The following is a 72,089-nucleotide window of genomic DNA, read 5'->3' on the forward strand; positions in this document are numbered from 1 at the left end:
TATATATATATAATGTGTGTGTGAGTGTGTGTGTATGTATATGTATATATGTATATATATATATATATATATATATATAGTAAGTTATAAAATATATATGGCAATTAAGCTACACAGAATATTCCGCTTTCCATCCACGCTAGGATTCATCAGGCTTATATATATATATATATATATATATATATATATATATATATATATATATATATACATATATATATATATATATATAATTATATATATATATATATTATTGGTAAGGTCACAGGGGAGACAACCGAAAAAACAAAACTGAAGCTGGCTTAGCAGGACACTATATATACAAATGTAGGTTAATTCGGGCATATTTTATTGATTTGAAAATATAGTTTTTTATTATTATTACTAATTGTCATAAAATTTTAACTATAGAATTATAATCTTCAAATAGCCTGCAAATTTTTAAGTTGTTCCGTCCCATATAACCAAAGATATGTGCATTTCAATATTAAATGTGGCATTATATATATATATATGTATATATATATATATATATACATATATATATATATATATATGTATCAAATAATTTTGGGTTTGAGATTAATAGTGATTACAGAGTAATTGAGTTTAGAGTTATGAATAAATAGTAAATAACTATAAATAATTTTTTTTTATTTTTTTTATTACATTTTCACCCCAAACAAGGCACATTGCTACTTTGATGTAGCAAGATACTATCATGGACATAAGCTACAGGGGCATTATGTGGGGAGTTGGGCAGCAAGATGTCGGTTCACGTTACACTTGAACTTCTGCATGTCAGTACAGTTGGGAAAGCAGGAACCCGGAAGCGAATTCCAAAGTCTAGCGGTTCTGGGGAAGAAGCTATTAAAGTAGAAGGCTTTCTTACATCTAGGAATCTCTACTGTTTGGGGGTGGGATTTAGCTGCTTGTCGGGTGTGTCGGGGGTATTTTCGTCGAGGGGGTACAATTGCTTGTAGTTCATCGGATCATTCACCGTTAAAGTACTTGTAGAACAGGCAGAGGGATGTAACATGTCGTCGGTGGGACAGAGGCTGAAGCTTAGATGACAGTTCAGGACCTATCAGGTTGGCGACTCTCTTTTGAACTTTGTCTAGGAGCGAGAGACTACTAGCAGATGCACCAGCCCAAATATGACAACAATACTCGTTACATGGACAAATGGTGGCCTTATAGAGGTACAGGATACTTTCGGACGTTAGCAGCTTTCTAGCACAGTAGAGAAAACCTACTTTCTTCGCAGCAGTCCTGGCAAGATCAAGTTAGATTAATAGTGAATTATAAGTAAATAAGTTTGGAGTTAAGAAGAAAAAAATAATAGCAAATAATTTTGGGTTTGAGGTTAACAGTAAATTAATAATAAATACGTTTGGAGTTGGGAAAATAGAAAATAAATAGCAAATAATATTGGGTTTGAGATTAATATTGAATTAATAGTAAATAAGTTTGGATTTGAGAACAATATTAAATTAATATCAAATAATTCTTGGTTTGAGATTAATAGTGAAGTTTGGCGATGAAAAATTACTTAATTTATAGCAAATAATTTTGAAGTTTTCAGTTGAAAAATACTAAATTAATAGCAAATAATTTTGGTTTGAGATTAATAGTGACTTAATAGTTAATAAGTTGGAGTTGAGAAAATAGTAAATAAATAGCAAATAATATTGGGTTTGAGATTAATAATGAATTATTAGTAAACATGTTTCGATTTGAGCATAATAGTAAATTAATCGCAAATTATTTTGGGTTTGAGATTAATAGTGAATTAACATTAAATAAGTTTGGATTGAGAAGAATAGTAAACATTTATCAAATAATTTTGGGTTTGAGATTAATAGTGAAGTAATAGTAAATATGTTTGGTGTTGAGAAAAATAGAAAATTAATAGCAAATAATTAGGGGTTTGAATTTAATCGTGAATTACTTCATTTATATATCTATCTATCTAGCTAGCTATAAAAGTAAAAAGATCTGTCTGTGTCTATGTGTGTTTCCCTGTACATTTCACTATAAAATAACTCTGCCAATTTTCGGTCTAGAGACTCGAAATTTGACATAATGGATATTGAGATTTTGGGAAATCTTTTTAATCGGTTTTCGGCTAGAAATTTGGTTGTCGAAGGGTTAAAGTTCAACGATTTGATCTTTGAAACTTCTACCAAACTCCCTCGCCAATTTTGGTAATAAAAACTTGAAATTTAAAATGTAGGTTACTTGGACATGGATAAAACTTTTTCATTTGATTTGAGCCTCCAAAAATAAATGTTAAGGGGTCAAAATTGGGGTCTAATTTAAAAATAATTTTATCTCTTCAAATTTCTGGTCTAAACATATTAAATTTCACATAAAGGGTATTCAGAAATATGGCAAGCTTTTTAATCAGGTTCGGTCGAAAATTTGAGCTGCTAAGAGGTCAAAGTTCAATAGATTTGGCCTTTGCGGTCTCTAGCAAACTGCTCAGCCAATTTTGTGTCTAAACATTTGAAATTTATACATAACAAGTATTCAAACATTTAGCAAGAATTTCATCCGTTTTGGGGCAAAAAATTTGCTGCCAAAGGTCAACGTTGAAAGAGTTGAACTTTGCAGATTCTACCAGATTTCACCTCCAATTTTGGGTTTCAAGACTTGAAATTTTAGGTCTAGGTAACTTTGATATGGGTAAAACTTCGTGTTTTTTTTATTTTAGGCACTAATAATAAATGTTAAGTGGGTCAAAATATGGGTCAAATTTAAAATAAATTGACATCTGCGGTCTCTCCGAAATTACTCAGACAAATTTGAACAAGTATATTCACACGTAGTGCAAGTTAGGAACAGTATAAAGGGCTTGAGCAAAGCCGAACAGAAATACTAGTAGCAGATTAGGTTGGTGTTGAGAGTAATAGTAAATTAATAGCAAATAATTTTGGGTTGAGATTAATTGAGAATTATTAGTAAATAAGTATGGACTTGAAAACAATAGTAAATTAATAGCAAATAATTTTCGGTTTGAGATCAATAGTGAATTAATAGTAAATATGTATGGACTTGAAAACAATAGTAAATTTGTATCAAATAATTTTCGGTTTGAGATCAATAGTAAATTAATAGCAAATAAATTTTGATTTAAGAGTAATGGTAAATTTGTATCAAATAATTTTGGGTTTCAGATTAATAGTGAATTATTCGTAAATAAGTTTGGAGTTGAGAACAATAGTAAATTAAGAGAAAATATTTTATGGGTTTGAAATTAATATTGAATTAATATTTAATAAGTGTGGAGTTGATTACAATAGTACATTAATAGCAAATGTATTTAGGTTTGAGATTAATAATGAATTATTAGTAAAATTTTTGGAGTTGAGAAAATAGTAAATTAGTAGCAAATAATTTTGGGTTTGAGAGTAATGGTGAATTAATAGTAAATAGGTTTCGATTTGAGAGTAATGGTAAATTAAAAGCAAATAATTTGGGGGGTTGACATTATTAGTGAATTAATAGTAAATCAGTTTGTATTTAAGAATACTAGTAAATTAGTAGCAAATAATTTTGGGGTTGAGATTAATTGTGAATTAATCTATCTATTACATCTATTAAAGTAATATTGCCTGTATGTGTGCAAATTTGCCTAGTATACTGCTCTGTCAATTTTTAGTCTACCGACTCGAGATTTAAGAAAAGGGTTATTGAATTTGTGAAAATCTTTTTTTATCGGATTTTGGCCGGAGATTTTGTTGTTAAGGAGTCAAAGTTCAACAATTTTACATTTGAAAACTTTACCAAACTCCTCCGCCGATTTTTGGTCCAAACATTAGAAATTTTAAATGCAGGTAACCTGTTCGTGAGTACAAATTTCTTTATATATATATATATATATATATATATATATATATATATGCATGCAAAGTCATTAAGAGTACATAGGGCCCGGGAAAAGCCGGAAATGAACTGCTGGTCTATCCGTTTTTCTTTTTTTATGTATTGATATTCATATTAAAAACTCTCTTTTCTATTTATTTAAATAAAAAATACAATTTTCTTATATATGGGTTGTGGAATTGCATTCATTAGCAAAAGATCTAGCTAATTTGCATATTCTTTTAAACATTCATTTTAATTAATTCTCTATTAGTTTTTTCGGGGTTTTTTATGGGATGATCATCTTTAGTTAACTATTACGTGTGATTATATTCATGCAGATATTCTACATAATTTATACTTGCATAATATTTACGTAAAAAGTTTACAGTAAACACAAAATTGTTTCCATATACATTTATGTATATATTTTTGTTTAATCTATATATATATATATATCTATATATATATATTTTTATAAAGTAATAGGGTTCGTGTGTTTCTGTCTGTGTGTACAGCTCATCAACGAAATATAAAGGAGGTAAGAGGGTAGATCTCTCCTGGTAGAGAAACATTAGAACCCATTTTAGGATGTTTCTGTTATAGGAGACATAAGAATCTTTGCCTAATTTCTTTATATACTAGTCTACAAACAACCCCCATATCGAATGACTTATGCTCATTTGCATATCACATTATATTAAATCTCTTTAACTAATTACCTCGACCTTATTACATATTGGAAATATTCTAATCATTTCAACTGTACTATTTACAAAATCTATTTAACATTTAATTATTTAATATATTTTCATTTAATTTTATATTCGATTTATTTCACTTTACGTATATTATCAAAACAATTCATTGGCGAGCAAAGCTTTATGTTTTGGGATTGTATTGAAAATGTAATGGAAATTTCAATTTCGTTCCGTTTTAATCTTTTATATTTTACTTGCCAATATAATTGAAAGAATACAATTCAACTATCGTAATTTTATATAAATAAACAAAAACAAATATTTTAAAATAAAACTTTATTAAAAAATAAATAATTTTATTTTTAAATGAAAAAAATCAATTTAGTAAAATAATTGTATTAAACACCCCCAGCCTTGTCAGCAAACCTGTAAACCTATAAAAGTTAACATTTCGAATGTAAACAGTGATTTTTCGATTTTGTTAGCGCTTGCCGCAATTAAACACAATTAAAACGGAACTAACTTTATTTCCATTCTATTTTTTAAACAACCCCCAAAACATAACGCTCTCTTCCAGTTATAGCCAATTTTTTTTTTAATTAAATAAAACAGGTCAAAATAAACAGATAAGCGCATTTTCTTTTACATTTTTCTTACAACCATTGTCATTTAACCAACTGCAGGATATCGTTACTTTTGTGGGGTTGTTTTGAAAATGGCACGGAGATTATAATTTCGTTCCAATTTAATCTTTCTGGTCGAGCCTATTTCGAAAGCCTGTTTATCATAGATTTGAACTACAAATAATTTATTACATTTTGATTATTACTATCTTAAGACTTAAAGCTTATATTTATTTCATTTTTCTATTTATATATTGAATTAGTTATTTCCAGTCTTATTTAAACTTAGTGCTTTCTTTAAACCGGATGAACCTTTTATAAAAATATGAGTTTAACGTAAAGAACACGAACACGGTTTTATTCAACTGAATTTCTTCCAGTTTACTAACAAAATATATAAATTTAAAAGAGATGTAAATAATAAAATAAAAAGGTTATGTAATTTAAAAGAAATACACGTACTCACAAAAGCAGAACTTTTTTTTACACATTTTTTTCTTTAAAACCATAACAATGAGACTAACAATTACCTAGATCTTAGTAATTATTTGTTTTAATAGAACTGTTTTAATTGTACTGTTTACTTAGTTAACCTAAGTTGGTATTACATTTATTTTACATTTACTTTTTTTTTTAATTATTACTTTTAGACTGTGACGTTTACACCCGGAAGTAATGAGTCACACGTAGGTCGCTTTTATTCATTCCTTTTGGTCAAGATCAAAGTGTAGTATCTGTTCCGGCAGATACTGCACTTAAGATAATTTGTACCAGTCAATGGAGGGGAAACCCTCTATACTGGGACAATTATTATTTTTGGTAACCAGAGTGACCCCTTTTAGGGGAGCTGGTTTTTACCTCACATTAAAAACGGCCTTGTGCCTAATTTGCTCAGTGGGGGGAGCAAATAAACACCATCTGTTCTTCAGATGCTGCACTTAAGATAATTTGTACCAGTCAATGGAGGGGAAACCCTCTATACTGGGACAATTATTATTTTTGGTAACCAGAGTGCCCCCTTTTTGCCTACTTTTAGGGGAGCTGGTTTTTACCTCACATTAAAAACGGCCTTGTGCCTAATTTGCTCAGTGGGGGAGCAAATAAATACCATCTGTTCTTCAGATGCTGCACTTCATTTTCTTGTTCTCTTTCGGTGGAGGAGAAATCCTTCACGACTGAGACAATTTTTATTTTTGTACCTTTTCTCCACGTTAAAAAACGACCCTGGTGTCTAACTCTGTCCCGTGGGGAGGCATAGTAAATAGGTACAATATAATTGTTTATAATTGTACTATTCAGAAATATTATTTATAGTTCGTCCATTTCAGTTAGTATACATTTCCTTTATGCTTAATTTACAATCATTAATATCGTTAAACAATTCCGTTTAAAACCGAAATTATGCCACCCAAACGAAGTAGAAACGAAAGTGAGGAAGAAAGAATGGAAAGATTGGAAGCTAATAGACTAAGAGTTGCTGCAATTCGCTCCAATGAAAACAATTCAGATAGAGAAAGACGTCTAGAACTTAACAGGATACGTCAAAGAGAAAGGAGAGCAAGACTGTCAGATTTGGAAAGAGAAACCCAACGTGAAGCTGACAGAACTAGACATGCTGTAAGGCGGTTAAATTCATCACAAGATGAAATTCAAGAAAGGCAAAGATATGCACTGGAAAGAGAAGCAATATTACGATCGAATGAATTATATGAGGTAAGTAGACGTACACAAGGTCAGTTGAGAGTGCCTCAACGACATCAGAATGAATCGGAAACCCAACGAAGCTTTCGCCTATACCAAGGGCAACAACGAGAGGCTGCATGGAGAGAGAGTATGACTTTGCCCCAGCAATTGACAGAAAACGAGGCAGCTAGACAACGAATGACTGCTTTGAGACACCATGAAATAGAACACTGCAATAGAAAAGGATTGCTCTACAACAAAAATGACTCTCTCACTACAGCTGATATAGGAAAAATGGACAAAGTATGTCAACATTGCTCAGCTGTAAAATTTAAAGGAGAAACCCCTGGTTGTTGTTGTTCTTCTGGCAAAGTTGTGCTTGATAGCTTTCCACCACTGCCTCAGTTGCTTCAAGATTTGCTCTCCGGCAATGGTCCCATCTCTAAAGATTTTCTGCAAAATCTACGCAGTTATAACAATTGTTTTGCAATGACATCATTTGGTCACAAAATTGCGGCAGTACATGGGTGGAATCCTTCTTTTAGAATTCGAGGCCAGGTTTGCCACCAGATTGGGAGTCTTTTACCACCTGAAGATGAAACAGCAAAGTTTATTCAAGTCTACTTCTTGGATAGTCTGGAAGAGGAACTACATAATCGGGGACGTGACAGTAGACTCAATAGAGACATTCTCCAAAGTCTGACTGAATTTTTACATGAGAACAACAGCTTTATTTGTCAGCTGAAAACAACAAAGGAGAGGATTGAAGAAGAACACTTGGTAGAACATAAAGTTGTCATAAGGGAAGACCGAAGGCCGCAAGAAGAGCATCCACGGCGATTCAATGCTCCAACAACAACGTATGAGATTGGAATATTAATGGAGAATGAACCAACAGCTAACCGGGATATTGTATTGCGTTTTAGAAATGATACATTAAAATGGATCTCCGAACTACATCCCCTCTACGATACTTTAATGTACCCGTTAATGTACCCCTATGGTTCTCCATCTTACAACATCTACATGAAGGCATCCAATGGGCGAAAAGTTACCCAACAGCAATTTTATTCGTACCATTTAATGACTCGGCCTGGAAACTATTTTCTCTGGTACCGAAGACTATTTCAACAATGGCTGGTGGATGTGTACTGCAAGATTGAAACAGAACGTTTACAGTTCCTGAGGCGTGAGCAACAGACCCTGAGAGCTGACAATTATAGCAACTTGAGGGATTCAATTCTTAGGGGGGATGGGAATCCAGAACAGTTTGGTCAACGAGTTGTACTTCCGGCAACTTATACCGGAGGCCCTCGATACATGTTTGAGCGTCAAAGTGATGCCATGGCATATGTTCGGCGAATGGGCCGAGCCGACCTCTTCATCATGTTCACAACAAATCCAAAGTGGACAGAAATTACAGAAAATTGTCTTCAAGGGCAAGACCCTCAGGATCGTCCAGATATTGTTGCCAGGGTTTTCAGGCAGAAGCTAAAAATGTTACTTGAATTTATTAAAAAGGGAGGATTTGGCAGGTTGAGGGCTTTCCTGTACAGTATTGAATATCAAAAAAGAGGACTGCTGCATGCACACATCCTCACCTGGCAGGCCCCAGAGGACAAACTTCTACCAGAAAAAATGGATCTCTGCATATCTGCAGAGATCCCTGACAAAGAGGAAGATCCTGATCTTCATGCTAAAGTGATGGCACATATGGTGCATGGACCTTGTGGACCATTTAATCCAAATTGTCCATGTATGATTGACAACAAATGTTCTAAAAAATACCCAAAAGAATTTCTTCAGTGTACCAAGCAAGGCCAAGACTCTTACCCCAAGTACAGGCGAAGAAAACCAGAAGATGGAGGCCAGACTGGTACAATAAGGATGAAGAGAAATGGTCGGTATGTTAATCAAGAAATAACAAACCAGTGGATTGTTCCGTACAACAAGGTCCTCCTTCAGCAGTTCAACGCTCACATTAACGTAGAAATTTGCAGCTCGATCCAAAGCATCAAATATGTCCTCAAATACGTGAATAAAGGATGTGATAAAGCAGTGTTTGAACTACAAAGAACTGATGGAGCAGCTAACCAACAAGGCCAAGTACAAAGTCACATTGTGGATGAGATCCAGCAGTTCCAGAATGCAAGGTATGTCGGGAGTTCAGAGGCAGCCTGGAGGATATTGGAACATCCCATCCATGAACATTTCCCCCCAATTGTACAACTTTCTGTTCATCTTGAAAATGGGCAGCGTGTCATGTTCTCAGCTGATACTGCTCTGGAACGAGCCCAAGGTCCACCGCCTGCCACAACTTTGACAGCATTTTTTCAACTCTGCACTGAGGATGACTTTGCAAGGGGTCTCAAATACGTAGAAGTCCCTGAGTTTTACACTTGGAACAAATCGACAAAGAAATGGATGAGAAGAACGCGTGGGGTACAAGTTGAAGGTACTGAAAATGATGATGTATGGAAGGCACCATGCATTGGGAGAATCTACACGATTAGTCCAAAAGCAGGGGAGTGTTATTTCTTACGCCTGTTGCTCAATGAGGTTGCTGGTCCAACTTCATTTCAAAATTTGCGAGCATACAATGGTCAGGTGTTTGAAACATACAGAGCAGCGTGCCTTGCTCGAGGCCTTCTAGAAAATGACCATCACTTGCATCAAGCAGTAGGAGAGGCAAGTGCCACTCAATCACCTTCAAATTTGCGAAGCCTATTTGTGATAATTTTAACAGCCTGTGAGCCAAGAAATCCTCTTGAGATCTGGATGGCTTTTCGTGATGTAATATCTGAAGACATTCTTCACAGATACAGGCAAGAAGTTAACAATCCAGAAGCAGATTTTAATGAGGACATCTACAATAAAACTCTTTGTCTAATTGAAGAAAAAGTTCTCCTTATGTGCGGTCAACCATTGGCAAGCTATGGATTACCTGCACCAATGCAAGGGAGAGATGAAAGACTCGCGAGAGAGTATCAACGTGAAGTTACTTATAATCTTGAAGAACTTCCCTACAAGCAGAAAATATGCAAGAAAAACTGACCGATTCTCAAAGAGAAGTTTACAATTCATTCATGGCAATGTTGGAAGCACAAGGTGAAATGAACAAAACATGATGTTTCTTGATGCTCCAGGTGGTACGGGCAAGACTTTTGTAATCAATTTGATCCTTGCAAAGATTAGATCCATGAGAAAGATTGTGCTTGCAACAGCATTCAGTGGCATTGCTGCTACTCTACTACAAGGTGGCCGCACTCTTCACAGCACTTTTAAAGTACCCTTGGATACTCATCGAATGGATCAGCCAGTTTGCAAAATTACTGGTAACTCAGCCTTGGCAAATGTAATTAGAGACACCTCTACAATCATTGTAGACGTAGCCCCAATAACGCACTAGAGTGCTTATGAAGCAATTGACCGAACACTGCAAGACATCACAGGAAACAAGAATCCCATGGGTGGCATTCCAACCTTATTTTGCGGTGATTTCCGTCAAATCCTCCCAGTGGTTAAAAATGGCACAAGGGCTAACATTGTCAATGCAAGTTTGAAACAATCCTATCTCTGGAGGCACGTTATAGTGAAGAGACTGACTACTAATATGAGAGCCTATATCTCTGATAACACAGCTGCAGCAGACTTCTCAAAATTGCTTCTCCAAATCGGTAATGGTCAGTTTCCTATCACTTCTTCACCTGACACAATTAAGATTCCAACTGCGCTTGGTAAATGTGTCGGTAATCAGAAGCAACTGAAAGACAAAGTGTACCCAGACCTGCAAAACAATGGAAAATCACCGGATTGGCTTGCTGAGAGGGCTATTATTTCGCCATTAAACAGCAATGTGAATCATTTGAACAATTCAATAATGGATGAATTTCCAGGAGACACAAAGCAATATAAGTCAGTTGATTCAGCTACTAATGAATATGAAGCTGTTCACTACCCTGTGGAGTTTTTAAACTCTTTGGAGATATCTGGAATGCCTCCACACATTTTAAATCTCAAAATTGGATCGCCAATCATGATTCTTCGATCCTTGGAACCACCAAAAATAACAAACGGAACCAGATGTGTTATCATCAGATTGCACACCAATGTACTTGAGGCCACCATTTCCTGTGGTCCCTACAAAGGCGAAACCGTTCTACTGCCAAGGATCCCCTAAGTTCCATCGGATTCAGTACTTCCATTTAAATTCCGGAGACTCCAATTTCCTGTGAAGGTGTGTTTTGCAATGAGCATAAACAAAAGTCAAGGTCAGACATTTAACACCATTTGCGTAGACTTGACATCAGACTGCTTCAGTCACGGTATGTTCTACGTCTCCATCAGCCGGACAGGAAGTTCAGAAAAACTCTACATTCTGGCTCCAAATCAAAGCAGCAGAAATGTAGTTTACCCTGAGGCTCTTTAGTGAAAAGTTCGAGAAATGGATATGAGGAAAAACTGACATGATCTGATTGTGGTAAGTTTTTAGTATTGAATGTGCAAGATAAAATTTAAGCAAGAGTTGAAAATGACTTCAATGAAAAATTTACTATGTAACATCAAGTAACCTTCCTTTTTGATGAAAATGTTTTGTGAAGTTCCTGATCGAATTTCAGTCACTACAAGAGGTAGTTAAAATGTTAATCACCTTATGCAATCGTTGCTCTTACAACATCAACTTACTGGAAAGGTGCCCACAGATTTTGGTACCCGAGTGCGCAACAAAGCTCCGTGCGAAGCACGGGTATCTTTGCTAGTATATATATATAGATAGATAGATATATAAAAGTGAACGTGTCTGTGCATCCGACTGTGTGTCTGTGTATCTGTGTGTCTGTGTGTCTGTGTGTGTACATTTCTCTACGCAATAACTCTACCAATTTTTAGTTTACAGACTCAAAATTTGATATACAGGGTACTGAGATTTGGGAACATCTTTGGGATGGGTTTTCGGCCAGGAAGTTTGCTGTTAAGGGGTCAAAGTTCAACGATTTTACTTTTGAGAACTCTACCAAACTTCTCCAACAATTTTGCATCTAAACACTTGAAAATTTAGATATAGGTTCCTTGGAGATGGATCTAACTTAATAACTTGATTTGAGCCCAAAACAATAAATGTTCAGGGGTCATAATAGGGGTGAAATTAAAAAAAATTACGTTTTTAGGTTTTTTGTTCTCAACATACACCTCCAAACGCCGGGCTAAAATGTTAGTATATCTATAAAAGTTAAAATGTCTCTATGTGTCTGTTCGTCTGTGTACATTTCCCTACAAAATAACTCTGTAATTTTCGGTCAACAGACTCGAAATTTATACATATGAAATATAGAGCGTTTGGAAAATCTTTTTGATCAGTTTTCGGCCCAAAATTATGCTGTTAAGAGGTCAAAGTTAAACGATTTTTCCTTTGAAAATTCTACCAAACTTCTTTGCCAATTTAGGTCTAAGCACTTCAAATTTTAGATATAGGTTACTTGGACATGGATCTAACTTTATAATTTTATTTGAGCCCAAAATAATAAATTATAAGAGTCATAATTGGGTCAAAGTTTTTAAAAAATTGACCTCTTCGGTCTCTACGAAATTACTCAGTCAAATTCTGGTCTAACATTTGACATTTTACATGAAGTATAGTCAGATATAGGGCAAAATTTTTAATCTAATTTTGGCTAAAAAGTTGATTTCCGAAGAGTCAAAGCTCAAAAAAATCTTACTATTGCGGTCTCTAGCAAACTATTAAGCCAATTTTGGATCTAAGCATTTTAAATTTTACATAAAGGGTATTCAGACATGCAGCAAACATTTTAATCAAATTTTTGCATTACCGTACATATTCACACTTTTTAATATATACATATGCACATAAAGTTATGAACAGGTCACAGCCGGACGGAATTGCTAGTATATATATATATATATATATATATATATATATATATATATATACATATATACATATATATATATATATATATATATATATATATATATATATATATATATGAAAATTTCTGTGTGTGTGGCGTGTGTTCATTTCCCTACCAAATAACTCTGTTAATTCTCGGTCTAGAGACTCGTGATTTGACATAAGGAGTGTTGAGATTTAAGAAAATCTTTTAATAGGTTTTCGGCTAGAAAGTCTGCATTTAAAGTGGTCAAAGTTCAACGATTTTACCTTTGAACACTCTACAAAACCCCTCCGCCAATTTTGGGTCTAAAAACTTGATATATTAAATGTAGATTTCTTATAAATTTAACAAATTTTTTAATTATATTCGAGCCACAAAAAAATAAATATCCAGGGGTCAAAATTGGAGTGATTTAAAAAAATGACCTTTGCAGGTTCTACGAAAGTACTCCGCCAATTTCTGGTCTAAACATTTTAAATTTAACATAAAGGGTATTCAGATATAGCGCAAGCTTTTTATTAGGTTTGATTTAAAAAAATTAATCTGCCAAGAGGTCAAAGTTTAAAAGATTTTATTTTTACGGTATCTTACAAACTACTCAGCTAATTGTGAGTCTAAACATTTGAAATTTATACATAATGGGTATTCATACATGCGGCAAGCATTTTAATCAGTTTCGGGGCGAGAATTGGGCTCCAAAACGTCAAAGTTGAAAGAGTTTCCATTTGCAATTTCTACTAAATTCCTCTGCCAATTTTGGGTCTAAAGACTTGAAATTTTAGATGTAGGTAATTTGGACATGAGTAAACTGTGTATTTTGATTTGGAACCAAAATAATAAATGTTAAGGAGTCAAAATTGGCCTCTGTAGTCTCTACGAAATTACTTAGAAGTATTTTGGTCTAAGCATTTGAAATCTTACATAAAGTCTATTTACACATAGGGCCCGAGCAAAGCCGGGCTGAGCTGCTAGTATATATATATATATATATACATATATATATATATATATATATATATATATATATATATATATATATATATATATACGTGAGTGGTAAGAACTGCCGACTCTCAACGGGATGATTACAGGTTCAATCCACGTTTAGGGAAAGGTGCTAGTCTAGCCATACTGATTAGTTAACGAAACAATACTGTATGTGAATTACTATACACACACTCACACACACAACACGCACGCACACACACACACACACACACATATATATATATATATATATATATATATATATATATATATGTACTAGCAAAAGTACCCGTCGTTGCAAGAACAGCCTACAGAGAATGGACTCTGATTTATGAAAGTATGATAGGTTATGAAAAGGAATGGTTGTAAATTTGGGTTGAATTTGGAGGTATCAAAACCAAAGCAAAATATGATGAGAGTAAAAATAAAATAGATACATCCCATAATTTATTTTACCATTCCTGTTAACACTGAAACATTTATCACAATATTCTGTTGATCTATATTAAAAAACCGTGTTAAACTTTGTGACATATTTCCATTCTATAGAGGTCAGGTGCGAACGAACATCCCATAATTTTATTATACCATATTTCTTCAAACTGAAACATAATTATCAAAGTATACTTACACAGACAGATATGAAAAGTCTTTATCAAAGTGTGTGCCTATTTCTATTCTATGGAGGCCAGGCGCTAACGCAGACCCCACAATTTTATTATACCATCCCTATTTAAGTTAAAACATACTTATCACAATATTCTTATTTGCATCTATATCAAAAACACTTGTAAACGTTTTTATTTTATTTTTTATACTACTTTGTGGGCCAGGCGCGAACGCAGACTCCACAATTTTAATGAACCACCGTTTTGCCAGATCAAACATACCCATTCCTGTGTCTCGATAATATTCTATCATTATATGTAATGAGTTTTTTTAAAATAGGAAACCATATAGGAGCGTATTCGCGACCAGTCACACACATACACACACACAGACATTCAGCTTTATATTATAAATATATATACTTCTGTAGAAATATATATTCTTATAATATATACCAGTCTTTATTTAAGCTGCTCAGTTTAGTTACAGAGCGATATAGTGAATAAATGAGTATATTCCAAAATTTATGATGTTGACAATCTTACAATTTTTCTTTTAATTCAGTTGTCATTTACAACACTTCACAGTATCTTTTTCGTGGCGCAAAATCAATCACTAAGTATTATATCATATAAAGGGCATAATAGATTCACGAACTGATAAAATAATTAGCGAATGATCTTGCGCTACGAAACAGATACTGTCAAAAATTGTAAATGGCAACTGAATTTAAGGAATAAATTATAAGATGATCGACATCATAAGTTTTTGAATATAGATTTTTGTCAATTATTCACTATATATATATATATATATATATATATATATATATATATATATATATATAAGTCTATCTCACTCTAAATATAGTATCGGTTTTATGAATACAGCATATTTATTTATTTAGGTACTCTCCTTGCAAGAATAAAATGTATGTTGCTTATATAATGATAAATTATAAGCATTTGTCCATTTATATTTGAAATAGGAAGCTGCATTTATGTTCTACGATTTTCCGAAGTGAATACATATGCAACATGCAATTTTGACAGGCTGATTACTAATAATCTACACACAGACAACAGGTGGTTCGTCTCAAGCTGTTGACCTTGAAAACAAAACTAACAAGAGAAAAACAATAAACGAAAATGCTTGATGAGTGCAGCAGTTCTTTCTTGAGGTTTCTCGGTACACAAACCGAAAAAATCAACTCGGGAATAAAGGGCGGACTTCGCTGCCTAAAGCAGCTTCTGAAACTAAAAAAAATATTATTCTTGAGCAATTTGGGATCGGGTAATTCATCATCTGCGATAACGTCGATGCCTGAGAAGTTAGATGCGTAAAACCATGTGTGAAGGAAGAGAGTGGAGGGCCATAAATGTAGATTTCTTGTAGTATAAGTTGTACTAGCAGATCAGTAGATAACTATTCATCATTTATAACTAACGTTAGGTGGAAGGAACACATAAAAATTATCTCATTTTGCATTCCCGTATTAACACAACTATTATGGCTATTTTGTGTCTTATCTAACGGAATCTATCAACTGGGTTTATATAATTGCATTCTTTACGAGGACAAACTAAGACATAAGATCGAGTTTTAATGTCGAAGAATTCAGCTCCTCCACAAAAAAAAAAAACATTCTGGACAATAAATAAATTTGCCTCAGTATAGAAAGAACTTTTCTTCGTGGGTTGAGGCATAAACGATAAAGTTAGTGGTTACACTTTTTTACCCAAATCAAAAGGGTGCAGGCTTTTGAACGTAAAAGGCTGTACATAACGGTTCACTGTGGATATTTTATTAGAGAAAAGTCTGTTCATATAACATTGGAACTTCTGGAAGTTAGTACAACGAGAGAAGCAGGAGAATTCCAATGTCTTGCAGTTCGAAAGAAGACACTTTCAGAGTAGAGGTTTTTCTGTCATATAAGAGCCTCAGGAGTGAAATGGTGAGACTTCGGTGCTTGTCAGGTTAGTCGAAATCATATACTCAAAGAAAGCATTACTGGTGTCAGTTCATTAGATCATATTCCATTAAAGTACTTGTAAAACAAATACAGAAAAGCAACATTGCGGCGCTTTTGCGCAATTTTCAACTGATAAAAAGGAGCGGGCAGACAGACAGAGAGATAAACTGACTAACTTAAATATCACACAAACATACTCACACACACATATACACACACACACATATATATATATATATCCTATGTGTGTGTGTGTGTGTTTGTGCGTGTGTGGGTGCGTGTCTGCGTGTGTGTGTGTGTCTAATTTCATGTCAAATTTTCCCGAAATTTTAGTTAAAGAACATTTTCCGAGAGTTCAGCAATATTCTTAGGAGCAGCAGCTAGTTTGGGTATGGAGAAGGAAATTAGTAGATGGTCTAAATTTATATGAATTTGACATTGAAATAGGATTTGCAAAAAGTTTAATAGTAAAAGGTAAAAAGAGTCTCCCAACGAGTAGGAATTTGCTTTCTTATTTTGTGCATTTTACATTAGTTCTTTTTGTGTAACCATCATAAAAAAACTGAACCCCCTCTTCACAAGTTCCGGTTAATTAGAATAGTTGTTTATGAGATTACGGGAATTTCAAACGGTTAAAAACACACATTGTGAACTAAACAATATGGAGCGTCGTCCAGTAAAACAACAAAAAATCGGATAATTTAACCGAACCAGGTCGACTTGAAACAACAACGTAAACTTCACTTATGATTTGTTTAGAGTTACAATCAAAAGAAACATTCCGGGTGAAATTCTGTAGAGGGCGTCCTTTTCAGAACAGAATAAAAAGTTGGGAGGTCCTTCTACAGATCTAGCACCTAACCAGATCTACTTTTTTAAAGCTGACGAAAAAGACATTTGAATTGTTGCTACTGAATACATTTAACCAAACACAAATTAATTTTATGACTTCTACTTATAACTCGATTTTTTTTCAAATAGAAAACCATTATTTAAATACATCATTTCCTGCAGTCATTGTAAAACGCAGATACAATATAGACTATATATCTACTGAACTATATATGTTAAATAAATGGGACATGGTTTTAAATCGAAATTTATCAAGTGCATCCTTAATATTAATGATTATACATATATCATTTATTATACTTATATATTATAAAGTATATAAAAACCTACTTGCTTAGTTCTATTAAAAGATATATTCCTTTATGTTTCTATGTTTACTCTGAACCCCCGCTTTCCTTTGTTCAGTTAATACCTAGATACCCACGCTTATAGCTCTCTTTATATAAAAGATTCCTCGAGGGATGAGTCAGCATTTTTTTCCAACTTACTACATTATAACAACTTCCCCTAACGAAAGCGGACTAAGTTGACCTCATGAAAATAAATAGTTTAATTTTCTAAAATTAAGATATTATTCATTCGACGCAATTCATTCATTCTCAAGAATATAAAGAAACTCTTTTGTGCTTGTTTTGTAGTTTTTCATTTTTACTTTGACATACAAACATACAGGAAGCTTTTCTATAGTGAAGTGAAAAAAGTCTTTTGACAAAATGAAAATGTTTATTATTCAGCAAATTAGTATAAATTATATCAAATAAGATGATAAAATAAAACTTTCACATTACTAAATTGCATAGAAATGAGAGAAACTTTTTTTTAATAAATAAACAGTTATTAAACATTTCCTAAAATAGATATTGAAACAAGTGTTTGGACAGCCTTCTATGTTCATTATTGAATATTAATTCTCAATGGGATCCAAGTATGGTGATTGGCTGAGTCATTGCAAAACATGCATTACCTTATCCTCAAGTCATTTCTGAGTTGCCTTCGCTGTATGCTTCGTATCATTGTCTTGTTGGAATAACCAGACAATCCCATTTTTTAGACAGGCCTTAGCTAGTTATGTTCCAAAGTATCCCTGTATTTTGCTCCATTCATCCTTCCTTCGATCATTTTTAGTGTTCCAATCCCGCGTGAAGACAAGTAGCTCCAAATCATATTGTTTCCTCCTCCATGCTTCAGTGTTGAGATAATGTTCTTTATAACATTTGCAGAACCGTCTACACGCCATCTCAATTCTGGTCTCATCCGACCATATCTCATTATAAAGAAAAATGGTATCCTCATTGATATACATTTTGGCATACTATAGTCCTAATTGAAGTGAATGAAATTCCTTCAGTAAAGGAGTCTTGCGAGGTCTGCGAGATTAAAGACTTTCTTTGTGCAGTTTTTACGAATGGTCATCTTGCAGGCGCTGGTACCAGTGCTATTGTTTTTTTTTCTTCTTTGTTTTTTTTAATTTTTTTTGGGGGGGTGCAGCTCTTCACGGGTCACTAGAGGATCATTTCGAACAGTTCGCAAGATTTCTCGCCGGCACATTTTCAAAAATTTTCCGAGAAGCTCCCGTCCTTGGCATGTTTTTGTAGTACCTAACTCTTTCCAGTTCTTTACAATGTATCCTACAGTACCAACAGGAACATTCAAAGTCTGTGCTACACATCGGTAGCTTTTATTATCTTTCTATGCTGAAATAATACGGTCCTTTACTGAGTGTTTGAATTCCTTTCGCTTGGCCATGTTGCAATGTTTTATACGCCGATAATGACTAGAAGTTCACTGACAATCAAACTAGTACCGTCTACAATAATCTGGAATGTACCAAAATGAAAACTGATAAATGAATATGAATATAACAAAATGTTTAATAATGAAAAGGAAAGGCTGTCCCAATATTTGTTTTACTCTGTATTTTATGAAATTTTAAATAGCTGTTAATTATGTTAAAAAAATTTAGATTCTCTTATTACTCGGTATTTTAGTAATGTGAAAGTTGTATTTTATTTTTTTGTTTGATATCATTTCTACCAAATTACTGAATAAAATTGTTTTGTTTCGTCCAAAGACCTGTTTCGCCTCTCTGTATATACAACGTGTCCAAAAAGTTACTGAAGAGTTTTGAACTTAAATAGATTCTCTATATTTCATGATATCTTTCTGTAACTTTAACACAATTTGATTAAGACATTGGGAAATATTTTGAAAAATACAAAATTCAAACAAAAATTGCAACATTTTAAGAATTTTATGAAAATAATGTCTTTTAAATGTAAGCTATCTTAAGCTTCGGACATTGGTGCTTTTTCCAAAACATTATTCATGACAGATTGCAGAATCTTTGAATTTCAATTTAACTCCCTTATTTCGTCCCTGATGTTTTCCTTCAATGTTTCGAATTGTGTTGTTACTTGAGCTATCTCTTACATGAAAATGCGGCCGATAAGCTCTTTGAGTTAAAACAATTGACCCTTGATTTTGGTAAAACAATTTCATAACTTGCGTACGTTGTTCAATGCTATATTTATCCATAATTAATTTCAAAAATATTATCTGTAAAATATCTGAAATAGAGAAATAAATAATCATTAATAGTAAAATGATAAAGGTATTGTTTAATTTATTTGACTCGTATTCACTTACCCATATCAATTTGATAAAAAGTGACCGTAAATACACTTTAACATTTTTTTAAATTATCGTAGCAAGTTTTCTGTTTTTGTATTTATACTTGAAATTTCAGAAAATTCTGTTTTACTTAATTTGAAATTATTCACTTCCAAGTAACACTTTAAAAAGTACCAATTTACACAATACTTTAATAAAATAATACAGTAGAACGTTTATTTTTTTTTATTTAGATGCAAATAACTATTTACTGTTTTATTTAATTTAAATTAGTTACTTCCACGTAAAAATTTGATAAAACAGCTGCAGTAAACATAAAGTATTACAAGTGTAACACGATAATATTGTATCACTTCTGTGTGTTTATTTTTACTCCAAAAACAATTGAAGTCAAATTTAAATTACAATTATTTACTTTCACCTAACAATTTGATAAACATGAACAGTAAATATTTAATTAAACAATTTTAATACTATGACATCGCACCAAGTTCCGTGTTTTCACCCAGTTCAATTTGTACTCATCCAATGAATGTCTGATTAGTGTGTTCTCTATTCCGTCTTTCCATCCTCCTGGACCAAATATTTACTGTAGTGCACGGCGATGCTTAAACTTTAACTTTTATTATTATTATTATTATTGGCTCACATGGAACTTTCACACAAGTCAACAAACGATCTGATTGGAAACCTGTGGTGTTCTCAGGAAGCTGAGTGGCACAAAGTCTCTCCAGACGTCCAGCTCTCTCCACCTCCTTCGATAGTATTTACAAATGAATTTGCATCATCTCAACACCCGTTTACCAATGATTTCTCGCTGGTAGTGGCCATTGGTTTATACTGGAATTTGAGTGGCACTCAGCCTTCCCAACGTCCCAGTTCTCTTTGCGCTTGTCCAGCCGAGGTCTGGCTAGCGCTCTCTCCTCGGTCTCTCAGTCCTTATTGACCCGTTCTCGGCCCTTTGGTATCACTTTTTTATTGGGGTGGGGACGGTGATGAAACAATGGGGGGGTGCATGATCGGGATGCAGAACTTGTAGATATGCAGCTTCGGTATTCTTCATTCCCTGTAACGCTTATTCGTTATTATTATTATTATTATTATTATTATTATTATTATTATTATCATTATTATTATTATTATTATTATTATTATTATTCACTTATTGGGCGTTTTTACACAGGCTTTCATCAATGAATTCCATTTGAGAATATCATGTGGTGTTCCCCGGGGTCTGAGTAACAACAAGTTACCCAGATTTCCAGTATTCCCCACCTTTTTTTTATACCATTTGCAAATATATTTGCGTAATCGCAACAACCGTTTACCATTTTCTCATTGGTAGCGATCATTAGTTTTCAATGAAATTTAAGCGTTAATAATCTACCCAAAGACGAGATCTCTTCGCACTAATCCAGTGGAGGCCTGATTAGTGCTTTCTCTCCTGGTTCTTTTTATACTTTTTCATCGTTTGACTATTTGATGCGGTGACACACAATGCTGACGCCGTTTTTCTTTGATTGTGGTTAAGGGAAAAGGAATGGGAAACGGAAGGGATCGGCGAAATGAAGGGGAGGAAGAAAAAGATAGGTGGAAATAGAAAGGGAGGAGGGAAACGAAAATGAAGATGAGATCGGAGGAGGGAATGGGAGGAGAAGAGGGAAACGTAGGAAGAAAGGAAGGGAGGAGGGGAAGAAGGAATAGACACTTTTCACTTGTAGTGTGTCACTTCTCTTGGAAGCGTCTTTTGGTTTCATTTCTGTTGCAGTTTATATATGCCTGGTTTGAATTTGTCGCGCGTGTGGATTAGTTTCTTCACTCAACGATTTTCCTTAAAATTTCACCTGTTATCAGCATTACCTTTTGTTGCATACTCTAAGTTTTCACGTCGATTTCGATTTTTCTTAATCTTTTTTCCAAATATTTTGTGTCGGCTCCTACTGATCCTACAATTACTGACATTATAAAGATTTTCTTTAGGTTCCATATTCCTTTCAGTTCTCTTAGAAGGTTCGAGTCTTCGTTTGGTTTCGTTTCTTTTTTTTTCATTGTCTTTTTTATCTTTACCCTGTGGTTTGTTGGCAATTTAACAGTTTTACTTTTTCTTGTTAATTATTATGACATCCATTTAGTTTGCTTCGACAGCTTTTCTGTTTTAACTTTCATGTCCGAAAGGATTTTCTGTTTGCTGTACTATCTATGGTTTGTATTTAAACCATATATCAGCATGTTTGACTCGTAGTGGTCTGCAGAGTTCCCAGTGTACTGCCTTCACCTTATATTCCTTTTAGACTAGTTTTTTACATTCACTTTAAACTAATTTGTACATTCACTTATTATGTGGTTTACTATTTTGTCTCTCTGCCCATGGTTGGTTCTAATTACAATGTTCTCTGCAGCTGTCAGTACGGAGTTGTTTCTCTTATCATGTGTCAGTTTCTTAGCCACATCCAGGTGCTTTCAGGGTTCTCTTTTCTTGCTATCCTGATAGTAATATTTTCTATCCGCAACAATAAAGCTGCAGATAAGGACGGAATATCCGCTGAGCTCCTCAAAGCAGGCTCAGAGGTTCTTAACGAACATATCCATCGGCATACGGCTGGACTAACAAAACTGTTCCACAAGATTTCAAAAATGCAGAAATCATAAAAATTAAAAAAAAAGAAATGTCCAAGAGGGAATTACAACAATTGCTGTGACATCTAACTGCTAAGTGTAAATGGGAAACTGATGTCCTGTCTGCTCCGAACAGGTTCACAGAAAATTGCCGAAACTGTGTATCCTGAATCGCAATGTGGTTTTACGGACAGTATCTTCTGTGTGAGACAGCTTCGGGAGAAGGCAGAAGAACAGCTACAGCCACTACATATGGCTTTCATAGACCTGTCATGTGGACGCCCACTCCACAATGCATTACATGGTATTTTGAAAGAGGGTACTCGTCCTGTTGGTCATCCGCGTCTCAGATTCAAGGATGTGCTAAAGCGAGATCTCAGGGATTTCGGTATTGGGTGTAAGCAATCGATAGCACTATCCCGGAATAGGGATAGTGGCGAGCCAAAATCTATGCCGCGAAAGAGAGAGAGAGAGAGAGAGAGACAGGGGGAGGGAGGGAGGAGAGAAGGAGAGATCAGATGGGAAACCTAAAGAAAATGTGTTAAGGAGTATTGGGATTCTCTTTGCTCTGCAATTGAAACAACTCGTGATGCAGGACACATTCGAGGAATGTACTCCAGAAAAAAGTCTGCATTAGGGCCTTCCAAGCAATCACTCAGTATCCTTTAGCGTAAACACGGTACGACAATCATGGATAATTTTGTGAAATTATATCGATGAATTGAGCATTACTTGTATAATGGTGACAGCAGCGTGTCTCTTCAGGTCATTCAGTCAATCAATCATTTCCCAACTCTAAATGAACTAGACGATGAACCAACCACCCAAGAGGTAGCCAAAATAATATTTGCCCCACCCCAACAATAAACCTGCAGGTGAGGATGAAATATACGCTGAGCTCCTCAAAGCAGACTCAGAGGGTCTTAATGAACACATCCATCGGCTTATCCTCAACGGTTGAACCCACAAACTGTTCCGCAATATTTCAAAAGAGCAAACATTACAACACTTTTCAAAAACAAAGGTTCAATTATCGTGGCATCTCACTTCTCGGTGTAACTGGGAAACTGATGGCCCGTCTGCTCATCTTACGTTTACAGAAAATTGCCAAAACTGTATATCCTGAATCTCTTTTTAGGGCAGCTCGGTCAACTAGGGACATTATCTTCTGTGTGAAACAACTCCAGGAGAAGGCACGAGAACAGTGACAACCACTACATGTGGATATCATAGACCTGACAAAAGTATTTGACCTGGTCAACAGAGGAGCTCTATTTCTCATCGTTGAGAACACAGCCTGCGCCCCCTACCCTGTTGTCACTCATCAAAGCATTTTACGAGAACATACATGGGCAAGTTCAGTATGGGTGAGACTTATCTGACGGGTTTCCCATCAATCATCGAGTCAAACGGCTGCGTGCTCGCCCTCGCCCTGTTCGGGGTGTACTTCTCCTTTGTTTTCAAATAAGCATATCAGAATGTCGATAAATTTGGTAGGGTTACGATTTTCACCGTAACGGTGGGAATTTCTTTATACTCTCACGATCCAAAACCAAGTCGAGAGTTCAAGAACTAGTTGTCTGCGAAATCCTCTACGCTAATGTTGCTGCTCTTTGCACATCTTCCGCCGAAGATCTTCAACGACTTCTAGATTCTTTCTCAAACTCATGTAGACATTTCGGACTAACAATCAGTCTTGGGAAAACCGTCATCCCTTTCCAATCATCAGAGAGTCTTAATTTTCAATAGACAATATAACCCTGGAGAATGTGGATACATTCAATTACCTTGGTGCGACCATGGCCAAAAGCATTACTCTTGATCTCGAACTTTAGACGCGATTTGGCCTACCCTCTATCCCACTTGCGAGTCTCACGCAGCATGTTTGGAAGAAAAAGCATTGGACCATCAAGACGAAAGTCCATGTGTACGAAGCGTGTGTATTGAGTGCCTATCTGAGGGGCTGAGATGTGATCTGCATATCGTCCTCAAGAATCCAGAGTTCGTGCATTCAATAGAAGATATCCCCGATCAATCATTGGCATGTCATGGCAGGATAGAATGACGAACGAAGAGCTTTTCAGATGGACAGGTCCAGGTGCAGTTTCCTCGATACTTAAGTTCAATAGACTTCGGTGGGCAGGACACGCCATGTGAACGCCTACCTCTCAATGTATTACATTGTGTTTTGAAAGAGGTTATTCAGCCTGTTGGTCTTCCACGTTTCAGATTCAAAGATGTGGTAATGTAAGCAATCGACAAGACTATCCCGGAATCGAGATAGTGGCGAGCCAAATTTTATGTCGGGAAATAGAGAGATGGGGCGAAAAACCTAAACAACCCCCCCTCAAAATACGCCCATCCAAGACGCCATAGTTTTTATCTCTATAGTATTGTCGGTCACGACAGACGCTTGCAAAAGAGAGAGATTATCTATAATTTTTTTACTATTAGCAGAAATAATATTTGTATTACAATTGTGTTATTTTTTATGTTCGTATTAACGTTCTAACGCCACTGACCTGTATTATTCATCTATGCTAGGGCATTTACTGTGAATACCCGAGCAACACCTGGGTACTGGTAGGTTTGTTTACAATAAAACAAAACAAACACACCACAATATTATTATTATTATTATTATTATTATTATTATTATTATTATTATTATTATTATTATTATCATTATTATTATTATTATTTGAATGGCAAAACAGATTTCTCATACTTCTCATTAGTTATTGGAGGAAGGTGGACCTGTTAATTCACTCTTGCCTGTTCGTTCTTTCGTCCGTTCGCACTTTTCTCAATAACTACGCCTTGAATTTTTTGAAATTTTTGGAGAAACATTTCATAAAATTTTCTGAATTGTTGTACGTAACTGATTTATATATACTTTTCTTTGTTTATACTACGCGATAACCCTTGGCTGTGCTCCATGATCACTTTTAAGATTAATAAAAACACTCCATTTTTGTCTAACTATTTTACCGTAGTTGTTCAAAATTTTATATGCATGTCTATTTAGCAGTTTTGCATGGTGCGTAACTCAAATTTAAATATGTTAAGCTTTTGGGGGACTTTTGGGACTAAATGGGGAGGAATGATGGACTAAGTTATTTCTTTTTTGCATGGTGCAGAATTAAATTTACATATGGTAAGGCCTAAAACTGCGCCGTTTGTTCATTTTTACCAGTATTTGGCGTCCCCTAGGGACTTTTGGAACTAAATGTGGGAGAGGCAAATGCTGAAATTAGTCATATTTTATGCCTCATTTACCCTACACTCACGGGGGTCATGTATGCTACACTTGTTTTATACATTTTTCCATGTATGCTTTTCTGGACACATTGAACGAATTTTCTTGATTAGAACAAAATATGTATTATCAATCTGCAGCATGTGGAATGTCTTGCATAGTCCATGAGAATGCACGAACTTGTCGCCTACATTATCGTTTCCTGCATTAATTTCATTCATAATGCCGATCGACCAGAACGAATTATAACAATATCTGTATACGATTTACCCCAAATGGATAGCTTATGACCGATATTTGATATCGAAAATAGGACAAAATAGTGTCTGATTCCGGTTTCTGGTACAGTGTTTCTTCTGGCAAATTTTTCCTCAAGAGACCTTTTCATTATATTCATTGATTCCATACTTATATAAAAAAAACTTTATATACATCTCTAGACATCCTGTTAGCATAGCTTTATAACCCCGAATCTGATTGTTCAGGGAATGTTGAAACGACTGTTTGGCTGCATGACGTTTTAGTGAATAAGTGATTTCATGACAAAGGGATTTTCCATGACATGTAGCAAAGAAAACTCACTGTGGATGGATCGCAAAAGTTCTTTATATACAAACATAAAATCATGTTCTTATCATTTTTATATTGACCTTCAAAGCCATCACTGAAGTAACTTTTTTTGACAATAATGTACGGATATAGTCAACCCGGTTTTTTATACAAATTATTTGTGAGTATAAATGAACAGGATACAGTATTCCTTGCTTCAACGCAAACTTTTGACTTGCTCCTATATAATCATTTAATGTTTTCTACAGTTTCTAAGGACATGAATCACATTAAAACGAAGATTCTCTTTTTTATAGTAGTATCTCGTCTGACACTTTTCAGGTTGCGAGAGTTTTGTGAGATTGAGGATTATGTTACTCAACAAATCTTTGTATTTTTCATATGGTGTTGTACCAGTACATTACATTACACGGTCAGTTGTGTGCCATCGATTAAAAATAAATGCATCTAAATCCACATAAATTAAATCTTCATCTTAAAACCTTTACAACGCTTCGATGCCACGTCATGCCCAACAACGCTACATGATGTATTCCTTGTCAGAATAATTCCATACTAGTACTGAAATTAAATCGTTGTCATGTCCCAAGGATAAGCGTTTGCAAAACGTTTTGCATTATGATGTGCGTTACACAAACACACAGAATGAGTACACATAGACACCATCCAACATGGAAAATATGAAAATCCCACATTGACATTGAGATATTTAGAAGATAGTTCATCATACAGTTACACAACATCAAATGCTTTTGTTTGTGAATACTTTTTAATACATGGGTATTACCAGTTATTGTGCCTCTATGGCGAGCTTTTTTATTAAGGGCAACAATTAAAAGAATTTGGTTTTAGCCTCTAAAGAGATCTCTTAACGGTCAAAGTTGAAGAAAAAAATAGTTGATTTTGGTAGGAGTCAATAGACTAACTTCTAAGCATCTATACATATATATATATACATATATATTTGCATATATGTGTATACATATATATATATTTATATATGTATATATATATGTATGTATACATATATATATATATTATTTAATATTTAGATCTTTTGTAATAATCTGGCGATAGCTCAGACTTTTACAAATAAGACTGAGGTGTTAAATTTCTATAGCTGGAGCATAGAATATTCTGATTTCGATTCCAGCTGATGGCACAGAAGTCAGCATTTGAAATCATTCGTATATATTTTGGGTACAATATAATAATCAATATATAATTTGCTCAATAATAATAAATACGAAATCTGCAGGGATCAAAATATCAGATTAAAGCATATTTTACTAGCGGGAAACGACGGACACATTCTAGCACCCCCCACCCCCCACAACACCCCCACACACGCATATATATATATATATATATATATATATATATATATATATATATATATATATGTATATATATATATAAAGAGGGAGAAAGAGAGAGAGAGAGAGAGAGAGAGAGAGGGAGAGAGATAATCAAGTAGAAATAATCCTTAAACAATACGATTTATCATTTCTGCGTGGATATAAAAAAAAATCTGGGAAATGTCGAGACGCCATACAGCGAAAAATTAATTTTGTGTTTTTGGTTTTATTGATGTGACGACGATGACGAAATCGTGGCAGTGTCATTTTTTAGAGGAAGCGGAAATTAAATAAATATTTTGTTTTCCCGAATAACACCACTTCAAAGTTATGACACTTCCTTCAAACAAGGGCAGATCACAGAAAGATACACATCATTATATTTATATACTTACACCCACATACGCTGCAGAGTATCAATTCACTAAACACGTATGACCCGTACAAACAAGAACGCTCGCTGACGTACATCTATGTTTATATTGATCTACCTGCGGTGAAACATATATATATATATATATATATATATATATATATATATATATATATATATATATATATATATATATATATATTCTGAATAGATTTATCTAACAATCAGCTGGTATGGAAACCTTGGATTTTACCCTTGGATTTTACCGCACAATTTGGAATTTCTTCAATTTCCCCTGCTATGTGACTTCTATTTAATCAACATTTGATTATGATTTTCCATGTCTAACTGATTTTAGCAATTGGGGTGAATACCATTATATCTATTTGCTAATATTTTCTCCTCTGAAGATATGGTAGGCATCGAAACCCTATAGGGTAAGGAGATAAAATTTCTAAAGTAATCTTTGTCTTACTCGGAATAATAAAAAGCCTTGATTTAAACAAATGTGCTTTTTAATTTCATTGAATCACTATAATTCGATATATATATATATATATATATATATATATATATATATATATATATATATATATATACAAGTCATTTGTGTTCCTGTCTGTGTGTGAGTTCCATCCTCACTTATTCCGAAACGGCTGAGCCTATCTTCTGTAAATTTCACACAAATTTAATATGTATATCTGGCAGTGTTCTTAGATATGTGCTGTACAAAAATTCATCTGTTAAGTATTGAAAATTGAAGATATCCAATCTTTAAAATATTCTTTATTCTTTTATAAATTCAAAAAAATACGGGATATAGTTTACGTTATACCAGTGTAACCTTGGCAGCTGTAATGTAAAATATTCCCCTGGAAAAAAAAATATCTATAAGAGAAGAAAAACTATTTTTAAGATCGTCGAACCCAAATATCAGCTGACGTTATATTGTAAACAAACACAGACGGAATTGGATGCAGGGCATTATTATTATTATTATTATTATTATTATGATTATTATGATTATTATTATTATTATTATTATTATTATTTATTTATTTATTTATTATTTATTTATTATTTATTTATTGCAAATTAGTCTACCAGGCAAATTATTTCTCGTAATATATAATATTCAATAAAGGATTGATTCTATAATAATACATACGCAATCATCATATATATAAATATCACGTCTACCTAGTATATATATATATATATATATATATATATATATATATATATATATATATATATATATATATACAAACGGTTGTATCCTTTGGTTTCCTAGATGTAAATCCAATGAAACTCAAGTGATTATTAAAAATTGCTCAATGCAGGACAGAGCTGGGATGTAGTCTATTCATTATACAAACATTATTGGTTACATATTTTCATACATGTTTCAGTGGGGTCCTAAATTAGGGGTAACATTCATCAGACCTTCAAAAATTTCACATTGAAGAGGATGTCAAGACAACATTGGTCTTCATAACATATCTGAGTACGATTTACATCCCGGGAAAAGTTGGGATGTACTAGTATAGAACAAAAAATACGGCCAACTTTAACCGCGAGAAATATCGTTGACATTTAAACATTTATTATTAATGTCGAGACGTCCGTCCATAGTAATCTAATGATTATACCATCATAATCCGCGAACTGACCGACTTTTATTGTAACTTTAAAATACTCAACAATAAAACCGAGTTTATAAAGTAGCTGACATAATTATTTTAAATTTTTTTAAAAATAACTGTTAGTGTTTTATCATTTCGAGAATCATCAGTGTAGGGTGTCACGATTCGAACCCAGCGCTGACTCCATTAGCAAGGAAGAAACCAATTTTAACCGTGAGAAATATCCTTAAAATGTAAACATTTATTATTAAATATATATATATATATACATACATACATATACACATATATATATGCATACTTATATATATTAAATATATATACACACACACGCACACACACACATACATATATATATATATATATATATTTATATATATATATATAAATGTATATTTATACCAAAATAAGTGAAAATAGAGGTACATAAAATGGAACGATACGTTCTTAGAGAAACGAGTCGAATATTCAGGCGTGTATTTTATCATCTATATATAAAGTAGTAGCGCTCGTATGTGTGTGTACAGCTGTCCTACATCCCACATTACTAAACCAACCATGGTTAAACCGTGCATGATGATGGTCCCTTACCTAGAGATGGTGCACACTATTTTTTAATGTTAATATAAAAGGTCAAGGTTATAGCGTATGTATATATATACTCACCTACATCCACACCACAGGGACGATCATGACCAAACCTGACATGATGATGGTCTCCGACAGAGAAATGATGCGCATCATTTTTCATGGTTAAGATCAAAAGTTAATGTCGGGACTTTGCAAGGGTTAATGTCGGGCCGTTGCTGTACGCTCGAGTACGCGAATGCACAGCAAAGTTCCGTGAAAAGCCCGAGTATGTTAGTTAGTTTGAAATAATACTTCATATTAGATATATTTTCCATCACGAAGCCACAAAAATGTTTGGCACCAATTTTATGTACCCTAATGATGATAAATATTTTGGAATGATGCTAATAAAGTTTATCTCTAGAATCTTTGTTCCAATTTTGATCCAAATAGATTTAATGATTTTCATTCTAGAAATTATTTTAGATATAAACTTAAGCTTGAGGAATGTACTTCAAGAAATCTTGCTTAACTGGTTCCAATAATTAAGATAACATTAAATAAAGATCTGATGTACTAGAATTTTTAAACTGAACTATTTTTCCGATATTATGTCGCTTACGTCTCTTCACAATACGTATAGCAAACTTAAATAAAAATATAACATAACTATAAGTAATCGTATATCATTCATCAACGTGTAATTACATGCTTAGTTATAGTCATATATAGGTGTCTTTCAGTACCTGGTCAAATTGAATCTCTATTAAAACTCATTTAAGTATGCTGTTAACACATCGATTTTATAACACACAAACACATCTTAATTGTATACATATATATATATATATATACATATGGTCATCCACATACGGTACTGTTTCGCAGCTCATCCGTGCGGCTAGACAGGCAACTACCTCAAACCAGGATTGAAACCCGACCCTCTGTACGACAGTCAAGGCTCCTAACCATTACGCTATTGGCGGCTGCTGAGCGATTAATGAGTTCAACGATGTTTTGACATCGTCCGAAATACCCCCGCTCGATTTGTTTACACAAAGAGCGTCGCTTATATGCTGATGGTAATTCGTGTATCACTTATATATATATATATATATATATATATATATATATATATATATATATATATATATATATATATATATACATATATATACATATATATACATATATATATATATATATATATATATATATATATTGTGGGGTGAATATGTCTACTCATGGCCAACGGGTTTCCAAGAGGAGTCTCTAAATATTAAAGTCCGTTAACAATACTAAATATTAAGTGATAGCATCCGGAAGCTATCATTTCACGCTTACGATGAAGCCATGTGAAGTAGCTTGGTAAATAAAGTCTTCTAGCAAAAGAACTTGCTAGAAACATTAATGACAGGGAACACTAGTTCAGCAAAAATGTTTTATATCATGGTGACGTTCGTTGAGAAATATACTGCTATCGAAAAAAAACCTATTCCTTATACATAAGCCAACTCCTAAATCAAATTAGCGATTAAAGATTGCGTGTTATCTGCTGAAATTGAGACTCTGATAACAGTATTAGAAAATCAACTTTAGGAGATTTGAAAAAGTCGTAGATTGTTGCCATTTCTAATAATATACTCGATCAGGGGAGGAACAGTGTTAATGTTTTGTCTGTTAAATAAAATACTGTCTTGGAAACAGAAAAAGAGATTCGCATTTTTTCCTTTTTGGCATTCGGACCAAGATCTTTTTTCTCTTATCAAAGTGTAGTGTCTGTTCCAGCAGGTACTGCAATCAAAATAATATGTACGGGCAACCCCACACATCAGACATCTTGAGCAATCAGTTTTATTTAATGCTTCATACCAATTGCCACTATTCAGTTCCCTATCGGGGGAACTGCTCCCCCCTCCACTCACTCTCCACATTAAAAAACGGCCCTGTGCCGAATTTTTCAGTGGGGAAGCAAATAAGGAACTAAAATACTGACTTGATTTGTATTCAAAAACATTGCTAATTCCATGGTGAACTTATCGTAAACCATGTCGACGTATGTAACGAGTATGTTTTTATGTGTATTTATGCTTGGAAAACATCTTATGCTGCTGCAACAGGGCGATACTTTTTCGTCCCTACAACCTTTTCATAGAAGAGTCGTTGCAATTGTTATTTTCATAGAAGGAGTTTTATGAGCATCAATCAATGACTTCACTCTAAAATATTTACCATAAAAACCTCATCCACCTATAAACAAAGAAAATAATTTCATTTTCTCTTTCTCTCCCTGAAAGTAAATGAAAAATCTATGAGTAAAGTGTTATTTCGTAACCCTGCCAGTTTGTGAAACGCAATTTTTTCGAGTGTGTCATATTCCCAGAAAGACGAGTTTGTAGGAATAAGTTTGGTTTTCTGTTGTTTCAGTAAGAAATTTTGAAATATTTCTTTCAATATTCTGTTCTTGTTAAAATTGGTATTTGCACAGTTGCGCCATATTTAATTTAAAGCTCTGCATAGATTCTTATTTTTTCTTTTAAGTGAAAGAGAATCTGAATCTGACTTTGCATGTGTAAAACAATCGTTTACTATTTTTCACGTAAAGTTTTTATCTCTTAACGATCACTACAGTGTAAATTTTGAAGTCGAAGGGAAATAAATAGCACGGCTTTCTCATTCAATTAAAAGTGATTTTTTTTGTTTTATTCCAACGAACAGAAATTTAAAAAAAGATAATAATATTGTTCAATGTTGTAAATAGGGAATCCGTGAGTTGATATTTTTGTTGAACTAAAAAGAAACTTTTCGTGTTTGTTTGTTTTTTTAAATCATTTGTGTTTTTTAAAGATAAAATTAAATGATGTGACAGGAATAATGTGTTTAGTTGTTTTTTTGTCAGAACAAACACATATGCACTCACATACACACGCGCACACACACACACACACACACACACATATATATATATATATATATATATATATACAAACACAGATACATATATATATAAGTAACAATGTCTGTGAGGACACTTCTCAACCTATATACCCGACGAATTATTAGCTTACAGACTTAATATTTTGTATAAAGAGCATTCCGACAGGAGGAATACTTTTTAATTCGTTGTCATCCGGGAAAAAGGGGTGCTAAAGGGTCAAAATTAAAGAATAAGTAAGTGTGGGGGGTCAGATTTTATCTGCTTTTCAACTGTTTCACGTCTGCTCATGGGCGGTCGTAGAACATGACAGCTTTAGTATGTTAAGAATAAATACTTTGGAAAAATAAATTGTAAAGATCCTGTCAAATTAGTCTAATGATTACATACTTTTACTGCATTTAGGTTTTGGTTTCAATCCGATCTTAAATATTGTATTGCTTTACAAAAAACCTGACATGTCTCAGTTTCTGCATTAATTAAAATATAATATGCATGCGTATTTTACAGGCGGCTTGCTAATATATATATATATATATATATATATATATATATATATATATATATATAAAGGTTAAGGTCTCCGCCTGCGAGAACCGGTGTTTTTCTTAGAAAGTCGCCCAATTTTTATTTTGGACGTATTTTTCATTTATTTTTTTTTAAACAGTAATCTATGGATACGCGTGTTTCAGAGCCCTACTCCTCTTCAGCATAGCTTGACTGTTGCTAGGATTTTAACCTTGGACCTTACGTATTTCAGTCCAGCGCCTTAATTCATTACGCTATGATGCCATAGACGATTTACTGCTTCGTTTTGACCGTTTATCTGTTTACGTGGTTTTGTTGTTGATTGTTTAAACGATATGTTAAGGTTAACGTCTCCGCCTCGGAGAACCGGTGTTTTTCTTAGAAAGTCGCCCATTTTTATTTTGGACGCATGTTTTATTTATTTATTTATTATTTAAAAAGAAAACACAGTAATCTACTCCTGAAGAGGAGTACGGCTCCGAAACTCGCGTGTCCGTAGATTACTGTTTTTTAAAAAATTATATATATATATATATATATATATATATATATATATATATATATATATATATATATTAGTTTGATAAAAGACAGCTTGTTTGGGTAGCTCACGTGTTATAATTATATACATTTTTTATTTGCCTCAATGTAAGTTTTCAGAAATCAAGGAGGTGTTTTCTGGTGCTTACGCTTATAGCCGGAATTAAATTAAATGCGCACTTTTTATATTAAACGTATAGATACATGCGTTTCATGACACTTTGTTTCTGAAAATTTGAGTTAGTAAAGTAGAAAAATACATTAATTTTACTCTACTCTATTTGATATTTTGCTTGTGGTCTCTTGATCCCAGTGTATTACCAGATAAGGATCTATCTTGTCTCCTGGATTCTCCAGCTTAGTTCTGCTATAAGAAACAACATGACTTTGAAGAGATTTACCATTCTTTATGTAAGTTAGTATGGGGCAGTCATACCGAGGAAACATCATCTGATTTTCGAATACTATGTTATTCTGAATATTTAATCAGAGTTTACTTGTAGGAGAAAGTATGCTAAGTCAAAATGCCCTGCCAAATCAATGTACTATGCGACTTTACACACTCGAGAACCAAGTCTCGTAAATAATCGAAATCTCTCCGGTATTCAAATTCACTCCATGTGAGTGCGCGTGTGTGTTTTTTACAAAAATGAAAAGTAAAATATGTCATATATAAAATAAATTTAATTTATTAAATATAATGCTTCGCTGTATTATTATTTTTATCAGCATCCAATTCGTATCAACCTGCTTTGTCTGTTATGGGAATGGGTAACGGTTTTGTCGGCATAAACAGCTGTACAAGAAACAGACGGGTTTCCCGGTTAGAATGGCGTCGTTTTGTTTTGTTGTTTTTTTATGTTGCTAACCCTTTTCTAATCAGAACATATAGAAACAAACGATTGGCCGTAAAACTTCTATACAAACGCTTTCATATCACATTTAAATAAGTCGATAACAACATGGAATCTGAGTGACAGGCAGATTTGTCATCTCTTATGGATTATGCATTAGCTGTTATCAAATGATTAATGTGATTTTTATCAACTCTTTTATGTGTGACAATAAACTTTCAGAATTGCAACCGAAATAAAAACCATGCGATTTTTATGTAACAAAATAGCAATTAATAATGTAATAAAATAAATAACAATATCACGACAAATATATGCGATTCGTATAAAGGTGTTAGATGATAATACAGTTTGTAATTGTCCTCATAAAAAAAAACTTATGAAGAATAAAACTGCCCATTTACTGTAAAGGTCGGTGGAATATACCTCTAGGTGTTATGCACAAGTCAAGCATGGTTGGCAGTTGGACAGACGTATATCCATTCTCTTTATCTCTTACATTTGCTTTTCTGTTCAAAACATGTTATTTCCACTAAATAATGACGAGTGACTTTTTTCCGGGCCCTTACCGATCAACAAAAGTAATCTAATCGGAGGCATATCGGCAAAGGAAAGACAACTGCTCTCTGAGATTTTCAACCGATATGTACTCGTTATTGTTGTTATCTATTCCCTCTCTATATCGAAGCTATCTGTAAATAAAAATAAAATAAAATATATACACATAGAGCTTTTTTATTTAATTCACCACCGACGACTTGTCATATAAATTATAAGACAGCCATAGAAATTACCAGGGAGAAGATGAATTGTGAGTCGCGCAATATTCGTAAGGCATACGAAAACATATGTTATGCGCAACGAAATTTTAATAGTTATTTTATAATTAACGGACCTTTTATTATTTTGATCATTAAGAATATTTTTCTCATCTTGGATATTAAATTTATTACGTTTCGGCCGATGTAACTACCAAGATTTTCATGTTTCTTTTAGAACTTTACATTTATTATTTTTTCTTTTTTTTCTCTCTTTTACACAGGAATCACCTCTTATCAAGGCCCGGAGACCACTTGAGGATAAAGGTTAATGGGTATACATTAGTGAATGTGATTATTGCATACTAAACATAAGTAGTGGGAATTTTGTAAATTTTATTACTTGGGGGGGTCGGTTTATCAAGAACTTGCTTATGTTGGACTTGAAGACAATCAGATTGTAGCCAGCTGGAAAGCAGACAAACAAAAGAGAGTTCCACAGGCGTGCAGTTCTAAAAAAGAAGCTTTGTTCATGGAATCTACATTTAGGTTAAGGCACAGATAAGGAGTGAGAGAAATAATTGATAGTGGTTTCAGAAGGACGAGTTTTTTCGTGAAAGGTTGGTGATGGGGGACCATAAATTGAAGCTCAGATAAGCAGTTGCCATGAAAATAACGATAAGGCAGAGACAGACTCGCAACGTCTCTTTTGTGGGGAAGAGGTTGCAGGGAAGAGAAAAGAGCATCCCTACCGAGCTACGAAGTCTATTTTGAACTCTGTCAAAGCCCGATAAGCTGCTTCTAGCAGCTCCTTCCCAAATGTGGCAACAGTACTCCATCTTTGGCCGTACCTGGATTTTATATAAATAGAGAACTGCGTCAGGAGTGAGATATGGCATTTGGTAGTTTATACAGGATTTCATCCACGGGGTAGTTTGTTCTTGTTTTGTTAGCCATGGCACAACGGATAAAAATATTAATTAATAATCAGTTCTAAGAGACAGTCTTTTAAAACTCCAAACTTTAATCTTCATTTCATACAAAATTAAAAATACAATATACAATTACCTAAGATTTCTACACGGTTGTACGACCAACAAGAGAACAAATTCCATACATTTGTTATATAACGGTTCTGCTACAGAATTCCGCATGATTATCTGAGTTCGACATCAATATCCCCGAATTCTACACGAGAAACCTAAAAACGAAATGGTGTTGTATCTGCCGAAGCGGTATGAGAATATGATCCAGGATCAGACAAATAGTTCGAATAAGCCAAATAATAAACTTTGTTAATCCTCATCTAATAAATGTTGACATATATGATTAATGTTTATTCGCAAATATAATGAGGATTTCCTGTCGCTGTGTTTCTCACAAAATTAAAAATTCTATCTCAGAGAAAAAAGTGTTGATTAAATATGTCTATCTTTTTCTCCGTCTCTAATATTATTTAAAAGTCACCTTGTGTGTGTGTGTGGGGGGTCTTTACTCATAGTTCCCGAACCGGTTGAGCCTATCTTTTGTAAACTTCACACATACGTAATTTATATGTGTGGCAATGTTCTTAGGAACGTTTTCTACAAAAATGCGTAAGTATCGAAAATCGAAAAAATTCAATCCTAAAATAGTCTCTATTCTCTCATAGATAAAACGAAGAATTTTTACAGGGGTATATTTTACGTTACATCGACCGTTGTAACGTAAAATACTTTCCTGTAAGTTTTTATCTATAAGAGAAGAAAGACTATGTTTCAAGATCTTCAAGCCCAAATATCAGCTGGCGTGGAATTGTAAACAAACACAGGCGGAATCTGATGAACGACATTATTATTATTATTATTATTATTATTATTATTATTATTATTATTATTATTATTATTATTATTATTATTGTTTTTATTATTATTATTATTTTTATTATTATTATTATTATTGTTATTATTATTATTATTATTGTTATTGTTATTATTATTATTGTTATCATTATTATTATTATTGTTATTGTTATTGTTATTATTATTGTTATTATTATTGTTATTATTATTATTGTTATTATTATTATTATTGTTATTATTATTATTGTTGTTGTTGTTATTATTATTATTGTTATTATTATTGTTATTATTATTATTGTTATTATTATTGTTATTGTTATTGTTATTATTATTATTATTGTTATTATTATAATTTTTATTATTATTATTATTATTATTGTTATTATTATTATTGTTATTATTATTATTATTGTTATTATTATTATTATTGTTATTATTATTATTGTTGTTATTATTATTATTATTATTGTTATTATTATTATTGTTGTTATTATTATTATTATTGTTCTTGTTGTTATTATTATTGTTGTTGTTGTTGTTTTTTTCTTTGCGAATTAGTCCACCGGGTTAATTATTCATCGTGATACATAATAATCAATAGAGGAGTGATTCTATAATAATACATACGAAATCTGCATGGAATAAATTATCATGTTTATGCGTATTGTACACACAGACAACGCCGGGAGGCCGGCAAGTTAGATATAAGCAGGATCCATGGAAATTCCACGGAATGGGGAATGAATATGAGTTTATCAATATTTTATGAAAATAATGCATTGTATTTAGACCATAGAATTACCTTGAATGAGATAAATTAATATATACTAAAATACTGAGAAAATAATAGTGTGCTACATTGTTCAATAAAAATAAGAAAACAACATTGTAAGATATAATGTAAAATTGGCTCTTAAAGTCCATCGCTCTTGGTAAACACCCTTCTTTTTCTTATGTCCTGTATCTTTTGAATATTCCTGGTTTTCGTAAGGTTTCGGTGACATTTTTCGGTCGATAACCATTGCAGCTCGATATTACTACATGTTGCTATCACACACAATTAAAACAAGGATTATATAATAATAATAATAATAATAATAATAATAATAATAATAATAATAATAATAATAATAATAATAATAATCTAAAACAAGGTTATATGCAAAAGATTTCACTCTCATATTCTTGTCCAAAATTGCCAGGTTTGCTTTTTTTAAGCGAATTTGGCCTTTCTTGGGACTCTTTATCCTTCAAGAATTGTATTTGGCCTTTTTCAACACAGAACGTACGAACTAACTACGGTAAAACAAAGCAGATTATATAGATTAAAACAAGAATAATAATTGCAACAGGAATTCTTTAATCGTTACCAATAGACACGCACTGAATGTTGCTACGTAGTAAATCGGAGATTATTTATTTTTAAATTGGTTTCATTCTTATGTGTTAAATTGGCGTGTAAAAACGGGCAGAATTTTCATTCTTAAGTGGATGAGTACGTATAATGTTATGAAATCTATCCTTTCAAACTTTGGGTGCAACTTAAGGATATTTATGTTGTAACTGGATACATACACATGGTTTAATAATAAAAATGTGCGGCATTTTATGGGACATACATGCGGGGCTTTAGCAGAAGATACTTACAATATGCATAGAATACCAAAAATAAATATTTATACCTAATCATGCGTCGCAAAATAAGGAGATTCTATTCAACAAAGGTTTCAATGTTAAATGCATAAAAGTTCCAGCATTCAACATGAAAAATGTGAAGGTGTCAGTGTTCAAGAATATCCCTATAAAAGATATATATATATATATATATATGTATATATATATATATATATATATATATATATATATATATATATATATATGTATGTATAGGCCTGTAAAAGAAAATCATTTGGTTTATCCTTTCCTCCAATCAAATGCTTAAAAACAACCCAGGAAAAATATCTAAAATCTCATTAAACTACACTTACCCTCTGACAATAGTCTTATATTCTTTACAAAATAGTTAATAAAACCACTCTTAAATTAAGCTGCCGTTGCGGCAATAAGTTAGAACGAATAATAAAAAAACCCATTGCAATAAAATTTCAAATGATAAAACAGAATGTAACCAGAGTAAAAACAATAAAATCATGTAGTTTTATAGATACATCTAATTGTCCCCTCAAATAGAACTGTCTGGCAACCTCTGTTATGCACTTTCGATTCGAGCAAAGAAGGATCCTGCAACTAACGAATTCTACATAAGTCAAACTAGCAATTCTTTCAAGCAAAGATACGGTGGCCATAAAAATTCATTCATGAATCCAAAGTACATTGACAAGCCATCGTTTACTGCATATTACAGTGAACTAATAGGAAAACATTTACAACATTTGTTAACTGGAAAATCTTGAAAAACAAATAGAACCTGTCAATGGCCCCTTTTTCCTTTGCTTAAATGAAAAGTTCTTTAGTGCAAATATGTAAGATAATGAAACACGTTTAAATAGGAAACAAGAAGGGTTAATAAATTGTAGGCATTACAAATAAAACCACGTTAATCACTTACATACTCTTTCCCATTAGGTCCCTATCTAACACACTTCTAAGCCTTCATATACTAAGATCCCACTATAAATGCACCTTTAACTTAAATCTACACAAAATTAAATAATGGCTAATTTCATTGCAACATCATCTTTGTCAGCAGTGCCCCCAAAAATTCATTCTATATGACAATACTCATTACTTCCAAGTAATTTCTCTAAATACTCCACATAGTGATCTATTTTCTCCAATTCATCCACTGAAACTTTGACACATGGTATATAGATGTATATCATATCTCATATCAAGTCTCCCTCAAACGTTTTAAATAATGTTTATTCTTAATAGAAATATTCAATAACATTAAGATAATCTGTATGTGTTGTGTTGTTTTCTTTGCATAAACTCATAGACTATAGAAATGTTATCACATTTGTAAGACTTAAGCCGAAGTAAGAAAACGAAATCAATAATAACCCGAAACGTGTTGTAATTGAAACCAATAGTTTTCCCTACTATATTAAAACACTCTTAACCATAACTTACATTGCCAACTCTAAACTATGACCAGTTTAAACCTCTAACAACCAGCAAGTATATTATACATTTAAACAGTAAAGAATATGCACCGTTATATAAGCTAAAAAACATACTCAGAAATATGTTAATCGGAATCTACTCCAAATAAAACACACACACACACACACACACACACACATATATATATATATATATATATATATATATGTGTGTGTGTGTGTGTGTGTGTGTGTGTGTGTGTGTGTGTGTGTGTGTGTGTGTGTGTGCATACCCTCAGATTAATTATCTAAACTTATTTTATATCTTGACTTATTTGATGTTTTGCCGTTTATATCTTCTGGTTTCTTTGAAGTAAATTATCCTTTGCATTTTGATTTTTGAATTTTAGTTTAAACACTTTCTTCCCACTATTGTTACTATTATTAATTAATATGTTTAATATTAAAAATAATTATTATCAATTATCATAAATATCACAGTCATAAAACTGAAAAGGTATGCAAAGTTACAACTACTAAACATTGTCCAAACGCCTAAGCTCTATTTGTTTACACGAAGAGCATTGCATTGCATGTTAGCGGCAGTATGTTATTCGGCTTCCCAGTAAGCTCAACCCAAGATAGATAACATGTATATATATATATATATATATATATATATATATATATATATATATATATACATATGTGTGTATTGTGTATGTATGCGTGTATGTGCACACACACGCACATATATATATACATATCTATATTGTTAATATTATTTCTGTTTTGTATGCACATATATAAATATGTATTGTGTTTTTATGTACATGTATATATTATATATACACATATTTTGCGTTGATTAATGAGCCAAGTTCGGTGTGAAATTAATTAAGAAAATATTCTGATCCAGTATTGACACTTGCTTAATAGCTTCCACGTTCTCTTTTTATTATTATTTAAGAATGCGTCGGCGTGAATATATGTGTCGATTGCGAGTATTTATCGGATGCATAAACTACAAAATAAACAGCCTATTTTTATAAGAAAAGCTCGTTTTGTGAACTTTCCGCTAAAAAAAGATCTCTATTATATTTGTACTTCCTTTGCAGATGTCCTTTTGCTAATGAAGACGCTCTGTTTGTGTTCTTTTGATTAAAATGTGTCATTAAATTGGGCATGCAATTGTAACCTAGTTTTTGTATTATCTTTATTACAAATCTCGACGATGCTTCGTGAATAGAGAAACGTTCATTTAGCAGGTGGTTGGAATGCAATGTTATTTTCTAACCATATTGCACAGTTGTGTGAACCATATGCTTTGTATTTTTATATTTACATTTATTTTAACGTTTTATTTAATTCAATTCCGAACCTATTTTGTTTTTATTCTCATTGAATTACATATTAAGAAAGAGTTTTACTTACACATGCATTACGTCACGTGATTTTCTGGTTATATAAGATTATATACATTGAGTATAGACGCTAAGATATTCGGACCGATCATCCTCATCAATGCTATACGATATTTAAAGAACAGAAAGGAAAAACATTATTTGATGGTATAGATACCCTATTTAAAATATATTCCTTGCCTAAACTTTTCAGTTTCTTTTTAAATAATCACCAATTTAACTGCCAACACAATCATAAGGGTTAAAGCGATGTTTAGTTAGATTATGTAGAATGTTATGAAATGATGGCATAAGTTGAACGAAATAGCATACATTTCATTACTTATAGGGCCGACAAGTACAATTTGAAGAGAATTATGTTGTATAGAAGTAAGTAAGAATTCTATAGTAATATGTTCCACGGAGAATAACTGATTTGTAAATAATATGCGTAATACATGCAAGCACTATCAATATTATATAAACAGACATTAGATTCAACAGCAAAGAGAAATGAGAAGCTATTACAATCATTTCGTTAGATATTACGCATTTCAATAAAAACCTTGATATATTGTTCCTATTTACAATGCCTCCCCACGTTAGACACGAGGGTCGTTTTTTAATGTGGAGAAAAGGAACAAAAATAAAAATTGTCTCAGTCGTGAAGGATTTCTCCTCCACTGACAGAAAACAAGAAATTGAAGTGTATATCTGAAGAACAGATACTACACTTTGATATTGTTGCATGACTTATTTCTATTGAAGATCATTTTAGTCACTATATTATTTAAGAGTAATTTCTTCAGACAATTCATAAAGTCATATGATATACGGAACCAGAAAATACTTCAGAGTACAATAATTGTCAAGGATGAATATTGATGGATTCTTACCTTGAAAACAGCAATTATTCCGGTTTGTCAGAAACATCATTCAAGAAACGTGAAAATGAAATACAAAATAAAGAAAAGCGAGAGTTACAAAGCTTCATATATACGTATGAATTATGCTATTTGTGAATATGGTTAACGAAATAAGAATAATTAGCCACTATTTATGTTTTCGATGAGTTCTAGATGCTCAGTAGTCCGACAGAGCTGTGACGTTCAATTAAAGCGGATTAAATTCGTACACACGGGGTTTTCATAGAATTAGTTTATTGTAAAAGCTGTTATTAAATTCCATAAGTGCCTTTAATGAGTTTGTAGATTTCTTTGTACATGCATTTTAAATTGTCGTAGACTCTTGAAAATTCAGGATGTTGTTTCTATATATCTTATGAGATGACTGGCTAATTAATATGAATTTAGATACAGCAGGAATTGGATTTTATTTTTACATGGGGGTCACCACTTATCAAGGCCCTGGGGCCACTCAAGGATAAGATTTATTGCGTGTACAGTAATCAATGAGATAGTATTGTAGTAATCATTAGTATTGGAGATTTGACAGAGCGTCTTTCTTAAGGAATGTGTTTATGTTGGATTTGAAGACATCCAGGTTGTAGTCAGGTGGGAAACAGGCAAACGGAAGAGAGTTCCACAGTTGTGCACTTCTGAGAAAGAAGCTCTGCTCATGGAATCTACGTTTGGATTAAGGCACAGATAAAGAGTGTGGAAAACTATTGACAGTAGTTTCAGCCAGACGGGTGTTTCTCGTGGCGAGGGGGGCCAAGCACTTGCCATGGAAATAACGATAAAACAAAGACAGGCTCGCAACGTCTCTTCTGTGGGAGAGAGGCTGCAGGGAAGAGAAAAGAGCATCCCCCACTACACGTTACTTAAGCTTGATAGTCACAGGTGGTGAATTTTGAAAAGGCAATCTGATAATGAGTGCACTTTAGAAGAAGGATATGCAACAAAAATCTGTTTTAAACTTGGTAAAACGCAACAGGACTTTAAGCAATGCCCCAGACTGCTTTTGGAACATCTTGCATGAATCGAGCATCAGTTATTGAGTGGCATAAGAGATTCATGGAAGGTAAGGGGGTCTGTGAAAGATGATAAGAGGTGTGTGAGGTGTAAGGAAGTCAGAACATGCTAAATAAAGAATTTTATGCGTATGGATAATAAGTAAACAGTTTGAAGTCAGTGTTGCCTCACCCTTACTATTGTCCAGACCTTGCTCCATGTGACTTTTGGACATTCCTTAACTCAATGATAACCTTAGAGGCTGTCATTATGACTCAATTGAGGATAGAAAAGAGGTTGTGACGAGGGTCATCGACACGGTCACAGTAGAGTATATCCACGTGACCTTCCAGAAGTTGTTAGAACGGTTCATCAGGTGCATTAAAACCGGAGGATATAACTTCGAGATAGACTTGTTCCATGTGTGTACTATCAGTAAATTGTCCATACGAAAAAACTTATTGAATGCACCTTGTATGTTGTAATGTGTTATTATATAAAGTAATAAAAACAAGTTACCGATAACTGAATCTCACAGTTTTGTTTATTAAATTTGTCTGGTATTTTGATGGTATTTTGTCCTATTGTAATAGCATAATTAATATATTTTTCAAGATTTGAATTGTTTTACTTTCTTATCAGTGTTTGGAAATTTTCGGAAATGCTGTCGTATTTCGTTCGTAAAAATTACAAAATAACAAAAACTTATAACACAAAACAAATAATAATATGAAATGACAAGACGGAGTAAAACAATCATATTATTTAAATACCCCTTCATAAGTTACATAAAAAGTAATATTTTTCACTCCCTCTCACGTATAATTGAATGATTAGATAAACGACTTGTGGATTCATGCATTTTTTCTAATTAATTAATCCCGTGTTATTTATCATTCATTAGTAAGTTTTTTTTTAATGCAGAACTGAGAGCATTTTTGGACTAGAATCATGACATAAGATTGCATTTAATTGAATTTGATGAAGCGGATATTATTTGTTTTAAAAATCAAGTGTTGCATATATTCATCTACAGGAGGATAGAAGTTGAAATTGCAAAGAAACAATAAATATGGATCATGTTAAAGAAGGTGTACAGTGCATGTCGGAAGCGAAATGACGTAACAGATAGTAAGAAAACATTTTTACTACGTTTTTGTAATATGTATCTTTAAAAGTAGTTTGCACGGTATACATGTAATCATTTTAAAAGGGTAATGATATTTACCCAGGCATTTATTTATTTATTTATTACTGATGCAGTCCATGACAATATCTTTAACATAGATATAAAACTTTCACGCATAAAATCATATGTTTAATCATTATAAAATTGGTATTTTAAGGCCCTTGAGCCATTCAGGATATAGGAGTCAATAGGCTCTTGAAACGTTTCTATCAAATTAGGAAAATGAATAAATAAAAATGAAATAATTATTTAATATACGAGTATAATTAATAAAAGTAAATCAGTATTTCTATAGAATATTGAGAAGATATATATCATCGAACAAAAATATTACGGAGTTAATACATGGTAGAAAAATTGCAGAAAAAGGGTGCATTTATTCCAAATGCGTATAGTACAGTATCTAATGATCGTAAGTAGCCTCGAAACAAGCATATTATGTACAATCTCGCTCTCTTTCTCTCTCCCCCCTCCCTCTCTCTCTCTCTCTCTCTATATATATATATATATACATACATATATATATATATGTGTGTGTGTGTGTGTGTGTGTGTGTGTTTGTGTGAGTTATGTAATGGGTGGGATTAAGATGACGTATGTATTATTCTTTGGTATTAGCTGGTCGTATACGGATGTTCATGTTTGTGGAGATAGCATATTGGAGGGTACATATAAAGCGAGATACAGTTCTGTATATATAAAGAGACGAGGTACAGATTACTACAGGAGAGCCTAGCATGTATTTCAATGAGAGGAGATTTATGATATATAGATAGATAGACCGAGAGATAGTGCGTTTGGCATTTACGTTTGACAGTTGTACATATAATATAAACACGTTACCTTTCTCGTTGTAACGATGAACACAGAAAGATTGCAGTTATAAACAACACGATGATCATTTATTCTCCGACCGGTCGGAAATGATTCTGTATTTCAGGGATTTAAAGTTTTACATAGTTATCTCTAAAACCTCTCGCTTCCTAGATGGTGCCCTAACTCTTACTGAGAATCGGTCTGAACCTCTCTACTTCTTCCCACTGACTGATCTGATTCTCTCTCAACTAACTTCGAACTCTTTCCTATATTGAGAAATCACACGTATGTCTGGTCAACGTGACCACAACTCACGTGTTTCAAACCTGCACGATTTGCACGTTTTTAAACCATTTCTGACGACCAGGAAATTTCCCATTCTCTTTGTTGTTTTACAAAGCAATTTAACCTACTTGTATAATTCTATAACCAACATTTTATTATGCATTCTTTCTAAGAATGTGAATATTTCCCAGCCAAATTTGTATTTATAAAATATTTTAACAGAATAAACAACTTAACTAGACATTCCATTTAAACCTCTTGTTCTTTAAGACTTATTTACATATTTATTTATGTATGTATATATATATATATATATATATATATATATATATTGTCTATTATGTTTTTTAACCTTTAACACCATATAATTTTAAAAAATGTGTTTTTAGTTATTCGTTGGAAAATTATTTTGTCAGAAAGCCATTTAAATGTAATCTCCTGCAATCAACTTGTTTCTCGAATTAATATTAGTCCGAATCTTTCAGGGATCATCGATTGTTTACTATGTAACGCTTTTTCGGGAATATAAAACGAAAACAGTATATAAAATGATGGCTCTCCAGAAATATGTGTCAAACACGACCTCATTTAAACGAAAAAACAAAAACTGTTCCGGACAATGGATCCTGTTTTTTTTCTTTATTTTATTTTGGCTCTTAATTAATTAGCATAATCTAATTATGTTATCAACGCTTTTCCTTATCAGTGTAATACGCTCTCTTTTCCAAAAAAGAAAGTGTTCATTATTCATAAATTTACTACATTTATATGGTTCGATTATCACCACCTTCTTTGTTATTATTTTTCTATTTATATATTTATGAACTAATAATGTATTTATATTTATTAGTTTATGGCAAAATATCTAAAAAATTAAAAATGTTATATATATATATATATATATATATATATATATATATATATATATAATTGTTGTTGTTTTAACGACAAATACGGTTAAATAGTCGCTTCGCCTCGAACCTTTTTTTATTGACTTAAAAAGTCGCCCATAATTTATTCGCACGTAGATAACATTTTATTTATTTTTATTATTTTAAAAACAATAATCTACGTACATGCATTTTCAAGATAACTAGCACCTACCTCCCATCAGCGCAGAAACAGTCGGGCTGCGCTGACAGGAGGGGGATAGTTACCTTGAAACATGCGTGTACGTAGATTATTGTTTTTAAAATAATAAAAATAAATTGTGTATATATATATATATATATATATATAATATTTTTGTTTTATATATATTTTGAAACAGGTAAAGGTTATAAGCTGCGCCTTAGAATATGTGCTTCAATAATAATTGATGGCTGAATATTGGCAAATTTGAGTTCATGTTTGCTCTAAATACTAATAGCTATTAATTTATCTTAGCACCTGACTATGCATGGAACGGATACCGTAATACTTAGTTTGCTGCACTTTCTAACAAAGGCCAATACAAAAGTTCACCCAGATCATCCCAGTGGTTTCCAAAAGTAAACTTCTAGATTAAATCTAGTTTTGCGGTGAATAATCTCTATGACTGACGTATGCCATAATACTTTGTTCTCTGCACAATATTTTCGGAGAAGAAAGTGGAACAAGCACAGACAGACAAACATATATACATACACGCATACAGATAGACAGATAAGAATAAATATAATATAGATATATTTTTTGAATGGCTTATTTTCATGATGTTTTCCGTGTATTTACTTACACTAGATCTGTGTTACATATGCCGAAAAAATATATAGAAACATTAAATTATGGCGAGAATAAAGTCGATCTAGTGTTTTGACATCTTGTCTTTAAACTTTACAAAGTGTCGTGACATAGATATGGGCTTGGGAACACATTAAAGCCTGAAAACCAGAAGTGAACAGAACCAAAAAAAGGCCATTTCACAGAGATCAGAGAGAACCACTCAGAATCTCTCCAACACATCTGTAGAAAATGTGCTGTCTTTTTAATTACGTTCGCTGCGTAATGTGAACTTCAAACCGGTGATGGAATACAATAATATTAGGGTAAAGCAATATCATAGAATGACTATTTACCCGACGTGAACCTTTTTTACTTTCATTATTTTTCTATTTATGAAAATTCTGCCTGTTAATTTCTTTTTAATCTTTTTTTGAAATATTGATTTCGAAACTTCATTTTAATTAACGGCGTTACAAACGCTATATTTTCGATCGAGTTTATAAGTATGCTTCTTGACTTGTTTGTCGATAGCCCAGCTACAGCGCCCATATTGCTTGATTAATCGAGAGAAAACTTTGTTAAAATATCGGTCATGATTTCAGAGCCGATTTAATATTTAGATATCTAGAGCAAGTTCAAGCATATAGTTACGGCGATAACATCGGTTCTGTTGAGGATAGAGACGAGCGATTTGTTGTTGTAGCCAATAAATTACTAAAACATAACCATTGTCATATATCTTGAAGAGGTCCGTAAAAGTTTATTATATTTATTCGTGCTTAATTCTTACCATAAATTTGATTAAAAGATTTTATGAACACTACTGCAAAAATTACGCAACTATTATGGCACTATGCTAAGTTGAATGGGGTTTGATAGGAACCGTGTATCATCTTTGTTGGTGTATCCTCTTTATTATTTGCATTCAGCACAATAACGCATTTTAGTAACAAAGTGCATATGAGCACGTGGGAAAATACCAGTAGCAGCGAAGGATGGCTTGCAGAAAGATTAACCGCAGCAGTAGCCAAAATAATCGCATACAAAAATTAGGAAATGTGGCCACAAAAAAAACAAAGGAAAAGAGGAGAAAAATGCACCAAGTGGTCAGAAAAGCGAAGTGCAGCTTGAGGAAAATAGATGTGTAAAGTCAAGGACGAGAATGAGCCGGCTGTGGCCGGCATGCCGTCGGAGGAAGGAGAAAAATAGGCTGGATGGACATGTGGCAGTGAGAGACTTTTTTAAATACTTTTGTTAAAAAAGAAAAAATGCCGACCCGGATTTATTTATTTTTGTTTGTCTGTTATTTTCGACGGGGACGCAGGGTGTGGAAGTCTGAGAGAAGTTTGAACTGTAACAAACAAGGTGCAAGGGTAACGGCAATGTTACATTTTCACTAAAAGTAATACTATTTAACGTTGTTCCCGGTTTTCTACGTTTTATTTTATTTACAATGACCACATCTACTCTTTCAATTCCATCAGGTGGAGATAGGTGGATTCTACAAAAACAAAAAACAAACAAAAAAAAAACAGAAAAACTAACATTTACAAAAAAGAACAGAATAAAATGTAACGTGGTAGGTAAGACCCTTCTAAGTCAATCTGCATATGCAGTGTCTTCGATTTATATGGGATGTTATGAAGGCAGGGAGTCTGTGAAGAATGATAAAAGGTGTCGAGGGAGTAAGGAATTCAAAACACCAGAGTTGGTGGGCGAAATAAAGAATTTAAGGGATAAAGACCGTCGTGTGTCTATAGAGACAATAAGTGTAAAGTGTGTCCCAACTGGTTCATTCCTTGTCATTTGATAGTTCCTCAGCCTCACGATAGTTCAGACTTTGCTATCTGTGGCTTTTATGTTATTGCATAAGCCCGCGGAAAACCTTAGAGGCTGTTGCTATGATATAATTGAGAAGACGAAAGAGGCTATGACGAGGGTCATTGACACACTCACACAAGAGGTCGTCGTAATGCTTTCCAGAAGTTGTTGTATATCAAAAGCTGACAAGGGAGTTTGGTAGGCAAATTTTTAAACAAATATGTATATATATATATATATGTATATATATATACGTATATGTATATATATGTATATATATGTATATACATACGTATATGCATATATATATGTATATATATATATATATATATATATATGTATATATGTATGTATATATATATATATATATATATATATACAATACTTTGCAAGGATGCGATATAAGTAAAATACTTTTTTTTGTTTTATTGTTAATATTGTTATTCAATAATTTGAAGAAATGCTGTTCTTGTGAAAATTTTCAAACAACATAATGTTTGAATTTGTCCAAATAGTCATGAAACAATTGTAACTAACGATGCAAATACACTATTTGTTGTTATCAAACCATTCTTTGATGTCTTGGTTTTTGTTAAAACAATATATATATATATATATACATATATATATATATATATATGTATATATATATATATAGGCATGCATAAATATATATAGAAAGAAGTTTGCGTTTACTATAAGCTCTACACGCAAATATTACGCAAGTATAAATCATGAAGAATATCTGCATTAATATAATTACACGAAATAGTTAACTAAAGATAATCATCCAAACAGAAAACCTAATAGGGAATTAATTAAAATGAATGTCTTAAAGAATATGTACATAAGCTAGACTTTTGCGGATAGAATGCAATTCCTCGAACCATATAAACAAAATTGTATTTTCTTTTTAAATAAATAGAAACAAGGGTTTTTAATTTGAACATGAATCCATAAAAAGACCCAGATTTATATGAATATTTATCAATGGATTAAAGAAAAAGCTTTAATAATTATTTGCATAGTTTTGTCAAACAATCATTTTTATTGTAATTTTAAAATTTAATTCTAGAATTTCAATTTATATATATATGTATATATATATGTGTGTGTGTGTGTGTGTGTGCGTGCGTGTGTGTGTGTGTGTGTGTGTGTGTGTGTGTGTGTGTGTGTGTGTGTGTGTGTGTGTGCTATTACTTATTATGCGGAAACCATATTTTATTTAGCGCATAGATAGAATATGACTGCTCTGGTTAAAGGAGAACCTGATTATAATAACAATCACATAGTTATTTCAAACACACCAAAACGTGTAAATTGTAGCGTCATTGTCGAATGCGTTTAAGATTATTCCCCGGAATCCGTTAAATTCGACAGCGTTTGAATAGTTAGCAGAATTAGAAAGTATCGTAGCCAAAGATAAAGGAAAAATGGATGGCAGCAGCGTAGTTTCGCATGTCCGACAATGTGTCATATCATGTCGGAGTATTTATTTATTGTGATGACAATCTATGTTTGAGTTGGAGTTTCCTGTCTACCACATATTATTGATTTACAAAAATAAGAGATAAACAGAATATATGTAAACTAACGTGTTGCTTTATAATATGAACATCTATTACATTGGGGTACAATAACCTTATAAGCTTTAAAGACATACGACTGCGGTATTGCTTATAGCTTTTATAGCTGCCTATAACAAGGAGTCTGGGTGCAATTTACATCTTTTTATATAATCTCCCCTTAATGTAAGCAAGAAGACAATTCTTTATGATGTTATGCCTAAGATAAATAAAATATATTTAGCAGCATCCTTGACAATTATTATCATGGGTTGATTATGAAATAATGCATAAGTTTTTGTAAACATTGGCTATAGAGTTTTTTAGGGAATAACTCCCGACTTAGCTTATAAATTCGTTCAGAGTTATGTTTGTTTTCGACGAAATGTTTTCTTATTGTCAAAAGAGAGAAAGAATCTCAGGGTATGATTTAACGTGTTTTTTTCCCTGTCACCATTCTTTCCGCAATCAGTTGTCGAATTTTTAACAACTAACATCAACAGCACATGCACCAGATCATATCAGTGCCATGGAACAAAATAAATGACTTTTTATACTGTCTCCTCGAAACAGGATAGCGCCTAAATTTGCATTTATCTTCTTGTTTTTCGTATCAGACGGGTTTCAGATTCGCAAGCCAGTGCTTCTCTACAGAAGGCACACGCCACTCCTTCCCAATCTTGCATGAACTGATCATCAGTTTTTGAGTTGAATAAGATTCAAGGAAGGCAGAAGGTCAGTGACGAATGTTGAGAGGTGTAGGCGGAGTAAGGAAGTCAAAACATCAGAGTCAATTGACCAAATAAAGAATTTCAGATTGTTAGGGCCATCGCGTGTCAATAGAGTCAACAAATGCAGTTCGATATCAGTGTGGAAACTGTACACAAAATTGTTTGCGATGAACTGAAGATAAGGAAGATTTACGCGAAGTTTGTTCCAAGTGTGTTCAAGCCTTGTCAAAGACCAATTGACCAAGATCGGAATCACCACAGTTTCTCATTCTCTCGATAGTCCAGACCTTGCTCCCTGTGACATTTGGTTATTACCTAACTTCAAGGAAAACCTTAAACATTGTAGTTATGAGGCAATTAAGAAGAGGAAAGAGTTTGAGACAAAGGTCACTGATACGCTCACACTAGAGGAGATCCATATTACCTTTTAGAAGTTCTTGGAACCTACAACAAATGCATTGCAGTCAGAGGAGATTAATTCGAAATAGACTAGAGTGTCATGTATGTATTATCGATAAAAGTGTCCATACGAAAACATCTAGAAACTTATTTAAGGCACCACGTATATTAAAATAATTTCTGAAATTGTATAAGTTTTATAAGAATGATAAGACTCTTTTATTAAGTGACTATCTAATTAGATATGTAAATGACTTAACAAACATGTTTAAATAACACTGGATTTTTCCCGCTATTTTTATTTTCGAAAAACGTCCAGTTACTACTGGAGAACCCTAGAGTTACAGGGAAACCAGAATTTAGAAAATAGGATCTAAGTAATGACGTCAAAATTATAGAATATCATCAATGTTCCAGTAAAAGGTTTACACGTACCTATTAATTTTGGATTATTGTTACCACGTTACGGGAGCAGAAAACAGATAGTGGCGTTGTTGTAATGGCAACGATGCGGTCCGTTGAAACAACCTGATGAGAAAACAGCATCATTAAAAGAGATTCCGACATCTTCTAATTGTATTAGACTAACATGCTCCAGATGATACGAATGGGGCAGCTGGGGCTATATATATATATATATATATATATATATATATATATATATATATATATATATATATATATATATATATATATTATAAAACTCAACGCAGGTTTGTCTGTACACGAATTAGGTTCTTTACGGTCAATTATTATACAAAACTGACCACATACCATGATAGAAGTAATAAGAAGCAAAATGCATATAATAATGTCACACCACCAACGGGTGCGACGCAAAAGGGGGGAACCCTATGCATCTTTACACCGTTTCACGAAGAGCTACAAAATTGGGCATGATAACCCATCATCATCGGAAGGGGAATGTTTACTGGTAGCTTTTTGTTTATTCACGCTGATTGATTTACACCCGTAGAGTTATCAAATACGGCAGCTTAGCCCACTATTTGGTGGGGTAGTTCTGACAGGTTATACCGCTCCCCTTCGCCAACGCGTCGAGGGCTCATTAGTGTCACATAAATGGGAATCATATGAACTCTCACACTGTTTAGTGTAGAGTTACCGATATTGAAATGATAACTCTGCTATAGAAAGGGGGTTATTGGTTATATCGTTCACTCACACTAACGGGAGTGGGTTCCAGTAGAGGTCGCTTATAATGGTGAACACTAATAAGTATTCGTACGTTTGCGTCAATAAAAAATTCCCACTACTGCACTCTCCTGTTCGTTTGAAGGGTTCGCTTTGCTTTTGGTGTGAGCTCTTTCCACTCACATTCTCTTTTCATAACCATAAATAAATATGAATGTATTTTAGAAGACTTTTAACCCAATCAAGGACGGGTGCGTCTACTTATATATATATATATATATATATATATATATATATATATATATAGGGTGATCCCAAAGAAAACGGGCCCCAAATCTAATAAGGCCCCGCTACTAAGTGTTTTGTCTGAATGAAATGAAACTTTGATCATAACTAGTTTATTATATTCAAAACATCACATCTAAACACTAAGATCTTTGGCCTTTTATTCTCCGTTCTACAGCATATGCTCTAGATGGCCTCCATTTAGCTTTTGTTTTTTGGGGGGTCACCCTCTCTCACTCTCTCTCTCTCTATATATATATATATATATATACATACATATATATACATGATGATTGCAACGTCTTGTCAGACGAGTGCCACTCCCCCAGACACTTAAAATCCATGAGACCAAATGTCTGAGGGAGTATCTATACAAATATGATGTTACAGAGTCTTAGCTTTGTACGACAGCTAAGTCTATCTCTCGGTTCAAAATGTTGAGATCCAGCAACAAGCAAGAGCAAGATAGCCAGCAACAAATTAAACTGCAGACCAGCTTAATGCGGGTACTGGTCTTCCGCTTTATGGTTTTTCAAATCAAAGATTTGCTTCTCCTAGAAAGGTTGCCTTCACCACGGCTTAAGGGAGCCCTCTCTACCCCAATACACATATACACACACACTAATATACACGGTGCTAGTTGGCCGTTGATCCAGAAAAAGAGTTCATTCGCCCTTTGGAAGGACTTGTTTTTAATCCTTCAGGGAGACTAGCCGCCCTCCTCACCAAACAAGTCTGGTGGGGGAACCAGTTTAGTCGCCGGTGACCCGACCATGAGGCAGGTAGTACTGGGTTACATGGTACTAGTAGCATATGACATGTCCTGACATATATACATACATACATATATATATATATATATATATACATACATATATATACATACATATATATACATACATATATATACATATATATACATACATATATATACAGTGATGATCATATTTATTGGCACGGTAAAATAAAAGTTAAATTTTGTCTAATAAATTCTAAAAAAGGGATTAAATTAAAGATAATAACAAAGTATATTATATATTTTTAACTGGCCTTTCCGATGCAGCAATCGGATTTTAGAAAAAATAAATAACAAAGGAACAACAAACATAATTGCAAAAAATCCTTGTTCAAAATTATTGGCACGATTTATTTAATAATCAATTGTATAGCCTTTGGCCTTGATTACCTTCCTCAGTCGCTTTTCATAGTTTACAACCAAGTTGTTGCACTCTTCAGTAGTAATTTTAGCCCACTCTTCCTGACAATAATCCTCCAATTGAATAAGATTCTTAGGCTTCCTTTGCATTACCCTCAATTTTAATGTTCTCCATAAATTTTCAATTGGATTAAGGTCTGGGCTTTGTGATGGCCACTCCAAAACATTAATATGATTGTCCTCAAGCCATTTCTTAATCAGTTTAGCCGAATGCTTTGGGTCATTATCTTGCATGAACCACCAACGACGACCAAGTGAGAGCTCTTTAGCAGAGTCTTTCAGGTTTTCATCCAATATTTTAACATAATCTTCCTTTTTTATGCTACCTGTGACCTTAACAAGTCGCCCTGGTCCAGAGGCAGCAAAGGATCCCCAAAACATCAAACTGCCTCCACCGTGCTTCACTGTGGGTATGGTGTTCTTAGGCAAGAAAGCTTCGCCAGATTTTCTGTAAATATAAGACACTTTATTATGGCCAAATAACTCTATTTTCGTTTCGTCAGTCCATAGAACACGTTTCCAGAATGCAACATCTTTATCAATATGACGTTTTGCAAAGGCTAGCCTTGCTTTCAGGTGCATAGGCTTCAATAAGGGAGTCTTTCTCGGACGACATGCTTTTAAACCAGCTCTCTTCAAAACTCTACCAACTGTATGTCGAGATACATTCACTCCAGAAGTGCTCTGTTCATCAACAATCTCCCCAGCAGAGATCCTTGGGTTTTGTTTTACTTGTCGAACAATTTTCCGTTCATCTCTTGGGGAAAGAATCCTTTTTCTCCCTCTACCTTCTAAACTCATAACGTGGCCTTGCGATTTGAACTTGTTTATTATGGCTCTAACAGTGGATTTGGGAAGGTTTAGCTTCTTTGAAATCTTATCATAGCCCTCCCCATTGGTATGGCATGCTACAACAAGCTTCCTGACGTCTTCGCTGTGTTCCTTAGTTTTAACCATGGCGATTGAAAATTATAATTTAGTCACTTATAATAGTTTAAATAAATCGCTATCTAAAAATTATCTGAAAAAAATTATTCACTGAATTAGCGTTAAACAAGCATAATATGGCTATAAAAAAGTTCAGAAAGCACGTAAACCGGAAATTGATTGATATTATACTGATACTAAAAGAAAAACAAAGCCGTGCCAATAATTTTGAACAACTTTTTTTTGCAATTATGTTTGTTGTTCCTTTGTTATTTATTTTTTCTAAAATCCGATTGCTGCATCGGAAAGGCCAGTTAAAAATACATAATATACTTTGTTATTTTCTTTAATTTAATCCCTTTTTTAGAATTTATTAGACAAAATTTAACTTTTATTTTACCGTGCCAATAAATATGATCATCACTGTACATACATATATACATACATATATATATACATATATATACATACATATATACATATATACATATATATATGCGTTTTTGTGCGTTTAAATAAAAGATTAAAATAGTTAATATATGAATTTATTATATCATCAGATGGGGAGAAGCACCAGAATTATGAAAAAATGCAAATATAGGAATAACTGGCTTATTGAGATTTAAATATGAAATGATAATGAAGCAATTGGATAAAATGGTAAAAGTAATAAACAGTAGATAAAACAAATAAGAGTAAATCTGAAATGTGGTATATATATATATATTTTTTTTTTTTTTACACAGTGATCACCACTTATCAAGGTCCGGAAGCCACTCAGGGATAAGGGTTATTGCAAGTACATTACGTTAGTGAGGAGATTTTATGAAGTGTTTAATTAGGGGGGTGGTTCATTAGGAATTTGTTAACATTAGACTTGAAGACATCCAAGTTGTAGTCCGGAGGGAAGCAGGCAGACAGAACAGAGTTCCACAGGCGTGCAGTTCTAAGAAAGAAGCTTTGCTCATGAAATCCGCGTTTTGATTTAAGCACAGATATAGAGTGGGAAAAATTTTTCACAGTGGATTCAGCTAGACGGGTGTTTTTCGTGAAAGATTGGCGAGGGGGGACCAGGGATTGGAGTTCAGACGAGCACCGTCCATGAAAATAACGATAAAACAAGGATAGGTTCGCAACGTCTCTTCTGTGGGAGAGGGGTTGCAGGGTAGAGAAAAGGGCATCCCCCACTAAACCACGAAGTCTATTTTGTACTCTGTCAAGGCATGATAGGCTGTTTTTGGCAGCTCCTGCCCAGATATGGCAACAGTATTCCATCCTTGGCCGTACTTGGCTTTTATATAGATAGAGAATTGCATCAGTAGTGAGATATCTTCTGGAGCGGTAGAAGGATCCCACCATCTTTCCAGCGACCTTGGCAACAGACTTGATGTACGTGTTCCATTTCTGATCAGGAGTAAAGGTCAAACCCAGAAGCTTGTCAAAACACGGGGCCTCACCCAGACGAGAGCCATCCATCACAATTGATGCCAGCTGGGGATCAGAGCGTTGATGATGTAAGGATAGGAGTTTGGTTTTGGATGCATTAAAGGTAACTAGCCTAATCTTCCCCCACTGAACCACGCGCTCGAGATCAGAGGAGAGAGAATCCGAGAGAACTTTGTCATTTACAGCCTTTGATGTGTTGCCGTAGATGGTCGTGTCATCAGCATAGATGTCAACGAATGATTTAAGTATGTGTTTAGGGAGGTCATTGATGTAGATCAGGAAGAGAGTTGGGCCCAGTATTGACCCCTGAGGGACTCCAGCATTTATATTGCAGGCCTCCGATTTTTGTCCATCTACCACTACTCTTATGAGCCTATCGGAGAGAAATGATTTAATGATTGAGAAAACATTTCCAGTTATACCGTAGCTGGAAATCTTGTGAAGTAGACCCTTATGCCATACTTTGTCAAAGGCCTTTGATATGTCAAGAGCAATTGCCCTAAAAAGAAAGCCTTTGTCAAGAGATTCACTAATCCTGTGGTATATAACCGTCAGCACATCTGCGGTAGATCTTGCAGAGTGGAAACCATATTGTGTGTCACTTAGAAGGTTATTCCTGCTGAGGTGGTTGACTATTTCTTTATTTAATATTGATTCCAGCAACTTACTCATAACACAGAGAAGACTTATTGGTCTGTACTGAGAGGGAGATGACTTATCACCTGAATTCTTAAATACAGGGCAAACTGATGAGGTCTTCCAGGGGGTCGGAAAGCACTTCTCCTTAAGGCAACGCTTAAATAGTTTCGTAAGTATGGGAGCAAGTTCTGGTTGAAGCTTTTTTAACACAATAATTGGGATGCCATCAGGGCCAGTTGCTTTACTGGAATCTAGGTTTATTATTAGCTTGGCGACCTCATGCACGGATATTTGTATGTTACCTAGCTTGTTCTGTGTTATAGGAGGAAATATGGGGAGTTGATGGCCTTCGTCGCATAGGGTAGAATTAGCTGCAAAGTTCTTTGCAAATAGTTTGGCCTTGTCTGACGCTGACGAGATAACCTCTGGTCCATTGATAATGGTTGGGATAGAACGCACACTTCTGTTCAGGATCCTATTTGTTATTTGCCAAAACTGGTGGGAACCAAGCCGCTGATCAGCTACCTTGGATTTAACAGACTGGGCATATAGCTCTCTTGCATTTTTTATTACTCTTTTACAGTGGTTGCTGGCAGTCCTGAAAGCAGCTTTAGTCTCAGTGCATCTATTACGTTGGTAGCTATGGAAAAAGTGATTTCTGTGCGCGATAGCAGCAGCACATTCTGGGGAGAACCATGGCTGGCTGTTAGGTTTTTGTTGAAATTTTTAGATGGTATGAATTGGTCTATGCCTACAATTAACCATTCGGTCAGATCTGATACTATAGAGGACATTTCCTTTTTAAACATGGAGTGCAGAGGTAAATCAGATATGAATGTACGGAAGCTATCCCAGTCAGCCATAGAGTATCGGTATACAGTACGGTGGAGGGGTACGTCTGATGGCTTCTTACATTTCGTTTTTATCTTAACTGATACGACGGAGTGGTCGGAGGATCCTAGAGGAGAATGAACGGTACATGAACATAGCTCAGGGGAAGTTGAGAGAAAACGGTCTAAGAGGCTTGCATATTGATTGGGTGTATCGGGCACACGGGTGGGTTCACGAACAATCTGAGTGAGGTCATAAGCAATGGCAAAATCATGACAAAACCTCCCCTCATCATCTGTCTTATTTGAATGGGTCAGCCATTCCACGTTATGGACGTTGAAGTCACCACAGATGTGGATGTTAGCCGAGGGATGTGAAGACAGTATGTGGTCTATTTTCTCAGATATGCTCTTAAAGATAGTAACTCCGCTGTTGTGGGGCCTATAGAGGGCAAATATAAATGCAGTGGTGTTAGGAAGTGCAACCCTGAAGCACATATAGGGTAAATTAGGATTTCTCTAGAGATATCCCTGCCACATGGGAAGCCATCCTTAATGTAGGCACATATTCTATGGCCATGGCGATCTTGGGAGTCAGATTTAGCTGTTAAATTGGAGTATCCATTAATTATGAACTCATCTAGGGAAGTGGTCGGCCCTATTCTAGTTTCACATAGAAATAATATGTCCGGTTTCGTCTCCTGTAATTGGGTTTCAACCTCTGGAAGGTTGGAACGTAGACCCCTTATATTGGAGAAGGAGACCTGGTAGTAGGGGTCTACGCTGGAAGATGGGGTTCTAGGTTTAATCGAGTTTTTATTCTGGAGATATTTCATGTTGAGGTTTGGGGATTTGTGGAATAGGTCGGCATACTTGGTTAGAGCAGTACAGAGAGGGAAAGTAAGAGAGAAAAAGACAGGAATTTTTTTTTATTTGTAGCACACGAAAAGGTAATATATATATATATATATATATATATATATATATATATATATATATATATATATATATGTGTATATATATATGTGTGTGTGTACACACAATTTATATAAAATACATATTTGTAAAATAAAATATATATATTATATATAAAATAAAAAATATCATATATAAATAATTATATATAAGGTATATATATATATACATATATATATATGTGCAAAAGTTATGTGTATATATATATATATATATATATATATACATATATATGTATAAAAATTATAAGCCATCATGGAACAATGACTATCACTAAAGAAGAGCCAACAATAAAAAAGATAGTAAAATTAGGGGAGATTGGAGAGAAACTGGAGAGAAGGAGAAGAGATAGAAACAGTTAATATGAAATACGGAAATACATCTATAAATAACCAAAAATATGAAAATAAAACAACCTGAAAGTGAAGAAAACGACGTGAAAACTAAAATATACGACTAAAAAAATAATGTGTTCACTAGAATATACTAACCAAATTGTACGTAAAATCTTTAACCCTAATCTGTGTTATGAAGAAAAATGTAATGTATCTAATACGTGGCACGGTATATATTAATATAAAGGAGAATTTTAAATTCATGAGTATAATAACTTCAGTTGGATTGTATTTGGTCATCAGGGATTTTACTTTCCGTCCAACTTCTACAGCCAACTTCCAAAACTAGAATCTCTATATTTTCAATTTTTATTTTTCCAGAACTGATTTTTTTTTAAATTTCTGGAATATCTACATTCACTTATGAGGAAAATGAAAATGTTCAAACCTTCATGGAATAAAGAATGATCTATCTTATATTCCCTTATTTTTTACATTATATCATGCAATTTATAATATATTTTTAGTATTTTTATTCGTCATTAACAACTTTATTGCCGCTATAAAAAAATAAAAGTATATATATATATATATATATATATATATATATATATATATATATATATATATATATATATATATATATACTAGCAATGGGCGCTCGGCGTTGCCCGGGTGTTTGGAGGTGTATGGTGAGCAAAAAAAAAAAAAAAACCGTAATTTTTTAGACCCAAAATTTTCGGAGGAGTTTGGTAGAGTTCTCAAAGGTCAAATCGTTGACATTTTTACCCCCTTAACAGCGAAATTTCTGACCGAAACCCGATTCCATCGATTATCCCAAATCTCAGTACCCTGTATATCAAATTGCGAGTCCGTAGACTAAAAATTGACAGAGTTATTGCGTAGGGAAATGTACACAGATACACACAGACACGTTCACTTTTATAGATATATAGATTAGCATGGGTGCCCAGCGTTGCCCGGGTGTTTTGAAGTGTATGCTAAGCAAAAAAAAAAAAAAAAACGGTCAATTTTTTTAAAAATTTGACCCCTATTATGACCTCTTAACATTTATTGCTTTGGGCTCTAATCAATTTATTAAGTTAGATGCATGTCTAAGGAACCGATATCTACAATTTCAAGTGTTATGACACAAAATTGTCGGAGGAGTTTGGTAGCGTTCTCAAAGGTCAAATCGTTGAACTTTGACCTTTTAACAGACAAATTTCTGGCCAAAAACGGAAAACAAGGATTTTTTTTTCCAAATCTCACTACCCTGTATATCAAATTTCGAGTATGTAGACTGAAAATTAACAGAGTTATTACGAAGGAACATGTACGCAGACACACACACAGACACACAGACACGTTCACTTTTATAGATATATAGATATATACGATAGTTATTCATACAGTAAGCCACCTATATTTTAACTCAGGCAGTGAACGAGTTATGAAGATGGAAATAGTACTGTTTAAACGAGCGATTTTCTATGCTCCACTAGTTTTATTATATATTATCACCAGCAGTTTCATAGCATATTTTCCAGCTATGAACAATTGCTGAACATGGGCGAGCCGCATTTTGTCATACCAGATTCGTTCTAAAAATAAAACGTTCTAATTTTAAACACAGGACGATAATGAGTTACGAAGATAGGAGTGGTACCTGAAAACAAGCAGCCTTGGTGTTCCAGAGTTTATTTTTCTACATAGTTACTGCCTGTCTGTATTTTTTAAATAAGGTGTTTTCATTTATTGAGATTGTCAGACTGACTTCCTCATCTTGGTTGTTATAGTCACAGCGTTTCGTCCGTTTTGCTCTCCGGCCTTCATCAGGTGTCTTGTATCGAACTGGGAAACCGTTTATTAGGAGTCTCGAACCCAACCCTTTATTATTATTACGGGGGTATCGTGTTCGGACTCCAGTTAGGAGACATAGTTGCTGATTCTCTGTTTTGAATGTTACTTTTCACTGCCTTCGTTCAGGATTGAACTCAGCACCTTTGGGTAACTGTAAACTTTGATACAACGTCTAGGACCACTCGGCCATATGTCACTAGGACACTGAACGAAGGCAGTAAAAAGTAGCATTCAAAACAGAGAATCAGCAACTATGTCCCAGAGCCTAGCATGAAGGCCGGAGAGCAAAACGGACGAAACGTTGTGACTATAACAACCAAGATGAGGAAGTCAGTCCGACAATCTCAATAAATAGTTACAGCCATTTTCAATGCAATTTGCCAATAAATAAAACGTCACATTTCTGCTTCTCACTAGTGTCCATAGCAGGATCTGCTTTTCCAAAGTCTTATATTGTAAAAATCTTCAACAGAGAGATTGAATTTACAGGCCATAAATGCTTAAGTTCAATCATCATAACAATACAATTCGTAATCCCAATTCTATCCCTTCTACAATTAGGGTGGATTGGTATATTAATGAATTAAATAGGATTGCATCTAACTCCAGAGAGTGTGCTAAGAGGGCGGGGGTAAAATTTAAAGATATTTGTTACCATAAATTCATATCCGCGTGACGTTCAGTAATAGTCATTCACAAATTAAGCTGGACTTTGTTGCATACGAATCCTCTTTGTTATGAGGGCTCAGTAAATAAAAATATTCTAGTTTTCTTTTATTTTTAAGAGGATTTCACGATCTCGGTTCTTAGCGTTTTTTTTTACATAAAATCTCTCATAATCCTAACACCAGCAGACTAACATATGTCATCCTGGCGACGAGCACTTCTTGCTGTTGCATTTTCATCATGCAGCGACCATCTGTGCAAGTGTGTGGAAGGGGGTGGGAAGGTTTGTTTGCTTTGACATTAGTGTTCTTCATCTCTCATCTGGTTGAGGATGGGGCGCGGCTCGAATGCAGAGGCGAGGTGGCATGAGGCAGTGGTGGGAATGGTAGACACTCAAACTCCCTGCGTTATAAATGAAGTTTGAATAGCCGGGAAAGGAAAAATAAAATGATCGTATTAAAATAGTAAGAGAAGGGCTACGATTTGCCAGATACTATAACACTCACCCACACACACATATATATACATATATATATACATATATATATATATATATATATATATATATATATATGTGTGTGTGTATGTGTGTGTATGTGTGTATGTAAACTTGCTAACGGCTTCCTCCAACATTGCTGCTATCTAAATTCTACATAGAATCAAAAACGTTCGTGACACCTGTGGCACTAACATATTTTCTCAAAGAAAAAATCGAAAAAAAATAAACAAAGCATAATTAAACACGGGTTGCTATTTTAACATAGTATGTATACATTAAAACACGCTGCCTAAATACGCACCCAATATATATATATATATATATATATATATATATATATATATATATATATGTATATATATATATATATATATATGACCTAAATAAAAATGATGATTATACAAAAAAAAATAATAATAATTATTATTATTATTATAATTTTTTTAATTTTTTTTAATTTTTATTATTATTATTATTATTATTATTATTATTATTATTATTATTATTATTATTCGTTAATTAACAGTGCCATGGTGTTTTACACTGGTTTTTGTTTTTTGCACTCAAGAGTGGGCTTTTACATCAAAGCTAGTCAGCATAGAAAAAATTCAATTAGACAGAAAACACCTGTAATAGGATGTTTTCTCTGCCAAGCAGAACTGATATCTGCAGTACGCTGATATTGTGCTTGATTCCCAATAAGTTTAACTGTTTTCAAGATCATTTTGAACTGAGCCAAGCACACCTGTGATTATTGGAACGATGGAAGTTTCCTTATTACACAAGCTAGCACTCTCCACACTCAGTTTCTGATAATTCCGTGGTTTCTCATGCTTTTTGCCTGCTAAGTTTATGTCGTTTAGACAAGCCACATTAATACTTTGTCATTCATTAATAATTTTGTTCACAACTACCATATTCCGTTCACTGTGAGTAATCTATCGGTCACACTGAATCATGAATTATTATTATTATTATTATTAATCTTATTATTATCATTATTATTATTATTATTATTATTACTAGCAGTTAAGTCCGGCTTTGATCGGGCCCTATGTACTGATTCATAATTGTATGTGCATATGTATGTATATATTAAAAAGTTTGAGTCATGTGCAGGTAACCTACATCTTAACTATCAAGTGTTTAAACCTAACATTGGCGGAGGAGTTTGGTAGAGTCTGCAAAGGTCAACTCTTTCAACTTTTACCTCTTGACAGCCAAATTTTCGCCCCAAAACAGGTTAAAAACCTTGCCACATGTCTAAATACTCTTTATGCAAAACTTTTAAATGTTTAGACCTAAAATTGGCTGAATAGTTTGCTAGAGACCGAAAAAGTCGGATCTTCTAGACTTTGACCACTTGGCAGTCAATTTCCCGGTCAAAAATTGATTAAGAAATTTGCTCTATGTCTGAATACACTTTCATTTATGTAAACTTTCAAATGTTTAGATCTAAAATTGGCCGACTAATTTGGTAGAGACCACAGAGGTCAATTTTTTTAATCTTTGACCTTAATTTTGACCACAAAACATATATTGTCTTGGGCTCAAATCAAGTTAAAAAAGTTTGATCCAGGTTCAAGAAACCTACATCTAAATATTAAAGGGTTTAATCCCAGAATATGTGGAGGTGTTTTGTAAAGTTTTCAAAGGTCAAATCGTTGAACTTTGACCTCTGGATATCCAAATTTCTTGCCGAAAACAGATTGCAAAGATTTCTCAACATATCAGTACCCCTTATGTAAAATCTCGAGTCTGTAGACTGAAAATTGACAGAGTAGTTTGGTAGTGAAATGTACAAACACAGACACACAATTTAACTTGTATAGATATATAGATTATTATTATTATTATTATTATTATTATTATTATTATTATTATTATTAGTTGTTATCGAAGAAAATGAATGTGAAAAAGGTAATAAAGGAAAATTGTTGAAAACAGAATATGTTAAACGTAGAAATTTAAATATAAACCGAGCAGGTTGAGAATTTTTGTTGGTGATTAATAAAAAATAAATACGTTACAGAGATCAGGCGGCGGTCATGTAGTGATACATTTATTGATCACATAATTTAGAAAAAAAAACAAGTCTTGATACACATGTAGAGATTTATAAGTTAGCGGTCTGAGTCGGTAAGACGGTCGAGCTGAATAGATGACGGAGTCAATTAGCAACCCGTGCTGTAGATTCTGTACACCGGAACAAGCTGTGTGACGGACGATATAGTCAGAAAGTAAAAAATTACTAATCACAAATGTGCAACTTTCCAATGGGAAACTATTCTAGGAATAAAAGTTGCTGAAAATATATCCGATACTTTTGGTCGTTTCCTTGGGAAAAATCTTCATTTGCAACTACCGGAATATGTCAAAACATGAACCAAAGGTAGACATTGTATGTTTTCCTATTGGATAGGTAAAACTCCACAGAACTGTGTTCGGTCACTTTGTATTGTCCGTGTTTTGGATATGTTTTCTTTAACACGTTATACAGGCACCAGCTAGATGATCAAACAACGGAGAACGACAACAAACACTAAAAATTCTCGCATACACGAACACGTATATACACCCACAACGCATGTATATAAACGCAAGCGATATTTACTAGCCGATCAATAGAGACGTTATCATAAATTAAATATATCACACGTTTATATGCACCGTTATATAGACCCAGTCTGTAACAATATATGTGCGTGATTAAATAGATTTAAAAGCTATTTCTCCTGGGTTACTACTTAGACATTCAATCCATGTAACGTAATGTTTACAATAATAAAACTGGATTTTATGAATAACTTATATATTTAAACAAAACAATATGAAGCTTTAAATGTAATCTGTACAAAAGTATCGTAGGTTTACAACAACAGATACTACATACAAAGTCAACACATCTAGGCTAATAGCCACTATCTTATGTAGCTTTTGGCCACGATTTTAGACACGTTCAGTCATGATAAGAAAATAGTACATTGTATCTTACGAGCAATACCATCAAATCGCAACATCGTAAGAGAAAGAAGTTCCTATGTTTCTCTCTGATTATTTAGTCCTTCAACTGCTACCAGTTGTTACTAAAGGCGAATTCTACACGTTTTACAGATTCTGTGATTACACCGACTGTAACTGGCTCATGCATACATAGATATAACATAATTTTTCAAATTTACATTTTGTAAATAATAAAATCTCCCTCGTCAATGTTCGTATATTCTGATTGGCTGCGCTCTGAAAATCCCAACGATTTATTAAGGAACGGTTACTAAAATTAAAATATGGTGTAACTAAGAAGCATATTATTTTGCCCGGTGTCAATTTCATTTAACTCATAGGTCATTATAGTCGTCTGTGTCTGCGCGAGCGCACATATAACATAAATCACTCTAATAGTTGCTTTGTATCTGTCGGACTGCTGTTCCTTATTATTCTACAATGTCCACATTGTGTGTAAAAGGGCTTACTCTTCCGCCCTCTCTCTCTCTACTTCTCTCTCACTGCGCATATTTTCTTTCGATAATGCTTCTTATTATAGTTTGTGCATGCGCGTGTTTGTGTGCGTGTGTTCAGTTGAGCATGCGTCTGACAATGCGAGAACATTTCTCTTTTTTCTTCTTTTAAACCATCTATGTTTTAGTTATCAATAAATCTCTGTTATTTTTCTTCTTTTCTTACAGAATTTTGATGTATCGTTTTTTTTTATATATTTATATTATTTTAGTAAGTTATATTTTTTGGACGCTAGCCATTAATCGAATTTTAAATTCTACGTAATATCCCCGACAGTGGCCTACGTTCTGCATAATCTGTAATGCATGTGCACACAAACACATACATCTGCAGATACTCATGGGAAGTGAAAGGAGTTTTCTTACTAATCTGTATTTTCGCCTAACATTTTAATGAACAAATAATGCCATAAGTATTGCATTTAATCTGAAAATCTAAAAATAATATCACAGTCCGTCTTGTGAATAAGACCCAATAACATACAGAATAGTAAATAAAGCCTTCCCTCCAAAAAATAATGTTATCATTTCAGCACAATCCGTCGGCATACAATTAAATGCGAGCTTAAATAAAGCTACGGTAAAATTTGAACATCACATAATTTATATTTGTTTTAATAAAATAACCACACACACTATTTGACCGATTATTATCAATTTTGGACCACAGCTGCTTGACTCGAGTGCAGCGTCTAAATATATTTTTTTTAATTCAATTTTCCCCCCAAACAAGGCACAGTGCCACTTTGAAGCAGGGGGTTACTATTAGGGAATTAATTAGCGGGATCATTATGAAGGGAGAAGAGTAGAAAGATGGTTGTTAACATTACACTTGAACTTCTGCATATCATTGCAGTTGGGAAAGCATAATCCCGGAAAAGAGTTCCAAAGACCCGCAGTTCTGGGGAAGAAACTATTGGAGTAAAAGGCTTTCTTGCACCTAGAGATCTCTACTGTAAAGGGATGAGACTTAGTAGCTTGTCGGCTTTTTCGGGGGTAGTTACGTCGGGGAGGTACAAGTGTTTGCAGTTCGTCAGAGCATTCACCATTAAAGTATTTGTAGAACAGGCAGAGGGATGCAACATCTCGTCGATGGGACAGAGGTTGAAGCCTAGATGACAGTTCAGGACCTATCAGGTTGGCGACTCTTTTTTGAACCCTGTCCAGGAGCGAGAGACAAGCAGCAGATGCACCAGCCCAGATGTGACAACAGTACTCCATACATGGGCGAATGGTTGCCTTATAGAGGTATAGGATACTGGCAGGCGTAAGTAGTTTTCTAGCACGGTAGAGGGAGCCAACCTTCCTTGCAGCAGCCTTGGCAATGCTCTCAATGTATCTATTCCAGTTCATATTCCCTGTAAACGTTAGGTCGAGGAGTTTAAAAGAAGTACTTTCAGGCAATGTGTTCTTGGCCATTGCTATTGGTGGCAGAGAAGGTTTCTTGTAGTTATTGAAGGAAACAAGCTTAGTCTTAGCAGCATTGAATGTGACCAACCATTTTTGTCCCCATTCCACTACGGATTGGAGGTCGTCCTCTAGTGTTTCTGCCATTTCCTTGGATATGTGTTCATTTGTTTTCCCCTCATATCTGTTATAGAGAGTGGTGTCATCGGCAAATATACCCATCTCCGAAACAATATTATGAGGGAGGTCGTTTATGAATATTAGGAATAATAGAGGTCCAAGGATAGACCCCTGAGGTACTCCCGCAGTTATGTCATATTGTTTGGATGTATGTCCGTCGAGGACAACTTTGATTTTTCTATTACTTAAGAAGGATTTAATTACATTATGAATTCTTCCAGTGATTCCATATGATCTAATTTTCCTTAGAAGACCATCGTGCCATACCCTGCCAAAAGCCTTAGATATATCAAGGGCCACCGCTCTACCCTCCCCTGTTTTATCCAATGAACGGTATATACGTTCAGAAACTACAGTTAAGATATCTGCTGTTGAAAGGGCTTGCCTGAATCCATATTGTTTGTCAGTCAGGAGTTTAGCAGCTGTTAGGTGCTGGACTAGGGCTTGATTAACTAAGGACTCAAATATTTTGGCGAAAAGCGGGAGGAGGCTAATGGGGCGATAATTTAGTGGGTCAGTTCTTTCACCAGAATTCTTGAAGACTGGTACCACAGAGGCGGTTTTCCAGCAGTCGGGAAAACAAGATTCGTTAAGGCATTTATTGTAAAGTTTGGACAGAACTGGAGCAAGCTCGGCAGAGCATTTTTTGAATAGCACAGCCGGGATGAGATCTGGTCCACATGCTTTTGAGGTGTCTAGGTTTTCTATAATAGCATGTACCTGAGAAGGGGTGATTTTCAAATCGTCAAGTGTGGCGTCTGTTCGCAGATGAAAATCAGGGAGTGAGTGGTGTACCGAGTTCAGTGTGGAGTTTGAGGCAAACCGACTGGCAAACAGATTAGCCTTGTCAGTTGCCGTGCAAGCAACCTCATGATTGTTTGTTAGTGGGGGAATAATTGACTGTCCATTATTAACTACGCTGTTGTAGATTTTCATCATAGATAAATATGATCTATAAGTACTTTCCCTTAATATCATAGAAAAGACATAAACATTTAGGATAATTACCATATTATCCAACTGCTTCATTTACAAATAAATACCTTTTTGTTTATTTTTGTAGCCCCTGGCAACGCCAGGTAGCCGTACCAGTAATCTATATATTTTTACTTATATAAATTAGGTACGTGTATGAGTATAAATATTTATATGTAAAGTATTTACTTCTAAAATAAATAATCGATTATTGTCACTGTAATGACATGGCTGATGAGGGTAAGGAGACTAAATATGAGATATAGCTAATTTAAATACGATTCATGTAAAAATAACTTCTTAAAATGTAAATAATTCCATATTTCTGTAATTTTAACAAGATATATTAGACATTCATCACTGAATACGCCCTAACTTTTAGTTTCTTTCCCTATTGCTTCTCTCATCTGTATCTCTGACTGCCACTCCCAACAGAAGGGGTCCTGGATATGACCTAAAACTATATCCGATGGTGAGGCCCCAGCTTGCGGGCCTTGGGGAGTGTGGAGCCACCCTTTAATTGCCATTCCCCCCAGGTCCACTCTGACCAGGAGTGGTAATAACTGTTAGAGTCCCAACTATGGGTTAAATAGAATCCGACTTTAAAAAATATATACTCCATTAAAACTCGTTCCTCAAAATAACTAGATTCAGCATTAAATAACCTGAAAAAGGTTGATATGCCGTAAAACAAAAACAACCAACCAATCAACCAAAGAAGGGTACGTTGCCTTCACCCTCCATTGGGTCTCTATCTTTCTTCCGTCCTCTTTTTTGCTTCATTTGCATTAGCAAGGGCCTTTTCAAGTGCCATTTCGTATGAAAAATATTGTTATCTTTAGGGGTGACTGAATTCCCCGGACAATATTTAATATACACTTTACTTTGTATCTACCATCTTGTTTTTATTTATCCCAAGAAACTCATCATATCTCCCCTATATTTCGGGTGACCCAATAATAAATTTTGACCACCCAGAATTTGGTTAACAGCTTTTCATAACAGGAGTTGCCTATTCAAATGAACTTGTCAAATCGCCCAAAGGCGCCATAATGGAATGTCACAATTTCAGCTAGTGTTCTTTTTAATAGCCGTTTATGCCAACAGAAATAATCATTACAGAAAAGAGTTTCCTTATTTATCAATATCAATAAATAAGTGTGTGCGTGTATTAAATTGATACCAGAACAATATTTTCTAACAATGCGCTTTCTTTCCATCATTGTCATCAGCATCATCAGCACTATCGTCTACACCACCATCATCATCATCATCATCATCATCATCATCGTTACATCGAACGACATTATTACAGGAAAGCCGGGGTTCAATCTTCAGTCATGGCATACAAAATATTAAACAATAACACTTGATGTCTGATTTTTAAACAAGGAATGAAGTGATGAATAAACCTAAATTCGAAAAAGTAATGACTGTCTCCCTTACATCCCAGTGAAGTATATAAGAAAAATGAAACTCCGTTCTATCAATTTAGCATATTTTATTTTAATTCGTCGTGTAATATGCAGTATTTATCACAAGTCTTTTTACTGTATTAGTTTTATATTCAAATAGAAGACTCAGCATGAACAAATTGAACGTTTCTTGTCTATAGTAAATAGACAAATATCTTATCGCATTCGCTTTGTATTTAAAATCAGATTAACACCACCACAGAGATCTGATATTGTTTGGAACTGAATGAGTACCAACAAATATTTCCCCGTCCCATATTTTTATTGTCATCGAAATCGATAAAATCGCCCATTTATTAATCAAGATATTAGGGAACCTCATCCCATAGTGTACCGGGAAGGAGCTTCACTTGCTTCCATGCATTGACTCAGTCGACAATACATGCAGTCTATATTGCACTGTAGTTTCTCTATTGTTTATTTTATAAAATTATCTGTAAATAATGGCTTTACTTTAAGTTTAAAATGCAAAATCATAGTATCATGGTTAAATTATGTTCTAAACAGAAGCATTTATTTCGAAATCACCTCTGTCTTATCAATTGTTGATTTTTTGAAATTATTGTTGCAAAATAACTTGAATTTAAGTTAAACTTACAAAAGTCCAGTCGACTGGTTCAATTGTGCCCGACAAAGAAACATTAATTTTTGCCCCGCACTTGTCTTAAAAAAGTAACTATAGCTGATTGTGTAAGCTGACCATCTCTGCTTGTGCGGTGAGAAACTTCACATATGCGCTTATAATGTTAGCTTGCGTAAACTTCAGATTTCCTTTTTTAATCGGATTTTTTCGATTATCAATTTTCGATACATTTCGATATAACACCTACGTAAGAGCACTCCCCAAACACATCAAGTACCTTCGTGTGAAAATTTCAAATGAAAACAAAGCTGTTTCCGAATCTATATTGAACGAATTTCCCCCACAAACGCACGTGCACACACACACACACACAAAAAAAAAAAACAAAGCTTTTATATAAACTATATATATATAAAAGTGAAAGTTTCTGTCTGTCTGTCTTTCTGTCTGTCTGTGTCTGTGTATGTACATTTCCCAATCAAACCATTCTGTTAATTTTAATTGTCTACAAACTTGGGATTTTACATAAGGGTATTGATATT

The sequence above is a fragment of the Euprymna scolopes genome, chromosome 9 (assembly GCF_053919585.1).
Source record: "Euprymna scolopes isolate OS-2025 chromosome 9, ASM5391958v1, whole genome shotgun sequence".
NCBI lineage: Eukaryota > Metazoa > Mollusca > Cephalopoda > Sepiida > Sepiolidae > Euprymna > Euprymna scolopes.